This window comes from Pteronotus mesoamericanus, unplaced genomic scaffold, assembly GCF_021234165.1.
Source record: "Pteronotus mesoamericanus isolate MK-2021 breed Mesoamerican mustached bat unplaced genomic scaffold, CSHL_Meso_final contig_116, whole genome shotgun sequence".
NCBI lineage: Eukaryota > Metazoa > Chordata > Mammalia > Chiroptera > Mormoopidae > Pteronotus > Pteronotus mesoamericanus.
In genome coordinates this window covers 19,764,031-19,836,119 of record NW_026555027.1, presented here as the reverse complement: position 1 = coordinate 19,836,119, position 72,089 = coordinate 19,764,031, and the positions used below count along the sequence as shown (strand labels likewise).

The 72,089-nt window shown below is 35.3% G+C and overlaps 1 protein-coding gene and 1 pseudogene across 1 annotated transcript; both read right to left on the bottom strand.

Annotated features, from left to right (window-relative positions):
* Window positions 1-7,002: 7,002 nt before the first annotated feature.
* On the bottom strand, window positions 7,003-12,555 carry LOC129074007 (arylacetamide deacetylase-like; annotated as a pseudogene).
* Window positions 12,556-33,464: 20,909 nt separating this feature from the next.
* On the bottom strand, window positions 33,465-53,048 carry LOC129075590 (arylacetamide deacetylase-like). Its single transcript, XM_054579640.1, has 5 exons — window positions 52,861-53,048; window positions 47,336-47,558; window positions 45,262-45,331; window positions 44,066-44,237; window positions 33,465-34,522 (listed from the first exon to the last, which is right to left on the bottom strand). Exons 1-5 carry the CDS (start codon window positions 52,996-52,998, stop codon window positions 33,926-33,928), a joined length of 1,200 nt encoding a protein of 399 aa, XP_054435615.1. The 5' UTR covers window positions 52,999-53,048; the 3' UTR covers window positions 33,465-33,925.
* Between the last annotated feature and the right edge of the window lie 19,041 nt (window positions 53,049-72,089).

Genomic DNA, 72,089 nt, shown 5'->3' with positions numbered 1-72,089 from the left:
ATCCAGAAGTAGTTGCAACATGTTTCTCCGGGTCTTGGAAGTAGGAAAAACCATAGTTTTGCTGGGTCCTCTCATTGACATGATAGTAGGGTAGCGTTCATTAGAGAGTGAGTCACCTCCTGAGGACTCAGGAGAGATGAAGCCCCTTTGGGAATCTGAGGCCTCAGCTTGGAAGAGAAGACATCATGTTGTGAGGAGACAAAAGAGATTGTATGTTTGCTTATAGTAAACTATTATTGAGTCAGCCGATGTTTGCTGAGAGAAAACTGTACTAGAAGAAAACTGTTATTCTTCTTATGCAGGTACCTCTTCTTCAGAGCCTTAAATGCACACACAAAAAACTCATGTTTTCAAGAAAGTGAAAAATGAGTGAGAAGTCCACCCTCAGCTCCCTTTCAGAATTTTACTATATTTTTAAAGGATTTGAGTTTTAAGGTAACTTACACTTTACAAAAAGGGTTACATTTTTTTATTTTATAATGATGTTCTGGCCCAGGGTCTAATGAAAGGAAGAGCTGAGAATTTTAGAATATCATTAGAAAGAATTCCAGTCCTAATCAAAAGAAAGAAGTATATACCAGTTCTTGGAGGACATTCCTGTCTAGAGAATGCTTATCAAGATTAGACTCCACTTTAATCAGTAATATATATCTTAAAAACTTGAAAAGGCATGCTAAAATATGGAAAAATTGAAAGGCTAGAAGTTAGTTATAAATTGTGCGACACAGTAAAAAATAATAGGTGAACTCTTGGCATTTGGTAGCAAAGAACTACTGTGATTGAACTAAAAGGTTTTAAGTTCACCAGTCACTACTTTGTGGTTTTCTTCCCACTACTTCCCTTAGGTTGGTAGGCAGATTCTCCTCAAGTTAGAGTTAAAATATTCAGAGCATAGAAGAAATCCAAATCTTTTCTTCTGGCTCCTGTCTCCTGGTCCTGTGCCTTATGCCCCTCTGGAGTGCAGTGAGTTTCTAATACCTGAGCACCTTCTGCATACACTGGGTATCTGTGGAGCTCAAACACTCTCCTGTGCTTCCCTTGAAATGTTCACTGAGGCCTATTTGGTCTGGTAGGAAGAATACATACTACAATTTATGGTGGTTATTTTACAGAATGTTAAATGTTGCTTACACTATTGATGTACCTCAGAAATATGTTCTCTGTGACGTACATCAGAAATACGTACATATGGTTATATGGTGAGCAGCTAAGCATAATTAACTTTTAATGATCTACATGATACACTATCTACAATGGAACTGTGGAGATTTAAGGCAGACCTAGGAACCTAAGGTTACTTAGGCATTGAACTGTTTTCTGCTTATCTCTTCTCTCCCTACCACTCTCCCTAAGGAAGGAAAAAGTAGCTTCCACTGTCATTAAATGATTGATAACACAGACTTTGAAGCCTGCCTTTCTGGGGTATAATTTCCCAGTTTGTCACTTTCTAGCCATGTGATCTTGGGAACACACATAACCTATGCCCATGTTTTATTTCTCTGACAAGTACAAATTAATATTACTATGTACCTCATAAAATTATGAGAAAAATATATATCCATTCACACATGTATACACTCATGCATGTTATATATTTTTATATATTCACTTAATTCTATGATATGCATGTAAGAACTAAGATATATATCTCCTAAAGTAATGTCTGACATATTTTTAATGCTCTGTAAGTGATGCTTAATTATCACTGGGAAATTGAAGTCATTTAACTAGTGTTGGAACTCTCTCTGTACATTCCTTACACTCTAAGGCAGTGTTTTTTAACTCTATTTTTCTCTAACAAAAATAGAATAAATTTTCTCGTTCTTTTTAAAATGTTAAAATGAATAACTGCACTAATGGAATAGTATATGGCCCCTTAAATCCCCTGTATAAAGCTTTATTATTTAGAAATCTCCTTGCTTGCTCTTTTGAAATAGATAAGAGTGGGCACAGGTTTCCCATGAATTGAGACCACAACACCAGAGTACACCGTGATACCAATGTTCCATTTCCAAGATTACCTCAACCTTTGACATTTTTTTGAGTTCTTACCCCAGGCACATCCATTGATTTTAAAGGGTCGGGGGAGAGAGACAGAGACAGAGATAGAAACGGAGAGGGAGGGAGAGAGAGAAACATTGATGTGGAAGAGAAACATCAGGTGGCTGCCTCCCATATGTGCCCAGACCAGGGACTACGCCACTACCCAGGTAAGTACCCTGACTGGGTTCCAGCCCGCTACCTCTTGGGGCATAGGATGATGTGCCAACCGACCATCCACACCAGCCAGGGCAACTTGACACTATTGTAGTAACAATTTGGTCACTATTTAAAATTTGCCCATTATTGTGATCCACTTGTGTAAGAAATCTGAGGGAAATTTCCAGCAATGATACTTTTATTAATACATTTTGTCTGTTAGTTGAATTACTTGTTTGATTTTCTCAGGTAGAAATCAGAATGTTGATGAGAAAAGGTAGATTAACTAATAAATATGACATTTTCTTTTTTAGTTACAGACTAAAGAAGAATAGATAAAACTATATGTTAGTTATTTTTTATAAAGAAATGTCCAAGTGTACAAACAATAAAAACTAGTGACAGTAATCTGAGTGAATAAAGGGACAAGAGAATCTCAGAGAGTAATAAATGCTATGAAGCTGTTAGACAAGTGGGATTAAGTTTGACCTGTTTGAAGAAAGAAACAGATCAGACACTGCGGTAGATACAGGACAAGTGGAATATAATTTTAAATAGAGTGATGATGAAAGGCCTTTATGAGAAAGTGATGTTTGAGGTGGTAAATATCTGAGAGAAATGGAAAGGTTATTGAATACAAAGAAAGCAAAGTCCCAGAGACTGGAATTTGAGAAACAACCAAGAAGTCAGAATAGTTGGAGAGCAGAAAGCAAGCATAATATGAACTGAATGTTGAGATAAATACTGGCCTAGATAATGTGTGTGACATAGTAGGCCATTGTAAGAACTAGCTTACAGTCATTGTAAGAATTTACTTTATTATCTGCCTGAGAGGAGAAGCCTTGGGTGATTTTGAGCAAAAGAGTGACATGTTGTGTCTTCCACTTTTAAAAAAGATCATATTGTTTGGTGTATTAAACATACTATCGAAGGGGACAGAGTAAAGCCAGAGAGAACAATTAGGATGTTATGGGAATAATAAAAGTGAAAAATGATGGTGATCATAGAGGGTATTAACAGTGGAGGTGTCAAAAATGGATAAATTCTCCAAAACTATGAAGATACAATCAAGAGGATTTGATAATGCATTGACACATGACAGAAAGAAAGCAGTCAAGTTTAACTTTAATGTTCTTTTGACATGAGCCAACAGGAAAAATTTGGGAGTTTCCATTTACTAAAATAAGATAACCTATGAGTAGTGACTGTTTGATGTAAAAAAATCCGAAATTTAAATTTCAGATGCCGTTTTACATCCAAATGTTGTCCAGTAGGCAGTTGGATATATATTCATCTGGAATTGAGAAAATCCAGGCCAGATATATGAGTTGGGGTTGTCAGCATATAGGCCATGGAAAGCTGAAATACTTGGAGGCATACCAGAGAAGTGAGTGCAGACAGAGAACATGTTCCAAGACTGAAAGCACCCCCCCGAGAAGAGTTCAGAGGCAGACAAATGTAGCCACTGAGATTTAGAACAAGTTGCCCAAAAGATAGGAGCCTAGGATTCTTTGATGCCCTGGAGCCAAGTAAGGGAAGTACTTTAAAGAAGAGAGCATGGTTGACTGAATTTAACAATGTAGAGATCATTATTAACCTTGACAAGACAATATTGGTAATTTATGAACAAAAGAGGACTAATTGGAGTAAATATGAAAGAGATTGGAGTGAGAGGAAATAGAGACAGGAAGTACAGAGCACTCTAAGGAGTAAGCTGAAAGAAAAATGATGTCAAGAAAGTTTTGTTGCTTTTTGTTTGCTATTTGTTTTTTAAAATGTATGAAAAGAAATATGTTTGTATGTTGATGGGAATGACCCAGTAGGGAGAGAGAAATTGATGAGTCAGGATTGAAGGAAGAGAACTCCAGCTTAATGCCCCTGAGAATCCACAAGAAGACAGAACCAAGTGCACAAAGAGGGAAAAAATATTTGCAGGGGAGTGCAAATACTCAGTTCATCTATAGTAACAGGAAGAGAGAAAGACTGTATGGATGAGGATACCAGTGCTTGGGTTACCATGGGGTGAGAACTCGTGGAAGTTTGTTAGAATTGCTTCTGTTTTCTCAGTGAAATAAAAAGTCATCAGCTGAGATGAAGCTAGTGGAGGAGGTGGAAAAGAGGTGAGTAGGTAAGGAAATAAAAAGGCTCAATTGATGGCGAACCTGTAATATGATTACTGAAAATCATTAAGGGGACTTGTGAAGTTTGTCATCTTGATTAAAGTGGGAAATTTTAGCATGCTTCTTTGCTTTCATCAGACATGTTTTTCTGCAGAGGAAGATGTGCAGAGTAAGCAGTAGAATGGATTTGTTCAGGTTGGAGTTATAACAAACACGTAGAAAGTCAAGGGAATTGATGGAATACACAAGAAAGAGATCACTCTGACTAACCATAAAACATATTACAGGTGAGGAGAAGAACTATATGAGAGAAATGAGGGAGTGAAACTGTTACCGAATATGGACCCGTTGAAGGAAGCCCAGATACTATTACTAAAACAACTCCCCCCTTCCCTGGGGTCCTTCTGTTCTAGGTTCTTTGCCCACAACCCTTAGAAATTATGGCTCTCAATGGCAGAGTTTGGTGAAAAGGAAAGGAACTGTTTATTCAAAAGTTATACAGGTTTTTAGTAATGGCTAAATGCCACCGTTAAATCTCAAAATCCCTTTAAAATACGCTCCAACACACATAGTCCTGCTTTTCCCCGCTTACGTCAGTCAGGCCAGTCAAGGGTACTTGATTCAGAAGAAAAAGAACAGAAGTCTGAAGCTTAGCTAGGCAGGCCTCTCCCAGTTCCCAGCACCACCAGCTGTGTCGCCGTGATTTCTAATTCTTAATCCAAAACCATGTGGCACCTTCTCATGGCCCACTAGCAAGAGTCCTTTCTCCCCTTTCCTTCCCACATGGTCTTCTCATTGTTCCCCCATGGAGTGGAGCGAACCATCCCTGAGCTCTCATGCACTTGTGCTGAGACCTAGGGAGCTGCCTCCCAGTTACATCCTGGGTTTAAGTTATGTCCAGGTTTAAGTTACATAAACCTTCCTGGTTTCCTTGTTGATATGCAAAATAACTGTCTTTGCATATGAGGTATGAAGTTATCCTGCTGTTATTGACATGCAGAATGATTCTCAATGGCCCTGCTCCACGTCTCCCATCCCCCATGGCTATGCTCCTTGTGGGGGAGGGGGTGCGGGGGGAGGGTGAGGAGGAATGTTTTATATTTTTCTTGGACACCCCACATTCTGGGCTGTTACAAATTCCCCCTATGGGGGTCCCTGGCTGTACCCCGTTACAAAATGTTGGTATAATCAATGAAAATTGTAAGTCTCATATGTTTTAAATGAAATTTCAAATTTTATTGAAATTGAGGCAAAGTGAGAATGAGTTGGAGAGCTTGGTATTGCGATTATAGAGGGATCACATTTTTTGGTCATGACATGTGCTAGGGCATGACCCTGAGCATGTTTTATTCAGGAAAAAAACCAAGACCGTTGGATAGCTGGGAATCCAAGGTACTTAAAGGATCACCTAAATAAATACTGAGATTACTAATGCAGTCCTGAGATATTGCCAGTGAACTTGAAGATAAAATCTTTTGAGACGTGAGGTGGAGTAACCCAGGCTCAGCTGATAGCTGCAAAGAGGAAGAAGGGTTGTGGTGGTATGGTCTGTTGCAAATTTTTCTTGTAAAGAGTCAAATGATAAATATTTTACACTTTTCCAGTCACGTATGTCTTTCTCCAAATTCTGTTCTTTCTTTCTTTTTTTTCCCCCCTATACAATGCTTTATCATGTATTAGCCAGTCTTAATTCAGGGTTGTACCAGAACAGACAACAAAAGGGATTTGGCTCATAGGCTGTAGTTCACTGACCTCTGAACAAAGCTGGAGTTGAATGATCTGTAAGGAGCAGTAGGTAAAGCTCTACCACAGCTCTTGTGGTATCAGGAAAATTAAGGAAAACAATGTCCTTAAGTACTACATTTCAGTTGTTGGCCATTTAAGACAAGGGAAAGAAAAAATTAAGGAGTCCTGCTCCCCCACCCCCAACTTCTTTGCTGATTGCAATAAAGTTCCAATGAATGTATCTGTACCAGTTTTGTGTTTTTTTTTTAAACGAACCTAAGTTTTATTTTGTTTTGAGAAAATACCTTAAAAGAGAATTGCTGGATCACTGGAATTTCCTAGGCCTTTTTGTTTGTTTTTTGTTTATTTTCCCTATAGGATTGTTTGTTTTGAAATTGCGATACTGCCATTAATCTTATTAAAAAATTAAACTGATCTGAAAATGTTGTCATTCTTAACAAGATAAAATGAAATTCTGAGAACGTTAATTTCCAAAATCTCAATGAATTTAACTCTCTGGCCCACTCCTCTTATTTGCTTGTGCCCCCATAAATTTAATTGTCAAAAAAATACGTTCAATGTGAAAATATCGTGGTTGATATTTGAGTACTCAGCTCTCTGGTCAGTAAGACATTTGTAAGAATTCACATTAGCTTCATTGTCTCCCATCCTTGCAAAAGAAGCAGGCGAAACAACACCAAGTACCAAGCACCAAGCAATGTATGAATTCAAGAGTTTATTTCAAAGACATCAACGGTGACTTTTCTTTGTGCACATTACAGAGGTGACCAATTTGAGACCACAGATAGAGCATACATATTCATTACAATTCATATAAACCCTCCACTCTTCTTACTTATATAAACTATTCCAAGTAAGGCAAAATTTCTAACATCTAGATTTTCTGATGTCTTGAGATTTACTTTATTTATGAAATATATCATTGATATATATTTTACTATAGATTTTCACTTAGCCAACTTGTATATTGATTCATCATCCTGTGACTAATTTTAAATTCCAAAAGGAGAAACAATCCATGGAATCCATCCTCAATGTGGTTATGGGTCATCGGAATGCCAGCATTTCAAAGTCAGGTGACGTACATGATTCCATCATTGCTTAAGACATCATATTGGCAGGCTATAACAAAAGCCTGAGATAAACCATGCAACTTCTTATTATCATCCAATGAGGGAGCTACTTTCACATCCAGGAAACCTAGATACGTTTTTGATAGTTCAGAACTATCATAAATTGGATTATTATAAACATGTCCTTTTATAAATATCCCAGGGAGCAAGGAACTCCAATTAACAAACTTGAATAGATGACTTGATTACGCAGGTCTATGTTAGTGGAAAGTATGGCTTTCTCAAGTGACCTATCCACTGTAAAATATTCACTCTAGTGCATGACAGTGACTGATCTGAACAGAAGTGGAAAATGAGTATTCTTGATATGATGGTAAATCTACATCAAGGATCTGAAAGGCAGGATAAATTAAAGATTAGGTCTTGAGTCTAATCTTGACATCTGGGTCATCTAAAAGCTGGGAAATAATGATGCTCTGGCTGGTGTGGCTCAGTGGATTGAGCAACGGCCTGTGAACTAAAGGGTCACTGGTTTGATTCCCTAGTGCAGCGCACATGCCTGGGTTGCAGGCCAGGTCTCCCAAAGACGGTGAGGGAGATGCAACCACACATTGATGTTTCTCTCCTTCTCTTTCTCCCTCCCTTCTCATCTCTAAAAATAAATTTTAAAAAATCTTAAAAAAAAAAAAGCTGGGAAATAATGAGAGTATTTGCACAAAATATTGTCATTTTAAGACAATAAAATAACTGCAACAAAATAAGCTATATTTTAATTTATAATCTCAGAAAGACTTCAGTAATAATTGAAATATACCATCTGAACAAACTTTTCTAATATTCAAAATGGGCTTCCTTAACTAGGTATTTAAAGAATGTTTTTTAAAATTAATGTATAGTTCTCATGCCTTATTATATGACACTCAGGTGTACAACCTATTTTTTTAACATTTATATACTTTATAAAGTGATCACCATAATAAATTTAACAATGATCTGTCACCATACAAAGTTATTATGATACTACTGGCTATATTCCCTATGTTATACATTACATCCCTGTGACTATTTATTTTATAACTGTAAGTTTGTACAATTTATTCCCCTTCACCTACACCCCTTTCCTCTTTCAACTATCAGTTTTGTCTCTATATCTATGAATATACTTCTGCTTTGTTTTTTAAATGCCACATGTAAACAAATTATGAGGGGGAACATAAAAAGCCATAATTTATTTATAAAAATATTGTGTATTTATTCTTATGTGTTTAAACTCAATCACTTTCAAATAATTCTCCATTTGATGCAATACACCTACCGAGAGGTTTTTTTCCACTGCTCAAAACTGCTTTTATAAAAACTGCTCAAAACAGTTTTTATAGTTATCGATTTTGATGCTTTTCAGTGCTTCTGCCATTTTTTTGTTGTTGTTGTTTCACCTCTTCCACATTGGCAAAAAGTTTCCCTTTGAAAACTTTTCTCATCCCAGGAAAAAAACAATCACCCAGTTTGGGTGAGATTGTGTTAATAGGAAGGGTGGGGAATGGGGATCATACCAAGTTTTGTTCCAAAACTGCTGAACACTCAGCTGGGTGTGGACAGGTGTGTTTGTAAATCACCCATCATAAGAAAGGCAAATGTGTTGAGTCTCCAGAAAAACTTTGCTGAAGCTGAGTGCAGCCTCTCACAACAATGCCAACTGGTACAGATGGGTTCCTAGAACACCCACCTAGTGGGGGAAACCTGTACTACAAGGAACCGCCCTCCAGAAGATAATTCCACTTTTTTTTTGTTCCCTGTTCATATATGGTACGTGTCTCCTTTGCCTGACTTATTTCATTTAGTATAATACCCTCTAGATCCAACCATGTCATCACAAAAAGCAAGATTTTATTCTAGTTTCATTGCTGAGTATTAATTCATTATATATTTATATGTAAAATATATACATGTATTGAATATATATTACACTTAGGTTGCTTCTAGATCTTGGCTATTGAATAATGTTGCAATGAACGCATGGTAGTTTATATCTTTTTGAATTAGTATTTTTTTCTTAGGGCAAATACCCAGAAGTGGAATTTCTGGGGTACATGGTAGTTCTATTTTCAGTTTTTTGAGGAAAAGAATACTTCAAATTTAAGGAAAATCATTTTCCTATACTTTCTCATAAAAAATGAAAAATATCTAAGCAAAAATTAGAAAGTTAATATTCTACCCTTTCTATCAAGAATACAGTCAGAAGAACGGCATAAATTTGACTTTTTACTTTTTTGTGTGTGTGTTAACATTGAATTAAATTATACTGGTGTATGAATAGGCTTTCCCACAGAGAGGAAAAATCATTTAGGAGTTTCTGACTTGGATTTGGTGCTAAAGCAACATATTATTTTATGTGATTTTCTGTGTAAAACATTCTATTCAAATCACTCTTTCTTATTCAGGCCCAAGTACTAATATTTGTAAAGGTTAGTGGTCTGCAAAGATCAGTGCACAATATCAGAGGGAGCCAAAAAGTGACCGTAAATTAGAATAAAATTAGAAAATGTATTTTAATTTTTGAAAATGCATACATTAAAATGTAGTTTTATATGTTTTCAAAGTTCATGATATTGTATACTATAAAAGATGTATAGAACTTCTACATAAAAAGTACGGATGTTATTAGATGTTTCTCAGATATTTTGCAAATTGTGATTTTTATCTGCTACCAAACAGTCATGTGGGGTTCCACTGCTCACCACTAATAAACTCTGGAGGCAGAGGTTAAGAGGAAAAAAGGTAAAAAAAGGTGAAGTGTTGTTTATTCAAAGACTATACAGTTTTTGGAAGAATAACAGGCTTCTGCCTCAAAACCCATTCCCTTTAAAACATCCGAAGGAAAATAACTCCTCCGCCCCTGGCCAGCTCAGTTCAAGGATGGGCCTGGAATCCTTTTCCTCATTTAAAAATATACAGTCCTTTGCCACCTGCTGGTGGCTGTAGCATGCTTATCCAGGTGGCTTGGAGGGTTCCCGGCCACAGTCCGGCTCCAGGTTTCTTTTGGAGGTTGTGTCCATTGGCACCCTGCTTGTGCCACGCTGCCTTTCCCCCCGGCCGCTGGCCCCGTGCTTGCAATCACTGACTGTCTCAAGCCATTGGCTCACTGTGCGACTAGGCGAGCAGGCCGTGCGTCACATCAGCCTGGGGATGCTCCGGCCCTCGCCACCTGATCGGCCAGCAAAGGGGAAGAAAAAAATCGAGATTCTCCACACCCTCCGTTTTTAAAGTCCCAGACAGAAGCCAGTAGGAGGGTATTTCTCCTCTGTCCAAACATTTTGCTGCACCGGTGCATGCACCGTTCATTCAGGCCAGCATCCAACACTCTGGTCTCAGCATCTCCGCTCCTCTTCAGGCTGCCGCGATCTGGAAGGTGGGGCGTTTCCCTCCACGCAGAGGGACATAAGCACTTGGGACCAGGAGAGGGGAGCCACCTTGTGACACGTGTGTTGTGACGTTTTCAGCCCCCCCAGCCCACACAGGCTCTGTGCAAGCGGTGTCACCAGCTGTGCTGCGTTGCAGTGCTCGGTTGTCGGGGCAATGCCCCCTGACACCCTGCTAACTTGTTCTTTACTGTTGCACCCGGGATATGGAGTTGCGCCCCAGCTTTCTTTTGATGCAGCTGACTTTGGCCATTTCCAATCCCTCTTGGGGGTTTCTCCCTTCTCTGGGAAGGGCAGGCCCCTCTGTCAGCTGCTGCTTCAATCTGCCACCTGGGGTTTCCTGCCTCCCCTCCCTTCTCTAGGCGTGGGCAGCGTCTCCTGCCAGACCTTGGTTTCTCCCCATCCCCCATCTATCTGGCTAGACTTCCCTCTGTGTATTCACATTTTAACTATAATCGTCAAAGCAGACCATTTTGGACACCTTGGAGACCATTTCTAAGGTTCATTACAGCTTACCAGACATCTTTACATAAATTTATGTATGTGACCCTCAAAACTACTCTGTAAAGTTAAAAACGGTTCATTTTGTCTTACAGTTGAGGAAATGGGTGTTTGGAGACCTTAAGTAAACTGTCCAAGATCACGCTAGAAATTACTACATCTCAAGAAAATCCAAGTTAATCCATCGCCTTTTCTACTGTATTATAAAACCTATAATAATGCTCAGAGACACACTCTGGGAAGTTTTAAATTCCTGTTCTATATTGTGGTTGGAACAAAGTCCAGCCATAACATTCTTCCCTTTTGGGAATTATGTCCAAAGAACTCTCATTAGAGTCAAAACGCTTTTTAGTGTAAAAAATGTAAGTAAATAAATCTAGTGAAAAAAATAACAGTGATATTTTGATTGCTTAAAATCTATACTTTATTATAAAGTCAGCTAATGAAATCTGAACTTCTGTATCTGTAGTTCATAGGTAACTTCCTCTCCTGGCTCCCATTACTGAATGGGAAAATAGTTTAAATTTGAAACAATTAATAGAAGATTTTTTTCTGTTTACAGAAACAAAACTTATTTTACATATGGCATGGAATGAAAGGTGTTATTTATTATTATTATATGGCCATTATTAAATGATATATAAAAATAATTGATTTTACCTAAGCAAGGAAATCTTTTGAATACTTTGTGTTTATTTTTTGTAAGTAACATAGAAATCTCTGAATGTGCTATTAATTTTCTAAAAATAGTGTAATTTTTATGGCAATAGAAAAACAAGTTACTGAAGATTGTTAACTCCATCTGATTCTAATTGCACAGTAAGATTATTGTACGGTCTTGCAAGTATATTATCTCATTCATCTGACAAGTATAATATTTTTCTGATTCGTATGTAATTTTAATCAATAATCTGCTATCATTTTGCTAAGAAAAAAAACCATGACAGGAGCACCGATTGACATTTTTTATATTTGAGGCATTTCTTCTCAATAGTCTCCAATATTTCCAAAAAATCACTATTCTTATGTTTGCATTTATATTTTAACATATTTATTAAACTATTGTTTATTAGTAGAAAATTTTTTAAAGATTTTATTTATTTTTAGAGAGAGGGGAATGGAGAGAGAAAGGGATGAAGAGAAACATCAATGTGCGAGAGAAACATCGATTGGTTGCCTCTCACATGCATCCCTACTGGGGACCAAACCTGCAACCCACGCCTCTGCTCTGACTGGGAATTGAACTGGCAATCTTTTGCTTTGCTGAATGATGCCCACCCAACTGAGCCACACTGGTGAGGGCAAGGAGACAATTTTTTAAAAAAACATAACAGAAATGATGAGCATCGTACCTGTTGCACTACTGCTGCAGCCAAGTTCTCTCTTGAACCACCTCCAGAAACACCAGTTCTCTCAGGGCTTACACCATATTTTTGCGATAATTGCTTTACATAAGAACCATTTTAAGGTATTATATGCATCTTCTAATTGAATTGGGAAATGTTACTTAGGTAATGGGAAATGCCAATCCTTAGCTGTAGAGAGAAAATATGGTTTCTATATTACTTATATTTTTACTTTTCATTAAAGCATAATATACATGCCAGACATGCACATATCTTGAGTATATGTCCCCTTTAGTTTCCAAACTGAACACAGTTCTATAACTAGCATGTGAATCATAAAGTAGAACATTGCCAGGACCCCAAAACCTTCATGTAAACTCTCTTCCGTCTAACCTCCTCAACCCCTGAGTATCCAGTAACCTGACATACAGCATGGATGAATTTTGCCCCGTTTTGTCCTTTAAATAAATGTACTTCTATGTATCTGGCTTCCACTGTAAAACGTGTTTTTGAGTCCAGTCCTCTTTGCTGTGCTCTTCTGTCTTGTTGTAGCTCTGTTGTGTGAATGTGCCACATATCATTTATCCATTACAGTATTGATGGGCATTTGGGTTGCTTGCAGTCTCTGGCTTTTAGAAATTGTGCTTGGATGACCATTCTAATCCATGTTTTCTGGTAACTGCATGTGTTATCTTGATATGTATCAGTAACTATTATTGATAATCACAGTTATGCATATATGCTTAGCTTTATTGTCAAAGAGTTTTGCCAAGTAATTATACCAACTTATTCTTGAATCAGAAGTTTATGGAAGTAACCAGTGATGCATATCCTCACAAACACTTAGTATTTTATGTCTTTCTCATTTTAGCATGATACTGAGTATAATTATTATCACCTTGTCATTTTAATTTATACTTCTCTTATGTACATTAGCTTTTCTTACATTTATTGGTGATTTGGATATCCTTTGCTGTATGCTGTCTTTTCTAGCCTTTCCCCATACTTTTAGTAATCATAGTTTACATATTTTGGACAAGGAAGAAAATGTGTAGATATACATATATCTTTGATGAACACTAATTTTTTAATTTTTTATATAGCCAATTCATTGAGATATGCATAATTCACACAGCAAAAAGTCTGTTCATTTAAAGAGTGCAATTCAATGATTTTTGATATATTCAAAGAATTGTGCAACCATCATCGCGATTAGCTTTAGAACATTTTATTACCTCCAGAATAAACCCTGTAAGAGTCACATCTCATTTCCCCTCACCTACCACTCCAGCCCTAGGCAACCTCTAATCTATTTTCTGTGTCTATAGATTTGCCTACTCTAGATATTTTATATATATGGAATGATACAATATGTATTTGTGACTGGCTTCTTTCATTATCGTAATTCATGATTTATTCATGTCTTGACATTTCTTTTTATTAACAATATTTAATTTTGTGAATATCCTACATTATATTTATCTATTCATCAATGAGCATTGGGGTGTTTCCACTTTGGGGAATTTATGAATAATGTTGCTATGTACATTCAAGGTTTTTTAAATATACATTCTTAGTTTCCTTGCATACATACCTAGGGATGAAAATGCTGAGGCATATGCTAACTCTGCCTTTTGGTGAACTGCATTATTTATGTTTATTATAGTCTTTCTAGTGGTTTGCCTCACCTTATATATGGGTGTCATTTGATGTGCATCTCTAAGAAAATCATTTTCAAACATGAAGTTGGAATACAAAACAGTATAAACTTGTATTTTCTAATTATTTAAAATTTTTTATTCTAATTACTACAAGACTACATTCTACTTTTCTAATAATGATTTAACTTGATAGTCATGCTTTCTTTTAACTTTTCCTTTTCTGAACTATAAGTTTAAATAGGTATATGTGGCTCTGACTTAGTCTCCCTAGCAATTCATCTCTAATTTTAATGTCCTAATGTTACCATCAATGTTTAGGTAGATATTGGGATAGCAATGCAAAAAGAACTAGGCATTAATCTTAGTCAAATGGGAAACAAGCCTGCTTGCTCAGCAAGGAAGCAGGAAGTCATACTCCAGAGGATTACAGCATTTCTCTTCCAAGGGGATTAACACTTTCTTTCCCTGCTCTGGCACCAGATAGTGGGGTATGGGTGTAGAGGGGAGGTGCTGGACCATAGCAGACTGACAATCTAACCAGGAGGTGTAAACTCATCCAAAGCCTGCAAAAAGTTTGAGAAGCTGATAGGTTATTTTGAGAAAACACCTGGTCTGTACCAAATCCAAGCTCCTTGTTATAAACCCAGGGGAACAAAGAGGTCCTCTTGCCCGGGTGGCCCACACCAACCCCATGTGCCCTCTCATAGCCATGTGGCCTTCTCATCCATGTCCTCTTTCCATAGCCATGTGACCCTGGCATCCATGTGGCCACCTAAGTGGACACATGAGAGGCTGTATTTGCTCTGTAAACAAGCCAGCATGGCAACATTGCATTGTCCCAGCAACCTAGCTAGCTCAGCACATGGCGATAGATATCTCACCCTGGGCAGAGATGCAGAAGGACAAAGCATTGCTCAGACTCTGCACAAGCCTACATCATGATGGACAAAGTGAAAACTCTCTTACCCTCTCTGGTTTCTGATTGAAGGGGAAATCGGGGTCACAGAAGCATGTATATATATGGGTTAAGATGGCAGTGGGGGAAGTGCTGATGTGCCAGTCTAGCCTGGAAAAGGATGGATTGGTTGGGGGAGCTTGACCCTTCTAGAGTGCGTGGAATTTCACGTCAGGATATTTAAATGGAAGGAGGGCAGAGACTTGCCCTTTCTGTTCCTCTGGGTTCTGCGCACCAAAGTGTGAGCTGATTACCCGTGGGACATGGGCAGGCGCATTACCCTTCAGGTGGACCGCTGAACCATGGGATGAAGTGGTTGACAGCAGCCCTGGGCTCCTAGTGCAGAAAGCAGCCACTAAGTAGAGATGGCTGTGCCATCCCCATGTGTGCGGACTCCCGCGAGGGAGCCTGAAGCTGGAGAGCAATCTGCTTACCAGCCTTGGTATTGTCAGTGGAAATTAATCTCTTCCATGTGACCACAAGGGAAGCATTCCAAGAACCCACACATGGCAGATTGAGGGGTGACATGATGATTTTTTTATGTGGAAATAGGAGCTGCCCCCAGACATTCCAATGCCCCATCTCTCTGCATCCCACCATGGGAAGTCTAATTGAGTCCTCAGCAAGGCCACAGCAAAGGCCAGTGTCCAGAGTTTCTGCTTCATATTAAAGTCCCATCCAGTCCAGCATCTGGCTAGCTTAGTGTGTGCTTTTGGCTGCAGTCAATTGCTGTGCCAGTAAAGCTGGCCAGATCTTTCTGCATCAATTCCTCCCTATAACACTTCTGGACTTTTCTAACTTTACAAAAGCAAATAGGTGAGGGTTTCATTCTTGTGTAACTACCTCCTATTGGCTGAGGTGTAGTCCTACCTAATTCCATGTCCAGAGGTCAAAAAGGGAGATCTGGAATGCATGGAAGGCTTCACACGAGGAAGAAGGGTTTTTGCAAAGTTAAGGTGAGTTGGTTGTCCCTGGGAAGTGGCATGTGTGATGTCCAAAGGATGGCATTGCTGGGCAGGTTGTCAGACTCGTATTCTAGAGGTGACAAATTTTGTAGGAAAGTTAGAAGGCATAACCACAACCATAACAACTAGGTGACAAAGATGTGGACTAATTCTACAGTGTCCCAGATGAAGAAAGTTGTGGCTTTCTTGGAGGAAGCTGTGTAAGACATGTCACACTTGTCCAAAGCTCTTTTATCCACTATACTTAACTCAAATCAGGTGGAGGGGAATATTCTAACTTTTCCCCCCTCTGAAGAATTGCAAACTTTTTCTGTCTGAACCATTAGGGCAGAAGAGGAAAGCAGTTTCAAGCAAAGCTAATAGACTGCCCCTTACTTCATCAACTCAACCATCTAGTCAGCCATCAGTTGAGTCTCATTTCAGAAGGTAATGATGCAGATGGGCTTCCTAGATGTAAACTGTCACCAAGGTAATGAGGTCACAGACATACACATTAAGGAAAAAGAAGAAAGAACATAAAGGTTAATTCACACAACAAATCACAAACTAGTCAGAACACACAGGACTGACATTTGAGAAAACACCCAGTTACAACACTTTTGCTGGAATGATATTAAACAGTAACAATTTGAGAAATTTTTGCCTGTAAGTTGAATATTTATGGCGATATCATCAGGTGCTGAAGTGAAATATCTATGACACATACAGACACAGTTCAGCTTACAAGTGAAATCAAAACTTTGAAGATAGCTGAGAGAATCAAGATGGTGGAGGAGTGAATGGAAGTCACACTGACCTCCTCCCAGGACCAACCTGGAATGACAATTAAATTGTGGAGAAATCACCTGGAACAAACAACTGAACAATAGTGAAAAAGGAGCCTTATAACCTCTGAGACAGAAGAATCAAATTTAGTGCATTCTAACTGGTAAGGAGTGCGGTAGAGACTCGAGAAAGCAGGCGAGGCACCCACAGGCAGCAGCACCAGAAGGATACTGAAGTGGCCAGTTGGATCCCCCTGAGATGAGTGGGGTCTCGACCATCAGTTAGGATCTCCAGCCTACAGCACCAGAGCCCAAAAGCATATAGATAACAACCAGCTGTGAAAAGCTGCAGGGTTGCTCTCCGCCAGAGATGGGTGGCTGGAGACCCAAAGAGCTGTTAAAAGGGCCAACACATAAATTTTTATTTGCAGCCACTTCCCTTGGTCTCCAGCAAAGGTGGGGGCAGAGTGGGCTGGAGACGCCTGAGGAGAGACTGGGAAAGGAGGCTTTGGGGAGAGAACTGAGAGAGTAGCCAGTGGGATCCTGGTGCTGACTCATCCCCCAGATGGCAGCAGCCATCTTACTCAGGCAGAGACCACTCCCCTGAGTGGCAGCAGCATGAGCGGACCCAGTAGCCCCACCCACAGGAGGGACTCTGCCCAGCGCTGTCATGTCTAAACTGGCTTGCTGAGTGCAGAGTGACTAAATTAATGGCTGAAGGGGACAGCCACAGACAGTACGTTTCTGGAAGTCTCGAGCAGACTGCCTAAGGTCAGACAGGGTCTGATATCATTGGAGGCAGATCCGGAAATTAGAAACAGCAGACGCCTACCATAGAAGTTCACACCACAAAGTCAGGAAGTCAAGACAGATCAATTTAAGAAGCAGAAGCAAAGAAGAAGAATCTCACAAATAATGGGAAGACAAAGAAACGTCCCCCCCCCCCCCCATCCCCATACACACTTGAAGAGAAAGAAGGAATCTCCAGAAAGAAAACTAAATTAAATAGAGGCAAGTAACTATCAGATATTGAGTTCCAAACAATGGTTCTAAGGAAGCTCAATGAGCTCATTAAGCTCAGTGAGAATGACCAAAAACTGCAGACAAACTATGAGGAACTTACTGTAAACTATATCAGCATGAAAAAAGGACATAGAGACTATCAATAAGAGACCAGAGGAAATGAAAAATACAATTTGTGAATTGAAAAACACAGTAGAAGGGAACAAAAACAAGCTAGATGAAGCAGAGGAACGAATCAGCAAGCTGCAGCATAAGGTAGGAAAAAACTCCCAGAAAAAGCAAGAAAATGAAAAAAGACTCAAAAAGATTGAAAAAGTAATGGTGGAAAACTTCTCTAATTTGAGGAAAGAAAAAGTCACAGAAGTCCAAGAAGAACAGAGGGTCCAATTCAAGAGGAATGCAGTGAGGCCCACTCCAAGACACATCATCATTAAAACAGCAAATATCAAAGACAAACAGAGAATCCTAAAGGCAGCAAGGGAGAAAGAGGTAGTAACATATAAGGGAGCTGCAACATGGCTAGCGGCTGACTTCTCTACAGAAACACTGCAAACCAGAAGGGAGTGGCAAGAAATAGTCCAAATAATGAAAAGCAAAGGCCTGCAACCAAGACTGCTCTACCCAGCAAGGCTCTCAATTAAAGTGGAAGGTGAAATAAGGAATTTCCCAGACAAAAGACGGCTAAAAGAATACACCTCCACCAAACCAGCATTGCAAAATATGTTAAAGGAACTGCTTTAAGATGAATAAAGTGTCTATGAATACCCAGTTCTTTTCACAGTTGTGAATACTTGATAGTATCAATATTTTTTAATATGTATTAATCTGATTGTGACAATGATGTGTTATTTTAATTGTTCCTTTATTATTTGTTCAAACTAAACCTGTTTTTGTATATTTCTTGCCTATTTCTATTATTTTTAAAAAGCTTTAAATAACTGTTTGGCATTCTTTATCTATTTTTTGATTAAATGTTTGTAGAATTTTTCCCTAAAGAAAAACAAACAAAACAAATCATTAACCCTTTTTTAGATGTGTTGCAAATACTTTCCTATTCTATTACTTGTCCTTTAATTTTTTTATATGTATATTACTGTTCAGTCTTAAATGTTTAATATAGTCATATTGTCAATATTTTACTTTATAGCTTCTGGGTTTGAATATTTTACTTTAGGGTGAGAAAAATATTAGTTTGTATTTTCTCCTAAAACTCCTTAGATTCTACGTATTGATTTTTAACTCACCTGAATATTTCTTGTATAATGTGTGAAATAGGGCTCTATATTTGTTTTATTTCAAGTAATATTTTGGTCCATGCACCTTATTTGTTGAATAAACCTTATTTTCTCCATTGACTGGAAATATCAATTTAATCATATTACATTGTTCGATATATAAATATACATATATATAAATATATATATATATTTGTTTCTAGATTGCTCATCTTATTTCATTGATCTACTTGATTATTTCTGTTCCGGTGTCATGTTGGTTTAATTGCTGAGACTTTATAATGGATTTAAATTTTTAAATATTTTATCATGGATTTTGACATTTAAAAAATAAAATCAATCTGCATTTAAAAAAGAAAGAGAGAAAGAACTCCTACCTTTTGTGACATCATGGATGGAACTGGAGAATATTAAGCTAAGTGAAATAAGCCAGTCGGTGAAAGACAAATACCATATCATCTCACCTATAAGTGGAATTTATTCAACAAAATATACTAACCACCAAAATAAACCATAGCAAGGAAACATTGAGCAGAATGAAAGTGAACAGAAGGAATAGGGAAGGAGGACAATGGTGGGAAGCAGAAGGGATGAAACAGAGAACATGTATGAATGACCCATGGACATAGACAACAGAGTGGGAACTGACTGTGGGAGAGCAGGGCAAGGTGGGATGGGTGGAGGAGGTCAAAGGGGGAAAAATTGAGACAACTGTAATAGAATAAATATGATTTAAAAATAACAAAAAAAAACTAAAAAGAAACTTCAAAGATAGTTGCAATAGAATCCAATATCCACAACTGAGCATTGTGATTTTCTTTTTATCAATCTTTCCCCTTAGAGTACTCTAAATTTCATCAGAGGGGCTGCATGAAGTCCAGCTTTTAATTTTGCCTAATTATTTTCATAAACACAACAAGAATAGCAATTACTCACACAGACTCTTTGTCTTCTGTGTTCAAGCTTCCACAAGGAACTTGAAGGTTGAACTTTATTTAGCCCTTCATGGTACAAAAGCCAAACCATAAAACTGCCATCCAGCTTTGCCTGACATATCTATTTTCCTCAAGTCCTTGAAGTCCCCAAAGTGTCTCAAGCTTTTTTCTTGCCATTTTTCAGGAAAGCAACTTCATTTCTTATCTGGAAAGACTGGCATGAGCCACATGAGCAAATGAGGTACCAAGCCATTTGTACACTGGGCTTTCATTATCTTCAAAAGTCAATCTAACTTCCTTAACCAGAGCCCAGGCATGCCTCCTTCAGGCATGTTATTCAAGTTAAAGTCTTGGTTAATGGAACCACAATCTGAGACTGAACTTATTGGATTTATTCAAAAAAGTTATGTCATCACTCACTCATTAAGAATGCCAAATCCTGGAGGGAAATCTCTATAGTCGTGTTCCCCAAGTCAGCCTGTTACAGGCAACAGGGACCTGACTAGAGTCCAAAAGTCCTATCTGGGTCTCCAAACTGTTACTGAACAAAAGTGGGGTTCAGCTGCCAAACACATGTATAAGCAAATATTGGTGGGGAAGGAAAAAGGTCCTTATTAAAATGTTGTATCATTGGTGGAAATGGGGTACTCTGCAGCTTCATGTTCCTCTCTTCCGCAAAACACAGGAAAGCCCCTTTGGTCCCCAAAAGATTGAAATACAAAACCACACCCAGAAGTCCCGCTCTATCCTTTTCTTCCTCTGGGATCCATGCACAGACACATGGGCCAGAGCACTTGCCAGCCCTGAATGCTGGGGCAGCCTTGAGTACTGGGGCCCCATGGATGAAACCCCTGCAAGACCAGCTGCAGTGGTTGGTAGGGGCCTTGGGCCCTGGAGTGGGGAGCTGTGGTGAAGTAATGGTGGCACCAGCTGCACAAGTGTGAGCTCCGAGGAGAGTACCTGAAGTTGCAGAGCAGTCTTTCTACCAGCCTTGGGCTCCAGAAGGACAAGGAGAGATACAATAGAACTTCTGGGCATGATTTTGGCTTTAAGGCTTTTGGGGACTTCTGTGTTTTGTGGAGGAGAGGAACCTGAAGCCAGGGAGTTTCCCACTCCCCCAAATTCTGCAAAATTTTAACAAAGACCTTTTTTCTTCTCATCAACTTTTGTCTTATACTTGTGTTCAATAGTGGGCAACTGAACCCCACTTTTGTTCAGTAACACATCTATTTCTCTCACATACTTATATTACTTACCTTCATTTCCTTTAGTTTTATGAACTTGTTGATGTATCTCTCACATAAAAAGAAAAACTGAAATTAACTCTCCTTATTTTTAAAAACATTTTATTTATCTATTTTTAGAGAGGGAGAGAAAGAGAAGAAGAAAAACATCAATGTGTGATTACCTATCATACTGACCCCACTGGGGAGACCTGGCCTGCAACCCAGGCATGTGCCCTAGACTGGAAATCGAACTGGCACCCCATTGGTTTGTAGGCTGGTGCTCAATCCACTGAGCCACACCAGCCAGGGCAGAAATTAACTCTTCTTTTAATCTGTTATTCACTTGCTTCTTCCTGTCACAGCTAAGTCCCATTAAGGCCAGCAATCATCTCCTCACCTATCACTTTTTGTTATCTCTACATCATCTGGAACTTTTTTTAATCTTTTCTTGAGACTCTCCCCTCCTTTGTTGTTGGGTGTGTGGTTTTTTGTTTTGTTTTGTTTTTTAACCATTTTAACAACTTCTAGTGCTTTACTGCTTGCTTATTCTTTACCCAGCACTATGTCTCTCCCAGGGACCTGTCCTCACCCATTCAGTCATTCTTTCAGAAGCAAAGCAGTCATCTTAGATTCTCTCTCCCAACTATTCACATCCACTAAAAAATATGCTTAATTTCTAGACTGTAACATTTGTCTTTTTCAAACTAGTTTATTCTTTTTCTCTGGAGTTCAGAGTTCTTAAATTAGACCCTAGTTCAACATCCATTCATTTAGTTGACTTATATCTAATTCATCTGAAGTAAACATAAAAATATTAAGCATCTTAGACTCAAGACAGTTATGTGATTTTCTCAAGTTGGGACACTTATTCCAGTACTCCATTTCTAAATATATTTCTCTTTCTACTCTAATTCTGTATGTTAAGAAATTTGCAACATTCATATTCAATCTGGACTACATTGGTCAATTATTTTCTACATTTATCACTGTATAACTTATATGTTTATCAATTGATTAGAGATTCTTTCTTTTAGAATGTAAGCTCCTAGGATATTCCTAGGAATGTAGTACATATGTGAGTAAGTTAGTTAACACATTAGATAGTCCTCTAATGTCAAAAGGAAGAATAAGTAGCAAAGTACACTTTCTTTAGTAGTGACAATAAATATGAAAACTTTTGTCTTCTCAGTTCCAATTGATGAGAAAAGCATACATAGAAGAGAATAATTTAAAGCTTTGCCAAAACAAAACAATAGAAGACAAAAGAGACTGTAATGTCCAAACAGAAGTGCACCGAATACCTAGTGAAGAAAGTATTTTTCTAAGAAAAGTTTTGCACACTATTCCAGTGAGAGAAATTTCTCAGCACCTCCGTGACACCAGCCACAGATAAGAAGTGCACTTCTTCTTATTGCCTTTGAGTTCCTCTTTGGCACATACACACAGAAAGGGATGTGGTTGAAAGTGGCCTTAGTCAAAGTGATATTTTCATCTGAGGTTGGTGAAATGTCTTTTAAACTCAAAAAAATTGTCAAGAAATTTAGAAAACAATTCTCAGGAGCTCAACAAATTCAGACTGAACATAAAATTTACACACATCTTAGAATTCGAATTCCAAATGTCAGAAATCTCCAGACACATAAGTACACTGCAGGAGCTAAAAATGATGAATACTTTTTCTTGCAACTTCTAAGTACTTCTAGGCTGCGCTAATAACCAACAGAGAAAGGTTAACAGGAGAAAATGAAATTTAATACACGTGCATGAGGAATTCACATAAGAATGGAAATTCCAAAGAATGAGGCAGCATTGGGTATATAAACTTCTTTGGACAAATGAGGAAGGAAGGCACAGTGGATCAGATTTCAGAAGAGAGAATCGGTGATTACCAGGTAGTTGAGGAAGACCAGATCACAGTAGCAGGAAAATCCCTGCTGGCAAGTCAGAAACAATGGGACACAGAGGGCTCTCTGCCTTCTGCTCTCGGCATGCTGCCCTCTTCTTACTGCTGCTCAGAGGCCGGCACTTGAGGCCATTGGTGGGTCCATGCTGGCGACACTTGACATGCACAGGGCCTAGGCTATTAACAGGTTCACGTTGGGGAAGGGCATAGGGCCTGCCACTGGCAGGCCGGAACCTTCTCCACCCCTTTCTTACCTTTTCTGACATCCAGGGCCCAGGACCTCCAGCCCTCTGGGCAGGAAGAAGGGGAGATCCAGAAAAGGAAGGGATGTTTCTCTGTGCTCCTTTTAAATGATCTCCTCCAGACTCTTTTGCAGCTCAGCACACATGGCCTTTTTTGCCAGGGTAATGCATGCATGTGTAGCTCAACCCCTCTCCCATTTCTGGGAGTGAGGTTTCCCGTTATAGTACTATGATAAAATTTATCCCTTATATTCAGAAAACAAACTCCAGAGAACTAACAGCATACTTTATTGAGAAGCTTGAAAAACAGACATTCTCATGCACTGTTGATAGGAGTGGAAACTGTTACCATGCAATTTTTGCAATAATTAACAGATTACAAATAATTGACTTCATGGCTTTATCAGAGACAAAACACAGACTCTAAATGTTATGCATATATTATTGTTTCATTTTTTAAAAAAGTTTCCACTTAAATAGCCCTGATTAAACTATGGCTTACACCCAAAATGAATCCTAGGCAGTATGTAAAAGAATGAGGAAGATTGACATGTGATATGGAAACATCTATAGGATATGTAATGAAAAGAACAATGTAAAGACTGCAATATATACTTGTTATCATGTCTTTATGTAAAAATGGAAGGGGGATAAGAATATATATATGTCTTTCATTACTTATGTTTGTTATTATTGGTATTACTTGTATGTAAACTCTCCAGGGTGGATTACAAGAAGCTAATAAAACTGGTGTTCTACAGAGAACTGGGTTAGGAATAGGATGGATAAATACAAGAATAAGAACAGCATATTTCAATGTATATATTTTTCATATTGTTTTGAGTTTTGAACTATATGAATGTACTACTATTCAAAAATAAAATTTACTTAGAATTGTTTTGAAAAAATATAGAGTGGGCTACTTAAAAAAGTAGTGAGCTCTCCATTTCTGGGAATGTGCATGTTGAAATCAAAGATTTCTTCCAGTCAGAGCTCTGGCAGTTTGTAGTCTCTCAAATCCATGAAACTGTCTTTACTGGTTGAGAGATTAATTTGGTAGTGAGAAGTTAAACGCAATAAGCTGAGTCACCTTCCCAGTGAAGTAATCATAATAGAGAAAATAAACATTTTTCATTACCACTCAACCATATATCTTGTATTTTTTATTAAGCATTTTTTAATCAACAAATCTATAGTATATTTTCATAAAACCTACTTGTATATGGGGCTATAGTATACGAGCCAATCCAATATTAATGCTAAACATGCTCAAATATGACTTTTGAATTTTGCATAAAATTTTGAAATCACATGTAGTAGAGAAAGTAAAACAAACAAACAAAAAAATCTCTCTCTGCTGTTACCGGAATGAGTCAATATAACCCGAATGCCACCTTGGTCATTTTTTAGTGGTCTGCTCTGAGATCATTCAGAGAAATATTAAAAATCAGCAAAATTTGATAATAAGAAGACAGAAGTATTTAGAACTTGGAATCCCCCGGCCCCTTACAAAGCTGAAATTCTAGAAAACATGCCTCTCTTGGTTAATGAGTACTTTTATTTACTAAACAGGATGCCGGTTTATAACAGCATTAAACAGCATAATTTTCCATTGTTCCTCAATGTTATCTGGAAATGTTGTATAAATATAATATGTTTTGAGGACTCCTAATATCAAAAGTAGAAGGATTTCTCCAATATTTTAACTCTACTGTTTCTTCAGCAAGACAGTATTACACTTCACTTCAGTGAAGCAACTACATCGAAAATGGGCAAGCCCCATCTATTTTCTAACTTCCCAGCCACTATTTTTCCTTATTAGCACACCAGATTGTCCTGTGGCAATCATTAACAGATAGTGTTGCTGGTAAGCGCTCAAATTTCACTGTGCAGTTTGCATCAGACAACACTCTACTCTGGCAGGTTCTGTTACATCTGCCAACATGGTTGTATTTCAGGTCATCATTGGACAAATATGTGTGCACATCAACTTACAGAACAGTTACATCAACTCTCAAAGAGTCTGGAAAATACAGTAGAAGGACATTACCCTTAGAAAACAAGAAAGCAAAGGGATTCAAACATTGCTTTTGAAATATTTTTAATGATACGTGTATATCTTTATTTATTTTTTAAAGATATTATTTATTTATTTTTAGAGAGGGAGAGAGAGGGAGAAAGAGAGGGAGAGAAATATCAATGTGTGGTTGCACTTCATGCACCCCCTGTTGGGGGACCTGGCCTGCAACCCAGGCATGTGCCTTACACTGGGAATCTAACAAGCTACCCTTTGGTTTGTAGGCTGGCACTCAATCCACTGAGCCACACCAGCTAGGACTATTTTTTTTATATCTTTAATAAAAGCCAAATAATTATATACAAATTGATTATCTTAAGTGCTACACAGTGATTGGAGTAGTTTGGAGGGATTCGTGGAAAACTGTTGCACAGATAACTTTGAGTCAAGTCTTAGAAATATTCATTGTTTGGTAGACTGGAGAACGACAAGGAACCTTGTAAAATAAAAGGCACTGAAGTGAACTTTGAAAGTCCAGTCTTTAAAGTGCATTTCTCAGCTTAATATATAACTTCTTGTTATTTTAAAATATTGATCTTGGTTAATATGTATTTAATCTGTATTTATACAATGTTAAGTAACCTAACCAAATCATATCAGAAATGAAAATGTCCTAGGTGTGTCCTTAAGCTAATTCTGCTGACTCTAATCTAAGCTGTTGTTTTTTTTTGTCTAGGAAACAGGGGGAAAATTGGGATAGCCACCTTTTTCTATGTTATCAAGGGAATTCCTGCATGGAGGGTAGGTTCTATAAAAGTAACAATTTCAACTTAATAGCAGTACTTGCCCTGAAGAGAATCAAAACTGGATGCTGTATTTCACTAGAACTTTCCTAACATTAACAACCTAGGTTGCTCCTAAACAACCATAAACTTTAAATAACTCTCGCCTGAATCCAGCTGAAGACTCTTCACTGACTAATGATCCATGGGATTTGTTTTAACCTATTGTGTACAGACATATGGACTAATCTCTACTACATGGAGAGCTGGTTTTCAGTTCTTAATTACCACAGCCAATTTGGACCATGTCCCTTCACTTGTTTTGTTTTTATTTTCTTCACTTATTCATTTAGTTCATTTATTGTGGATCTGTTATATGCTAGACATAGGGATAAGTGCTGAGTATAGAGCAATGAATATATTATTTCTGTGGACATTGGTTTTCCACTCTCCGAAATAAATATATTCAACTCCTTTAAATAGCCCAAGTGCTCATCAGTGGATGAGTAGATAAAAAAGACATGGTACATTTATACAATGGAATACTCTGTGACTATAAAAAAGAAGGAACTCTTACCTTTTGTGACAGCCTGGATGGACCTAGAGACTATTATACTAAGTGAAATAAGCCAGTCAGAGAAAGACAAATACCATATAATCTCACTCACATGTGGAAACTAATGAACAAAATTAACTGACGAACAAAGAGGCATAGATACATAGAACAGACTGGTAGATCTCAGAAGTGAAGGCCATGAGGAGGACTGAAAGAGACTAGCCAAAGATCATATATGCATATATGCATAGCCCATGGACACAGACAACAATGTGGTGAAGGCCTAGGGCTGGGGGTTGGGGGTTGGGCAGGAGCTAGGTGGAAGGGGGTAAAGAAGGGAAAAATGGGGGATATCTGTAGTAGTGTCAACAACAAGAAACTTTAGTTTTTAATACTTAAAAATGTTTTCTTTTTCTCCTCAGGATATGACTTAGTGAATTTCTTGTCTACCCGGCAATTAACACAGCAAGAGCTGGATGATAGATAACAGATATATAGATATAAATATTGATAGATACAGATAAATATAATTTATAGTCTTTGTTTTATTATTTGACAAAAAGGAGAACACATTGGATAGAAATAAATGACAGCTTGAGGCCCAGGGGAAAATGTGTGAAGATCACCTATCACATCTCCCTCTATTCTTTTTTTTCATTTATTTTTCCTTGTTCAACACATTTAAAAATATATTCTAATTTAAAGAACAATTAGATATTAGTAATGTCACAGTAATAAATATAAAAGATAAATACTTTATCAACGTTCACTTTCATCTTAAATGCTGCTTCTCCCCGCAATGTAAAAGTGTTGTTGCTGCTGCTGTTCTTTGCTCACTTACGACAGCTGCAGTGCGTGTTCACCAGTGCCCAGAGGACAACCGTTTTTGGTGCCCTTCTCTCCTGCTTACTAAGGTTTTATTTTATAAGAGAAACAGAGGGTAAAAGTCTTGATCTACTTCTGTCATTTTTCATCAGCAGTGCCTATTCTCCTCCCAAGTTTGCACTGTAGCAGATTCTCCCAAATGTGTGTACGTGTGGGCATTTTCAAAATATTACAGTTTTGAGCAGGTTGTCTTCTTGATGAGTTTCACTGTCTGAGCTGGAAGCCCTAGTGGAATCTATCTAACCAAGTCTCTGTTTCATTTACATCATCCGAAGAAAGAACAAAGGAATTCAAAAGCCATATGAAGAAGGCAAGCTAAGATCAGTGGGTCTCAGCTGGAAACCTAGCAGGGTGCACTCTAGCATTCACCACTTTGAGGCCAGTTCAATTCTAATGTAATAAAAAGTTTGCCATGTGCTAGAAATTGTGAAGCTGGAATTCTGAGTAAGATCAATACACAGAAAGCTAAATAAGCCTTCCTTTGTTTAACCATAGCTTGTGTAATAAAGGCACTTACTGCTTAAAAAACATAATGCCTGTAGTACCCTCATCATTTAAAAGAAGTTGTAATTGAAAATTACATAATCACTAGCTATATGATTAAAAAGGAATTTCTTATTCTTGATGCAATAATTTCATTTATAATAAAGTCATGTTAATTCATATTGAATAACATGGTTTGAATTAAGCTATTAATGAATATAAAGAACTAAGTATAGCTCTTAGCATCCAGGAGGTCCTCAATAAATCCTAATGTTGTAACTACTATTATTATCACTGTGCAAAATGCTGTTGTTAACATTACAGTGAGAAAGGAACACAATGTAAACTTTAGCCCAGTTAGATCTGACTTAACCTATCCCCATTTAAAAAAATGTACTCCTGGCTGTTGCCTAAGCTGCTAAATTGAAACATGAAGGGAAGCAATTTAATGCATGAACCCTAGGAACTGCTCCTGAAAACTGGGTGGCAACATAGAAAAGGCCAAGTTTGCACAGTGCAGAAAGTGTAGCTGAATAAAGGCACACTGACCAATGAGAATCAGAACCTCCTGCACTTTGACTAATGATGGATTAGTAGTCCATTAAAGAACAGAGAAAATACACAATGTATTTTAAGTGAAATTCTATGAATTAAAGGCAGGTAGCTTTTACACGAATCTAAAAATTTTGTTGATTATTTTTCCCATTGTGCACATGGGCCATGCTGTCCCTTTTAGAAAGTACACATTAAGTAAGATTCAAGCAAGGTATGCTTCCAAGGGTGAATTGATGGGAAAAGTCTACCTCTTTACCTGTGAGCAAATGGTGAACATAGAGAAGCATGGTGCAGAGTGCAAGTATGTTAGGAAAGAATGTTGCTCGCTAGGAAAAAGATGTTTTCCCTTTACATGGGTCTGTGTACTAGAGAACCAAAAAAAAAAAAGAGATAAAAATAATGGCACACCAGTGCCACCCCACATTACACTGTAAAAATACTGACATAAGAGCTTGTTGATAAACTAAATTCTTGGCCTTTTTCTGGTATCTAAATTCATTCATATTCAAAGAAACTATCACCCAGGCAGGAGATTTGTATAATGTCCAATCTTGTAGGTGTGAATAAGTTTCCAAAATGTTTGGCAGTACTTTCAGATTTTAAATAATATCTAAAATTTAGGGTTTTATTCTCTGTGACCCAATTAGGTATTAAGATTTAAATATCTCTTCAATAACAAATTAAAACTTTTCTCACATGCTTAGAAATAGTTGTGATAGGAAAGTATATGATTCTCACTGAATTCATTTCAGCATTTCAATGGATACATATCTTTCTTTGCAAGGATTAAGAAATCTGCTCACAAATATAAAATTTTGTGGATATTGTAAAAGATCTCATAGAGAGAGACCAGTATGAAAGTGGTTGCACTTAATTCCTCTCAATCTTCTCGCACCATTTAGGAAAAATAGCTTGACTGTAAGCAATCTGTTTCTTAAATGGGCTCTCGTTAGTTGATGATGGATGAAAGGAATTTGACTAAAGTGATATTTATTGCTGCAGAAAGATGCAAGGCCAACACTGACATAAGTCATGACGCATGCCCATAAACCATTAGAAACACGGCAATCGTTAACATTGCAACGCAGTGCCTCAACCTGGCAGGAACACCGGTTGTGTGATGGGAAGCAGGAGACAACTGTGGATGTGGGAACGAAAAACTGTCTATGTCCTTTGTGGGCGAGCCCCCAGGGCTGTATTCAGGCAGCTCAGACAAGCTTGGGGAGCTGCTTTCCCCCAGTCAGGATTTTCAACTGTCATGCTATAAGCTCAGAGGACCAAGAATTCTTATACTTACGCAAGGCTAAAGAAATAGCCGATGTCATCAGCTTTCTTTGTAATTTCCTTAGTATGGCAAGCTCTGTAGTTTAGAAAGCACTGGAGGGTCAGTGGGGTTTGTGATGTAAGTTAACATCTCTGTCTCACTGAAGAGAGCATCTAAACAGGCTGAACTCTGACTCATGCACCCATACACTTACAGATATATTTTTGATAAAGCACAAGTCATGTTTTCACTTCTCTCTCTGGTTTTCTCTATCAACAGAGACTTTCCATTGAGAACTTGTTTCGTGGCCATATGCCCCATCCCAAACTCAGAGGTTGATGCACAATAACGTTTTAGTACATGTTTGAATAATTTTTCCTTTAACTGCAAGAGAATTATAACGCCCCTCTTGCAGACAAAGAAATTAAACCTTTTTAAAAATATTCTTTTTCTTTTTAGTTCTCTTCTAATAAGTTGTAAATATTCATAAAATAAAACATTCAAATATAAATAGTTCAGTAAAATATACACCAAGATATTTCTAAATATGTAAGTTAACATGTAAAATGTACCCCCAAGTGTCTTTTCCTAGCCAAAGATAATTAATTTATTTGAAACTCCCATATACCTTCCAACAAAATGAATTCATATTATTTATAACTAGTTTAAAGAAAAAGATGTGTTAAATTTTCTGCTAAACTCCATACATAACAAAAACAAATTAATAATAATCTATATCGCTGCTGTTCATTAAAAATATGTGAGCTATAATGCAAGCCCCATAAGTAATGTTAAATTTTCTAGAATAAACATCAATAAAAGGTAAAAATAGCTTAAATTAACTTTAGTAATGCATAATAATCAATATAAAATATTAAGTAATAAGGTATTTTTGTACTAAGCCTTTATGAAATTATGATTGAAACTGTAGAATCACATGCCCAAATTTTCATAAGCTGAAAAGTTTTCCAATAACTGAATTGAACATCAAAAATCATTTCCTTCTAATATTCACATCCATCTATATTGACAAATTATCTTTTAAAAATAATTGATTTGATTTTAAAACATGTGTTTCAAAGTAATATCTATCCAATGTAAATAAATTAAAAAACATTTGTGTCCATATAATTAACAATGAAGAGCAATGGTTACATTGAAAACCTCTAAATTTATCAGTATCTTCTATATGTTCACTATTTCTTCTTCTTTTTTGCAGCCAATTCATATAATGCTGTCAATTGTACATTAGCATCTTCTATACATTGATTCATGTTAGAAATATGTGAAAATCATTATTACTGATTCTTATTACAAAAAGAGTGAATTTCAATACAAAATTTTGTATCTGTCTAGCTAGGTGGCAGATAAGCTTTTCTTTACATGGAGCTTCAGAATTAGCTCATTCATATAAGAAAATAAGTCACATCATAATTCTTTGTACATGGCAATTGTATATTTGGCAAACATTGCTTTTCTTTCAAGAAAGGCTTGAAGTGAACAGTATAATAAGTCTTTGTAAACCTCTTTAATGACTCAACAACAAGCATTTTTAAAGAATACAAGATGATTAATTGTATTCTTTTTTTTAATTCTTAAAATTACTGTTGTTCAACTACAGTTGTCCCCATTTTCCTCTATTACTCACTGTATTCTGTTTCTTTCAATAGAGTCATAAATTGGCAATGATTCATAACATTTCCACATAGGTACTGAACAATTCAAAACCAGTAACCACGGTACTTTTCAGAACCATCTTCAGAAAGCTTTATCCAAATACTTCCAGCATGTATCACACAATGAAATAAAGCAATAGGGAAATGTCTCTTCTTTTAAATTTCCATTGTCTGGGATCTTGAGCTAACATACATAACTAGAGCATTTTCTGCCATTATAATTTTTTTCATGACTACTTAAAATTATTCTTTTGGGTATGTAAAATATTCAAATATATTCATGCCATGAGTTCAAATTTTTTGGTTGTAAGTCGACAACATTTTGTTTTGTTTTGTAGATATAGTGGTTTTTGTTGCTGTTGTTGAGAGAGAATATGCCCAAGTATTAACTGGGCAATGTTTCTTATACTGCACAAGTCACCTACAATGTAAAGTGTTTGCATTTTTTCATTTTTTTAGTTAACTCATCTTCAATGTTATTACAAATATTTTGTATTATATATAATTGCTTGGTGGCTTAATTAAAAGTATTTTACTTCTAAAACTTATTTTAGTCTTCATAATTTTCTAACAAACACTATAATTATAATAAACAATATAGATACCATATGCTATATATGTGTGTGTGTATATGTATATGTATAGTTTTATCACACACATATATATAGTTTTAGCATCTCCCCATCTAAAAGCAATTTTCCTTTCTGTGTAAGAATCCAAATTATTTTATAGTCATCCAAAGTTATGAGTTCAGATTATGTTAAAAATCACTTACAAAAATTTTCTTGAACATTTCATTCTGTTTTCAGGTAAATAATTGTGTTGATTTTTTTAACCATTGAAAAGGAACTTAATAAAAGTATTACTTTGCTAATATGTCTATTGATATTATCAACTTTATTATTTTTTAAAATTTGTTTTCTAATCTGCTTTAGAAAATTGAAATTGCCACTTGTTATAAAGTTTTCAGTGCACATTCTTCTAGTCTCTTCTTTTTTGTAGCTCTTCCAGGAATTGTACTAGCTTATGCATTTCCATTTGACTCTACATTGGTAGTATGTGTTCATTTTTGGTGTTAAAATGTGTCCAACTTATTTTTTCAAAGTAGAAAATGACTGAATTGTAAATAAAATAACTGCTTGCATGTAATTTCCAACTAAGATTTACAAAAAATATCAAGTAACGCCTGCTTTCTTCATGAAATATTCAAATGCACACATTACAATGCTATCAGTGTTTAAAAAAACATTTATACTAAATCAGTCTGATGACACTGCCTAGATTGTGTTTTTTGTATAATACGAGAAATTATCCACACATTGTCCTTATAATACAATGATAGTTTATGTGATGTAACAGGTAAAGGAAAATGTAATCCAACCTAAAAATTTCTTCTAGAAGTTTTAAAATTTAAACTTTTATATTTAGATCAATGATTCATTTTGAGCTAATTTTTGTCTGTGAGGTGAAGTAAGTAAAGGTCAGGATTAAGGATTTCTTTATATGAATATTCAAATGTTCAATCTCCATTTAAAGCATCTTATACTTTTGGAATTAAATTAGTTTGGCAACTTTATCTCAAAAATTGCATATATATATGTATGTGTGTATATATATGTATATGTATGGATATATATGTTGGTTTCTGGGCTCTGATGTATTATCTATTTTCCTCTCCTTATTAAATAAAATACCTTACTATCTTTATTACAGTAGCTTTATATTGTGTTGAAATCTCTAAGTCATCCAAACTTTATTCTCTTAAAATGAAATAGTTTTTTGACATCCATTTTATTTCCAAACATTTTTTAGAATAAACATGACATTTTGTTTAATAATACAGTTACTCATTTCTTATAGCTCTAATTATCTCCCTAGTTTTTTTTGTTGCCTAATAGTATTACTGTTAAGAAAAAAGTTTTAAGTTAATCCATCTGGCTTCCTAAATGCCAGAGCTTTTACTGGCATGGATTTAGAGCCTTGACATATCCTTGTAGGCAGTAATATGACCTACGTGCCAACTGTTTTTCAAAGTATTTGCCTCAGTATAATGCCATTTGCCTATTACTGTAAAATTCACTTCTTAATGCAAGCAAGCCCATTCCTGTGCTACAATACCAAAATTAATACCAATGGTCTCTTAGACACTTTAGTAGCAAGAAAAAATATATAGGAAAGTAATATTTTCTAAGGTACAGAAGTGAATAAACAACACAGAATAAGGAGTAGAGAAGAACCACTGAGTTAAAAAAAGAAAAAAAAAACGTGATGGTTCTGAGGACCTTAGAAAGTTAGCAGATGATTAAACATCAATCAATTTAAACAATACTGTTTGATTCTCACTAACTTGTTTCTATTTTGAGGCTTATGTAGTTTTATGAACCTATATTTTTACTATAGATTTTCATTTAGCCAACTCAGATACTGATTTTCTATTTCAGATCCAATTTTGAGTTCAGGAATGGACATTGCTCCATGGAACCCATTCTCAAAGTGGCAATGGGTCACCCTAACTCCAGCCTTCCGAAGTCGGGTGACAAACATGATTCCGTCATCTCTTAAGACATCATATTCACAGGTCATGACATAGGTTACAGGTAAACTATGTAACTTGTTGTCCTCGGCCAACAAAGGGGCTGCCCTCACATCTAGAAACCCTGGGTACTTTTTAAACAGCTCAGAAGTACCATGAGTTGGGCTCCTATAAAAGTGCCCTTTCTTAAATATCTCTGGGAGCAAAGAACTCCAATTAACAAATTTGAAGAGATGGCTTGATTCCACTGGTACATGTTGATTGGAGAGCATTGCTTTCTCAAGTGATCTGTCCGTGGTAAAGTATTCACTCCAAAACCTGACCATGAGTGATTTGGGCAGAATCTGAAAGAGTGCGTTATCCCGATATGATGGTAAATCCATATCAAGAGTCTGAAGGGCAGGATAAATCAAAGACTGGGTCTTGAGTTTGATCTTTACATCTGGGTCATCGATGAGCTGAGAAATGATTTAAAGTAAGTTGTTGAAACAATAATTTTTATTAATAATATATACTTTCATTTATGAGGTTGATATGAGATAAATTCAAAATTTCAAAACAGGCAAATATACCTAAAAGAAAGTTCCAGTTTTCAATATTATTATATATAAGACTCAGTGTCTACACTGAAACACTATAAATGTAAACAAAATGATTAACACTACTATGCTCATGGTTATGGAAAAAGACCATGTGATTAAAAAGCAAAATATCTGTTGTTACAGCCCAAAATGGCAATCTTAGCAAACTGATTTTTTAAGTAAATAATTTATACACATATATTATTATATCAACAGGCATCAACATTTAAGGGAAATGTCACATAACTAGGAATTCTAATTTGGCTCTGACACTAAACAGATAAAACATTGGCAAAAATCTAACTTATTTTAATATTTATATGTTTTAAATATTCAAATTATACTAGTGCATTAAATTTTAATTTATAAATTAATGTCCATATATTGGAATTGCATTAATCTCCCATTCATAGGGTAGATGACTGAAAATATTTGGAGGCCAGTAATATTGAGCATTATAGTTTAGCCAATGTTTTTATATATATTTACTTGGTCCTGCAAATTAGAATAGCCCATTGTATCTCTTGGATTAGCTTCTCAAAAGATAATCTCTGAGAGAATAGAAACTGCATCTGTTAGAAATGCAAATTGTTAGTCCCCAGCCCAGACTCATTGAAACCAGAGAAGAGAAACCAGCAATTTTTGTTTTAACAAGTCTTTCAGGTGATTCTTATGCATGCAAAAATTTGAGATCCACTGGTATAGGTCATAAGCAATAATTATTAAAACTATACATAAGCTGATGCTTGTTAAAATATAATAACTACATTGAACATTCAGATGTGAACTCCACGTCTCAAAACTTTATATACAGTTGAAGAAAGCAGAGCACTCTGGTATTTTTCCTTTGGCATAAATATGACATTTTACATCCCCCCCCAACAAAAACAAATGACAGCAGTGTTTATTTTATTGCATTTATAGCACAGTCAATAATTAGAGCTGGTTCATAAAATAAAATATTTTCTGAAATTAAATAATTAGTTCAGTGTTTTGTCTCAGTTAAGAATACCACACTCTTTTTAGCTCAATATCTAGTATGATGATTGCTACTTACATTAGTAGAGGTCTGGCAATAATTAAACAGGTAGTTAACTTGGCTTATTTTGGATTGAGTTAAGAAAAAATACAAAAAAATTTTATATTTATCCAATAAATTCAACCTTATAGGTAGCTAAACTATTTGAACCTGTTGATTTTTTATTCATTAACTTAATATTTATTAAACACATAATTCTTAATCCTAAAGACATATTGATGAACAGATGTCATTGTGTGCACATAAGGAACCTATAGCCAAGTGGAAACAAAGTTAAGCAATAATTCCAATTAGTGAGACAAACTATCAGGTAGGGATTTATTCAGTATGCTACTGGCACATCTTACACATATATATTTTCCAGGGAAGGTGATGAAGCTCAAGTGATGTCCAAGTAGGAGCTAACTTGGCAGAAGGTCTTGGAAGAGAGAGTGTTCCAGTAAGAAAGAGCCATAATTGAGAATGGTTGCAATATTGCTTATTTTTACTTTTTAAATAACAATTATTTTTCAATTATAATTGACATACAATATTATATTAGTTTTTGGTGTATGGCATAGTGATTAGACACTTGTATAACTTATGAAGTAATCAGTTTAATAAGTCTAGTACCCATCTGACACTATACATCGTTATTACAATATTATTGACTCATATTCCCTATGCTCTACCTTATGTCCCCATGACTGTTTGTATTAGGGGCAATTTGCACATCTTAATCCCTTACACTTTTTCATTCATTTTCCAAGCCACCTCCCATTTGGAAATCATCAAAATGTTCTATCTGAATTTGTTTTTTTGGGATTCCACACATAAATGAAATCATGTGACATTTGTAATTGACATAAATGAAATGAAATCATAGTCTGACGCATTCACTTAGGATAAGATTTTATTCTTTCATATGGCTGAGTAATATTCCATTGTATATATGTACCACATCCTTTTTATTCTTTATCTGTTGATGGACACTTAGGTTGTTTGCATATCTTGGCCATTGTAAACAATGCTGCAACAAACATAGAAATGCACATGTCTTTCTGAATTAGTGTTTTTGCTTTTCTTCATATAAATACCCAGTAGTGGAATTTCTAGGTCCTTCTTTATTCTTTGTTAGCCTTTGTTTTAAACAATTTTGTCTGACATAAGTATGCTCAACCCAAGCGTTTTGTTGTTGTTGCCATTTGCATGAAATATCTTTTTTCCATCCTTTTACTTTCAGGCTTTGTGTGTCTTCCAATTTGAAGTGGGTATTTTGTGGCAGCATACGTATGTGTCTTTTTTTCTTATCCATTCTGCCATCCTATATATTTCGATTAGAGTATTTAATCCATTTACATTAAAGTAATTATTAATAGCTACGTAGTGATTGCCCTTTTAGTATTCATATTTCTTCTCCTTCTTTTAAAAAAAGTCGCTTTAACATTTCTTGTTATACTGGCTTGGTGGTAATGAACTTAATCATCTTCTTCTTATCTGAGAAGCTCTTTATCTGTCTTTTGATTCTAAAAGACAGCCTTGCTGGGTAATCATTGTCAGTCCTTGCTTTTCATCACTTTGAGTGTTTTGTGCCAGCCCCTTCTGGCCTGCAAAGTTTCTGTTGAGAAATCAGCTGACTGTCTCATTAGCACTCCTTTGTAGGTAACTGATTTTTTCTTGCTGTTTTTAAGGTTTTCTTTTTGTTCTTAATCTTTTCCATTTTAATTATGATATGTCTTGGTGTGGACCTTTTGGGTTATTCTTATTTGGGTCTTTGCACTTCCTGGACTTGTCTATTTGCTTCACCAAGTTAAGGAACGTTTCTGTCATTATTTCTTCAAATAGGTTTTCAATGTTGATATATGTGGTATCGTCCCTGAGGTCTATTAAGCTATTCTTATTGATTAATAGATGGATTGATTGCTGTTCTAATTGGGTGTTTTCCACAACCTTGTCTTCCAAATCACTGATTTGACCCTTTGCTTCATCTAATTCTGTGTTGATTGCATGTAATGTAGTCTTCATTTCAGTTACTGTATTATTCATTTCTGACTGGTTCTTTTTTATGTTTTCTATATCCATTTTTATGTTTCTTATATGTTTTTTATAGTTCTTATTTCATTTACTTTTCTCCTAAGTGTGCTTTTCTCTTGAACTAGGTGCTCCCTGTGTGTCCTTGTGTGGTTGTGTTTGTAGTTAAGTGTTGCTTGATGCTGGCACATTATTGGCAAGGATTGACACTTAGGCTGATGCCCTATGAGGACTACCGATGACTACAGCAGAGGAGCTATTTATTGTGCAAGGGTTGACCCGATGGAGCAGAATTCATTTAGCAGCTGTGGTGTCTGCAGAGTCTGCCCTTTAGTGTGTCATTTGTGAAGGTGATTCAATGGTGTGTGGTGCGGTATGAAGGTGGCCACCTGCTGTGTTGATTCTGGGGCCTCTCAGGATAGGCTCTAATGTAGGCCAAGGTCGGCCACTGCCTGGCCTGCCCAGGACCAGCAGGTATGAGCTACAAAGTGATTTGAAGATGGTTACTGCTTATGCGAGGCTTAGAGGCTAGATGCCACTAGTGCTGGGCTTGGGGCCACTTAGTAAGAGTTATAAGGCATGGTGATGACATACACCAATTATTTGGGGTTTGTGAACCTTTAAAAGATTTTTGAAAGTCTGCAGCATGAGCCAACAAAGCCCATTTTCTATGGGCAAGCCACCGGAAATGTCTTGGTTGGACTCAAAAGTTGAGTGAAGCAGGGTCTCAAGGAGTCACCAGGGAGCAATGAGCAGTGTTAACCGGGCTGACAGAGCTGGTGTCTGCCTGTGCCTGGGGCTGGGTGACAGAAGCCTTAGTAAAGGTACCCTGGCTTCTTCCAGTGTTTCTGCCTGGAAGAAAGCTGCCCCTGGCGCTCCTACCTTGAAGCCAGACAACTTAGTTCCTTGCTGCATGTTCCTGCCACTTTTCTAGCTGCTGCCCCAGAACTGAAGCTCAGAGTGAATGAGTCCTTCAGTACATTTAAGTCCATTTCTGGGCCTCTTAAGAGGAAGGCCATGGGTCTCCAGGAGCCCTCCGTCTCACTCAGCCACAATCTCCTCAGCCATAGTCCCCGCTGATTTTTATAGCCCAGTTATGTGGAATTCCCTTTCAGACACTGGAACCCTGGGCAGGAGGACCTGGTGTGGCATTGGGGCCCTTCATTTCTCTCATGGGGCACCTCAGCAGCCGAGATATTCCTGCTGCTTTTCGATCATATGTTGTTTTAGGACAAGCCCCTTTTGCATTTCTGATGCAAGACTTCTACCAGTCTTGATGTGTCTTCTTCTTTATATTTTGAGTTACAGGATGTCTGTTCAGCCAGACTTCAGGTGGTTCTCAGTAATCATTCTTCTGCAGTTTAGCTGTAATTTTAAAGTGGTTGGGGTGGAAGAGGGGTACTGTATTTACGTATTCTGACATCTTGACCAGAAATCTTGCAAATATTTTTTTAAAACTATATTTTATAGTTAAGTATAAAACACATTAAATCAAGTATATAACCTTACAATATAAAATATAATAAATATGTTTAAGAATCATATTTATATACCCTCAGAATCTTTATATACCCTCAATTCATCGCACAGCATTTTTGCTTTCTCATAAGCACTATTCTTCATTATGGAATTCACTACTGTGTGAATTTATTTCTTTAAATTATACTCCTTTTACACATACTTAACCCATGTAATTTATTTGGTTAAGTAAGTTCTATCTATTCTAGTTAACCAATTACTGTCACTGTGACTTTTAGTAAATGATTTTTCTGCATCTATGGTTTTACTTCTATAATCTAGTAATGTGCAATTCACTTATGTTTAAAGAAAATATACTTTTCCTAGCATGATAAGCAACTTGATCAATGTATATATATAAAATATATATTTTTTCTAATATTTTATTCACGAAATCAATCCTTGGTTTTCTGAGTGTGATTGGCCCATTGTCTTCCTTCCCGAAACTGATCCTTGATTGGTCATAAAGATCATGCTTCTCTGAAAAAAACTGGAGTGTATACATTTTTTCCCTATTCTCCAGTATGTTTTGTGGATTTATTTCTTCTTAAATGTTTGATGCAAATTGTCAGTGAAGTTTCTTACTGGAACTATTTTTATTATTAATTTAATTTTTTTGTGGTTATAAAATGACAGATTTTCATTTCTTGTGCATCTGCTTTGCAAGCTACATTTTTATGGTGATTTGTTTATTAAGTCAAAATGTTATTAAATGTTTTAATTTCAAAGTTGTTCAAAATATTGCTTTCAAGAATTACAATGTGCATTCATAATTCATCACAGGCTAATTTTTTTTAATGTCAAAGCGTCTGCAGAATTGTCCCTCTCTCAATCCTGACATTTGTAGCTAACTTTTGTTTTTTTCTCTTTCGCCTTTTCAGAGAATTAAAATTTTATTAGTCTTTTAAAAGAATTAATTTTTTGTTTTTGTTCATATGTACTCTAAGCTTGTTTTGAATATCAAAATTTCTGTTCTTGTCATTATTATCTTCCCTCTATTTTTTTTTATCTTGAGTCAGATGCTTATTTTAGTCTTTCTTCTTTTCTCATATGTGATTTGGAGAAAATGCAATTTCTTTTAAATGTAGAGAACATATAAAAGATATACATTCTTTTTAAACAGTGACAGATAGGTCCTTAGTATATTTTTCACAATTTCCAAACAAAGAAAAATATGCTACTTGTCTTTTTCTTATTGATTTCCCACATTATTGCATTTAGTAAGATTCCAAGAATAGTACAATTTAAATTCTAAATTTGTGGCCCAGTATTTGGTTAATTATTAAAAATGATTATGTATATTTGTTATTTCCACTGAGTGAAATTTATTGATTGTTATTCCCATCTTCTATCTACTTATTACTTTTGCCTACTTGTTCTCTTAATTACTAACAGAAGTATTCTTAAATCTCTTGATGTGGTCATAAACTTGTGTTTTCTCCTGTAGAGCTGTTAATATTTTCTTCAAGTATTAGCACCATGTAATTAAATCTATACAGATTTAACTTTGTATTTTCTTAGTCATTCAAATCTTTTTTTTGTGTGTGATGATGCGATCTTCTTTATGTATCATTTGTTTTGGATGCTATTATAGGGTATATATTGTCCATGTATTACTTTCAAATAATCTGCTTTTTATTATTTTTTTAATCTGACATTCTTGGTCCTACAGTGAGATCATTTAGACCCCCAATTTACTCTACTTACTAAGATAACTGGTGATCTACCACCTTATTTTGTGCATCTTTCTTTTATTTTCGTCTCTATTTTTGCCTTCTTTCAGACTGGTTGAACTTTCAGTTATTCTATTTTTTCCTTTAGTAGTTTCTGTTATAGTCTTGTTTTTATTCTTTAAATGATCGCCATAAAATGTGTATTCTTAGCTTCTCAAAGACTAGTGAATTTATTGAAACATAATTCTACATCTTTATTTCTCCTTATATGAAAAAAAAGGCCTGATAAGATTTGAAATTTATCCTCACCTCTCTCCTTAACTTAGTTTGTTTTTCTAATATTTTAATTCTATATATTTCATTATTTTAAACTATTCAAGTTTATTAAGACTTACCCACATCTTACCACATTCTTGTTATTTGCTTCTTCCTGAAACTTAAACTTTTATCTGTATTTTCATTGCATCTAAAACACTTTACTTAAAGATCCTTAATGTGTTCCATTAATAGCAAGTTATCTTAGTTTTAACTGAATATGTCTCTATTTCTCCTTTATTCTTAAGTAAAAATTTTGTGGGGCACAGAATTAGGTAACAGTCATTTTGTGTTGCACTTTTTTGGTATCATTCCACGACTTCACACTTAACATTTTTGCTATTGAGAACTAAGTTGCCCTATGGCTTGTATTTCTGTGAAGTTACTTTTCTCCTCTGTTTTAAGATTTTTTCTGTTACTTTTTGTTTTATTTTGTTTTGCTGGCTTCTACACTTTTCCTTGTGTCTATGTGTTCATTTTTCTCTAGTTATTGATTTAGTTTTAAGCTTTTCAAAAATGATTCTTAGAGTTCAAGTAGTTTCTTTTATCTGCAGTCAGTTTTACAAAATGCTCTACTATTGTATTTTAAAATATTCTTTTACCGCATTTTCTTGCCTATACTTCTTGTATGACAATAAGAATTCCATTGGATTTTCAGACTATATCTGCTGTATTTCTTCTCTTTTGTATTTTCTAACTTTTTGGCTTCCTGTACTTCATTTTGAATAGTCATATCTGAGTTGATATGACTCATTTTTCAGTTTATAAATTATCTTCAGCTGTGTAAAAATCAGTTAAGTAATTCATAAAGGTTTTGATTTTGATAATTTTATTTTTGAGTTTTAGAATATGTTTTTTTCAAAACTTTCCTGCTGAAATTTGCAATCTCAGTTGTGAAATGATTGAAGAAAGTAGGGTAGTTATTTAATATTTGGTGGCTGATAACTGCAGTATCTGAATATCGCCAGCTGGCTTTCTATTGTCTCTTGATTCTGCTTGCTCTCCTTCATTACTTTTTGCTTACTTGTTTACCTGGATATGTTTTATTCTGTGCTGGATACTGAATTTCAAAAATATTTCCAGGAATAATTTAAAGTCTATGATGATACTCTATTTCTCCAGGGAGGCTTTTTATACATCTCTGTCAAGCACAGTCGAATATCAACCACTCACACTATTCTAATTTAAAATGAAGATCTGAGCTTTTCCCCCACCACCAGATGATGTGAAGCAAGACTCTGAAGGCGCATGGCTGTATAACAATGGGAAGTTATTTTATATCACTACATTACACACTTAGAATGATTATGAGAGTAAATTTTATGTTATGTGTATCTTAGCATAAATTTTTAGAAGTAAATTAAGAGCCACAATAGAACTGTATGTGCATTACTTTCCTATTAAAAAATGCACATGAGGTTTGTATTATATCAGGTTTCCCCTGACCCGGAGGGCAGCTCTCTTACGGGCCTTAGAGTGAAGAGTTTTTGAAGAGTGGCCCCATATTTGACTCTCACTCTAGCCCTGAAAGACTTCCAAAGCTCATCTTGGTTGAGAACTTTTTGGGTTTTTTTGAGTGTCTTAAGCTTTTATGGTAGAGGGGGCATTGAGTGCTGGGGTTATTTTGTGGGTTTTTTCTTTATCTTTTAAAAAACTTGTGGCCTAGAAATTTTTCTTATCTTATGAAATTTTTTGATACATTTCAGATTATTATATTTAATCCCAATTTTTAATAATCATGGGTCAGAATTAATTTGTGTACTGTGATAGAAACCTGAACTGCATACAAGGAAAGACTAATTGTGCAATGCAGTCAAAGGAAATTAGTGCTTGAAGAGGGCAGATGGCTTGACCAAGGTCACAGCTGAACCTTACTTTAGCTTCAGATATCCATGTCTCCTGATGTACTCTTTTCAACCCCCAGGAACATATTCTTTGCTCCTCGAGATGCCTCTCAGAGAGACAATGAGTAGCAATATAGAACTCAACTTCTGGGAAGTAACAAATATTTGTTCTGAAGTATACTAAAACAAATCACAGAATTTTAATCTTTCCTTTGGCTGGAAATAATGAGAAGATTATTCTAAAAAATACTAATAGCCAAACTTTAAATATTTTAAAATGTGTATGACAATAAATATTGCACAAATTTATGTGGAATATTTATTATTATAATTAGTTATTAAATTATGATCATTTATTTGAAAATATATTAGAAATTTTTTCTTATAGGAATATTGCTTCTAAGCCATCAGCACCAAGTTTATTTCTTAGGTTAGATAAACCAGTATGAAAAATAATTTTACTCATAATCTGTAGACTAATTATAAACCATTGTAAATCAATCAGTAGTGAATAGGTGTCCAGTTTTAGCTAAATGTCATAGAAATAGTATAAAATTTGATATCTGAAAATAATAGTTTCTTCTTTAAGTAAATAATATTTATAAACCTGCTATCATTTTTTGTCAGTAGGCAATTTTTAAATTTTGATAAGATTCCATGCAAGTTTTATCATACGCCACTGAAGAATACTGAAATCACCTGATTCTTTAGTTATGGAGGTTGGTGCTGTTGATTGATTATACAAATACACTCCCTAGTATAACAAAACACCATGTTACTTACCTGACCATATCCATTATGTTTAAACCAACAATCTAGAAAGAAGATTTAATTATTTTATTTTTAAAAAATCTGGTAGGAGCTAGAAATAGAAACACTAGTTATATCAATTCTCTCTGATATGACCTCCATGGAACTCTAATGTATTAATATAACATATTTGCACTGATACTTTAATATTTGAAGTAAGTAATTTAAGTGTAGGATATTTTTAAAAATAAGACAAATTTGAGCAACATACCTGTTGAGATACTGCTGCAGCTAAATTCCCTCCAGCACTGTCTCCAGAAATACCAATTCTTTTGGGATCTACACCATATTTTTTAAGAACATCTTGGCGTAAGAACCACTTTAATGAATTATATACATCTTCAAATTGATTGGGAAAATGATATTTAGGTGCTAGTCTATAACTGTGGGCAGAAAAACAATGTTCTTTAAGTCAGTATTTTTAATGAAAATGTGTGTGCATGCTGTAACCCTAAAATCAAAAGTAAATTTCTTCTTTAACAAACATGTTTGAATCCTAATAAATCCAAAGACAGACTTATTTTTAAAGATAATGCTTGATATAAAACTTTCACAAATATTACTTTTATACTAGTAAAGGCTTGAATGCAAAACTTGGATTAGGCTTAAGAAAAAAAAAATCCCAGGTGATAATTAAGTAAAGTTCTCCCAGAATGTTATTTTCTTTGTAATCATTTCTCTTTAATTATGTTTATTTTTATTTATGTATGACCAATTAATATCAAGCAAATCTTAAGAATTATTGTATTACAACTTAATTTAATGATCAAGTTGGCAAGCAGTCACTCCTACGTTTTTTCATTTTCTGTTATTGCTTACTGATCTAGAGTGCTTTTTAGAACACATTTTGCCTGTTCTCCCATGTTATTTAGTGACTAATTGCTTTTAATGAAGGATTTTACCATGAAATATGCTATACTAATTGCTTTAAATATATTTTAACATCTGATTCTCAAAACAACTCTATGATATAGAAAATATATGACTCACAGTTTATATATAAGAAAATGGAGCTAAAATGAGATTTAAGTGGCACTTAGTCACTGAGTTATTTCTAAAGCCAAACTTTGAACCTGATTCTCTGACTCTGAAACCTTCCCTATTCACTCTGTTAATTAATAGTAGGCTAGAAATCCAGCAAAGGTCAATCATCCATAAAATTAAATAGTTTAATTTTATTCTAACAATTTCTTGACGTTCTGTTTTTGATCCTCACTTGACTGAATTATGCAACTCTTTTCTCTCCGTCTCGTTTCTGGTCATGCTCAAGCTCACTTTCTCAGTTCACACCACATCACTTTGATTTGAAACACACCCTGGCATAACCAAAAAATGACCAGGACAGCCGAAAACATCTCACTGTATAAGCATCCCGGCCCAAACCGAAACAACCAACAGTGTACTTACTTGGTTGAAATGACAACAGCATCAAGTCTATTAGCTGTTCGTCTTGAGAGCAAGTCATAAGTATAGAAAGCTGAAATGAAAATAAAATCAGAGACTGACAAGTAAATTGATGGATATTTCTTCCCACAAAAGGCCTACTACTGCATCTTTTTTCATGATTAAAATGTTCTGGGAAAATATTTTTAATATTTCATCATAGCTGTAGAACATGAATTCTTTTGCTCAGCAGTCCTTTTACATGTGTATTGTCAGCTCTCTTGTCCTTTCGCACATTTCACACTGTATACTTTAAGCCAATCTCATTCTCTTCAAGATTAGTCTGTGCTCCCTTTAATCAGCAGATGTTAGGTGTTGAAGGAATAAACATAACTGTACCTCCATGACTTTCAGGAAGTCACAGTCTACTGAAGATAGGAGCAGGGAAGGGCAGGCATGTAAATAAAAAGCAATAATTCTAAATAGTAGTTGCTTTAATGGAGGGGTAAAAAAAGTACTCTATGAAGTAGCATTAGACTTCACAAAATCTGCCAGAGGAAGTTAAGGAAGAGTAAAATGGAAATAGGGAGAGCTGAGACCTGATTTACATATTCATATTTCTTAGGCAGACAAGGAGGACGTATTTTCAGGGTGTTTTTGGCTATGTATATGAGGTGGGGATAGGTCACATGTATTTGCTATTGTGCTAGAAAAAGTGCTCCTTTTTGCACATAAGATTACATTTTAAGAAAATAAAATAGAATTTTCCAATAACAAGAGGAGGGAGAGATCATAAAGTACTAAGAATGGGCTATCAGGATAAGAAGTTGTCACAAAGGGTACATCATGTGGGCCATAAAAAGAAGATGCGATATTATATTGTGATGTTTCCAAAGTTGGGTGCTGAATATTCTTAAAATGTAAAATAATCACTAAGTTTTAAACGTTTATATAACATTTACTATAAAAAATTATGCTTATATTTGGGATTAAAACACACATTTTTATTTAATGTTGAAAGAAAAAAATCAGCTAAATGCTATTTTGTTTCCGAGTTTATTCTTATTTAGTTCCTTAAAATCATTCCCTCTCTTCAGGTATACCTTGATGGAAAGATTTTAAGTGAACTGCTTTGGGAAGTAGGAATGCCTGAAAAATAACTGAGACATGGCATAGTCAGATTTTGTCTTTAAACTATCACTTCATTGCCAGTTGATGACTTTACTGTCTGAGTTTACAGAAAATATTTGGATCATACCCTTTACTATTCCAATTTACATCAATACTCATCAATACCCTTTTCTCCGGAAAATATGGAAAGAAAACGTAACATAGGAAATTTTGTCCCTCTTTGTGGGTGCTGTTAATATTTTCCCATTATATGAAGTTTAATTTCCTCCCACATCCTGTAGGTCAGGCAAACTTCTTCCCATCCTCCAGCTCCTCCTCCTGAAATTTCTTCAACACACTTCTATTTACTGCCTTCCCTTCAGCTTATAAACATGTTCATAGACCTTCCATATATGAATATAAAATAAGTAGCTATACATAAATAAAATATACATTTTATATTATATGTAATAAAGTGATATATTTTAGATATATTTATAGAAATATAGAAATACATAAAATAAATTGAAATGTACATATAATTTACTCAAAATAAAAATAAAGTATCCTTAATGAACTCTGTGTTTCTTTTTCTAACTCACACATTTTCTTTCCTTTAGATCTAAATTGATTGAAAGACTCGAGTCACCATCTCCATTACCTCATTTCTCATCCATTATTCAACCCACTTCATTTTGGTTTTCACTGCAACATTCCATCACTTTTGCAATTCACAAGTTTAGTAATAAATTTCTATGTTTATGAAACAATTTTTCTTCTTATCTGAGATTTGCTACAGCTTTCAGTGTTATTTCTTCTCAGAAAGAAATTTAAAATAATTTTTTAAACTAACATAGTTCCAAAGAAATAAATTTCAGGCAGCTGAAGTATTCCATTATCTGTGATGTTTACCAGATATGTCAAAGTAAACATTTTAATAAATCATATGCTTTATGATAAGCAAAAATTTGTAATAAGGGCCACATACCAGCACTCCCCAAAGCCCAGCCGCCACCATGAATATAAAATAGGCCCCTTCTTAGTGCCTCTGACTTTTGATTTGGAATATATACACGGACAGGAACGTTGTCGAAAGTTGTCTCCATCACAGTGACATTTTTGTCAGATGTGGGTGGGACGTCTTGTAAACTAGCAAAGAACCTGTAAGTGCTCATGAAATGGTTGATTCCCAATAGTTCAGCAAACAGAGCCTAAAAGTAGAGAAAGGGAAAAAAAATCAGGTTAAAAACAGCAAATGCCAATGTTGTTTATAAGCATAGAAGTACACATATATGTCATTCATCACAGGTAAATCTGAATGACACAAATATCACAGATTTAGGATCTTTACTGTAACGGTTGTCTCAGGCTAAAAAATAAAAGAGCATTATGCTAAGTGAAATAAGCCAGGTGGTGAAAGACAAATACCATCTGATCTCACCTGTTTTGTTGATAAGTGAAACCTAATCAACAAAACAACGAAAGAGCAAAATATAAACAGAGACATGGAAATAAAGAACAAATTGACAGTAACCTGAGGGGAGAGGAGGAGGGGGATAAAGGGGAACGAAGGGGAAGGGTCATCAAGGAACATGTGTGAAGGACCCATGACAGGGACAATGGTTGGGGGGTATTGGGTGTAGGGGGGGGGAGGGGGAGAGTCAGGGAGAAAACTGGGACAACTGTTATTGAGCAACAATAAAAAAAAGAATCCTTGAGGTATTATAACTTGCCAGAAACTATGCCTCCTGCTTTGAGTACATAAACAATGTATGCCTTATTCTCTACATAAGCTCAGAGTCAGTGGGAGAAATGAATATATAAGCAATTATAAAACAACATAATCACTACCTGTTTCATAAACATGTGCAAAGAACTTTCTCAAAGGTCACTAGGGAGGTAAACTATTTTTCTGGATGTAACACCTGTAAGAAGAGGTTTCAAGTAGGCGAACTTTGTTATGAATACAGAAAGGGAAGTTCTCAGAGAAATGCAGGTAGTTTAGTAAAGCCATAGTCAGGTCTACAGAGGGATGCATGAAATAAAAGGAACCCCAAAGGGAGTGTGAGGCAATCATGAAGGACCTTCATGATGCTGGGATTCATAATGTTGGGATTCCAAAACTTAAAAAGACATAGTTCCATCCTCAATTTCAAAACATGTTGACTATAACCCAAGGCCCAGTGGCACGGTATTGTTTCTCCGGGCCAGCTGCACTCCCCAACCCACTCATGCTACCCCTGGACAGGTGTTCAAGTAGCAAATACCTCTCCTTCCTGTTGCCCAACAGCTGTCCCAAAGGGACTTCAGAGGTTAGATTTATAAAAAGCATGCACCTTCAAGAAGCGACTGTCCTCACGTCACAATTGCCACTGGAAATGTAGAACTCATGCAGATGAGAGTGAAATGCCAATGTTTAGTTTACCTGACAGACTTTGGGAAACTGGCTGTTCCAGCCATAAGGATGTTCAAGGTCAACTTCACATGCTGGCCATGCCTCAGCATGGTGGGTGTCCCCTACCTGCTCCTCTGCAATCACAAAAGAGTGGAGACTCTTACTCCCAGTGGACCGTCTTCTGTCCTCTTTATTTCTAAGGTGTCAAATTATGTTTCCCCGTGGTTCTGCTGATGTGATTTTTGCACAAGCCCTCCCACCAATGAACAGTCTCGTTTTGAAGAAATCACATAAATATCAGGCCTGCTGATTTTAAATGTTAACATAGAAAAGTGGTATTCAGGTCAGAACATTTAGGTACTTAATTTTAACAAACAAATTTAAAATTCATACAACCTATGACATAGAGTAGGTATCAAAATTTTTCCCAAAAAAGTAATTTATGGCAATTTAGTTGACTTTCTGGCTTTAAATTAATGTTAAGAACAAGTACAAGGCTTTCTTTCAAAATATAAATCACTGGACTCAAGTATTTTATCTTCAAAGAATGAAACTGTTTAGTTTCAAATATTTTTTAAATGATAGAGAATAGTACCATGTTATAAAAATTAAAGACAGTAATTTAGGTATTAAAATAGAAATAGTAATATGTAAGAAACTACTAAGTATGAAATTTTTAACATGAGTTTATAATTTCACAAGTTTTTAAATCCTATGAGGAAGTGTAATAAACAAAACAAAAGACTAAAAAGTCACCAGTGTGCTAAAACTATTGCCTACTCTCCCTACAGTCTGAATTGAATAATCAGGGTTTTAAAGTTTTTTGACTATCTTCCCTTTAGTAAATTATGATGGATTAGAGCAGTAGCTTAATGGACTTGTCAGCTCAGATCAGCTTACTCTCTTCCCATTGATTTTAAAGCCTAAATGCAATTTTTTGACATAAATTTGAGTGATCAAATGATAAAGAAGGAAAATTTTGACCAACCCTGGAATTTATATCCTTCAGTGTATTAATAAAATTGTTTCTTATAACTTAGCCATACAAGGATCTATCGACTAAGGAAAACATAATTGAATTTCTGATAATTCAAAGGTGAGAAACAATGCCATTGACTGCATCCAAGTTAGAGTTTTGCATATAAAGTGTGGTTATTTGGCAATTCAGAGCCTCAAATGATCATTGAACTTCAAAGTGTTTGTTCATCCTTTGGAGACCCACCAGTGTACCACCGAGAAAGCTATAGCAGCAAAAGGAACTAAGCAGAGCTGGGGGAATCAATGGCAAAAATGTAGACAAAGGAGAAGAGAAGATGCTAAAAGTAATATTTAAAGAAATAGTCTCAAACTTAGAAGCTTCAAACTGTCCTAATGCAACTAAGGAAAACCTTACAATGTGGTTTAAAGGTAGAAAACACTTTCCACAAATGCATTTAATCTCAAACATGGGATAAGTCTGACAGTGTTATTTGACTCCAATGTTATTTTTTCCCAAGCCTATATGCAACTGCAGCGTCCTTTGAGGATGCTGCTGAGCAATCTCTCTACCAGAGTTAGCATTATAGGTACTTGCATTTGATATATCTGTTTTCAGAGCTAGTCTGCATTGCAGACTAGTTGACAATTCCATTCAATGCCTTCCATTTATCTTCATCACTGACTTATTAAACGTTTGAATTATCATTCCTTATTTTTATGTTCAAATTCATTGATAAAACACAAAGTGGTACCAGATAGCATTACATTCAAGAAAAAACATGTTAAGGGTTTTTTTTCCCCCCTTTATCAGGGGAGAAGAATTAGAAAAAAATAAGCTTCTTAATAGGTAATAGATTTTATAAAGGTTTTGAAAAGGTAGTATATGGTAACCTGATGTACTAAGCAAATAAATTATTTTTTTTCCTTTAAAACTGGGAATGAAGAGAGCACACAGAGCAAGAAAGAAAAAAAAGAAATCAATAATCAAACAGATAAGTTGTTTCTTCTGAGAACAAATAGTCACAGGAAACCCATGAACTATAAGTTATGTGCAGTATTAGATTAAGGCAGATGAAACCAGCAGAATTGCACAGAAAACCATGGTGCTAGGGAAAGAGGAAAGGCAAGAAAGGAAACGATAACAAACATTTATTCCAACAATGAAAGGGCCTTGCCATGTTCAAAAGTTCCGGGAGCAGAAAACACAAAAAGTCCTGATTACTGAGAGAAGTAGATAAAGAAATTATAAATCACCCAAGAAGGTCCAGAGGTAACTCCTGATTTCAGAACTTTGAAGTATCATATAGATAGCACTGGCAAAACACGGCTGTATACTTTGTTAACAACCATCAGTGATGAACCAGGGGATTCAGGGTTCAGGAGCGCTGGAGAGAATTTAATCGGTGAGCATTTACAAAGATATATGTCTGTGTGTGTATTAGCAATAAGAGTCCTTAAGCATAAGAACTGAATGACAAAAAAAGTCTTGACCCTACCTCTGTTGCCCAGGACATTCTTACAATAGTTTGTTAAAGAAAATTCATCTCATTCAAATAGAAATACTGTGATAGTTGTATTTATAACACTCATACAAGGTACTGTGTACTATAAGAAAAATAGTAAGTCTCCAACACATGAAGAAAACAAACTAGAAAAAAAATCACTGCAAAGTGAACAAAATATATTACACAATATTGTAAGATAAATTTTTAAGGAGAAATATCACAAAGCAAAAATCCATGTATTCAAGGAAGATAATTGGAGGTGATTGCTAGTCAAAAAGATGAGAGAATTAAAAATTGATGTTAGTAGAACTAATAAAAAATAAGAAAAAAAACAAAATAATTTCAGAAATAAATACCAAATTAAAAGAAATTCAAAGCATTATATATAATAGAAATGACAAAAACTAACAAAAGGAAAGAAAAACATGGAGAAAGATTAAAAGTACTCAAGAGAAAATGACACAATGATGTCTTTGTATGTATAAATGTGTGTATATAGATATATGTATATACATAACATCAAAATAACAGAAATCCAAATACCCCAAAATTAATATTTTAAACATAATTCAAGAACAATTTAAACAAATAAAACTTGAAACTACATTCCAGTAAAATTGACCCAAATCCAACAAAATATTTGCTAATGAAGTTACTAAAAATGATCAAATGTAAGACAGAGAGGGTCCAGCAGAAATAACACCTATTTGAGTGTGGTTGGTAGGGTAATAATATGGGCACAATAATTTATAGTTTTAATTTGGTCATTTTACCTAAAATGTCATATGGTGTGCTTGAGTGTAATATTATGTTAACAGAATTATATGTTCATGATTTTGTAATAAAAGAGTTTGTAATAAAAAAGGGCGTTGTTTGTGCTGGACTCTGTATATTGCACTCATTCAGAGCTACATTAAATGCCAAAAGAGAGCGTTACAACACCTTTAAAAAAAAAAAAAGCAAGGGAAGAAGCAAAAAGCTAAGTGTTTTATTACTCAGACTAATTGACCTTGAATTACCTCCCCTCCCCCCTCAACAGGCAATTTGCTACAGGGGAGGTTAAAGAAGATAATGAATGGTTTGATTTCTAAGTAATTAACCTCACTAGAAAAGGGCCACAGGTCTTTGTGGGCCAGTCATCGTCATCAAGTGGCCAGTCGCAGGGCTACGTGAGCAGTTCTTCCATCTACTGGACACCATACATGTCCTGTTTCCATGACCTTTACCAGTGACCTGTTTCCAAATACGCCAGCAAAAATTCATTTTCACGCCTGAATACAAGATTATTGCATAGAACTAATCACAGTATTGCTCAATGCTACCGTTTCTGGGGTTCAGACTTTAGCATGTTTTATTCTGGCAGTGTTCATACAATGAAACATACAATAGGATTGTTTTTCTTAGCTGACATGTTTTGTCCTTTAATATATAAAATCAAAACCACTTGACTGTTTCTTCCATATTCATTCTGTTAGTGGTCTGCATTAAGTAATAATTAAAATATGAAAAAGGCTTTAAAATCAGCAAACTTAAAAAGCAAAACTATCAAGAGGGTAGAAATTGTTAAAAATATAAAACAGGTATTTTCTCCTATTTAGACTGTTAAATATTGAGACAATAAAACTCTATACTTACCAAATATCCTACAGTTTTAAGTTGTGTGGTCACCCACATTAGTTTCCATGGCTCCTCAAAATTGTCTGGGACAGGAGTATAAACATAATATGCTCCAAGGATGCCCAGTATCAGCAGCAAAATAGTCTTTCTTCCCATGACGTTTCCTTCTGCTCCGTCTGCTTGGCAGCACAGCAAATACACTGAAATATTCAGAGACCGAAAATTTATACCCAGTTTTTGGCCCTATCATAAAGTGTTACCTAATTTCCTTGACACAAATTCCACTTTTCAGGGTGACATTTCATTGGCTGCTTAGAAATAAATAGCACAAGGACAAAGATCTCTGTGAACGTACCACACTAAATGTTGGCAAGTTTTCTTATGTCCAACTCTGTTACTACATTGCTAGGCAATCAGTTTATTGTGTAATTATAAGGTGCAGAATACTTTATTTAGAAATTAAGTCCTTAGGGAAAAATAAGAAACCTTGTACATGCTTCAAATAATAGCTCTCAAGAGAGGAGGAAAACAAATACTTTTAAAGCACTACGAGCTTTTACAAAGTAAAATGAATATCCTCACATGCATTTTTTATATTATAACATTTTGTTGTCTTGCTACAATTTTATCAGTAATACTAATTATGTTAAAATTATACAAAAATCATGTAGATAGCTAACAGTTTTTGAGCACTTTGTACTGTGGGTAGTATACTCAAACAATTATATCTTATTTAATCCTCAGCAGCATTATTGTCAAGTGACAGAAATAAACAGACTGAGGAAAGTTCAGAAAGTTGTGTAAACTCATTCATTAGTATGGAATGAGGCCAGTACCCCATGAGTACATATAGAAACTTCATTTGTCCCAGTTCTTTGTTTAGTCTCAGATTACAGATAAGCAATTGAGATTAAGAATCAGTAACTAGTGAACATCATACCAAACCAAGTAGCTGTGTTGGAGACATTACAGTCCACTGAATATACATGTGTCGCTGTTATTTTTAGATCCCTCCTCTAGCACTTAAGTAAGGCTATGAGACTACTGCTAGCCAAAGAGACCTGATAGAAGTTAACATGCCATTTCCAGACAGAAGTAGATAAAATCCACAAGACCTGGAAACTATCTTTTGCAATAGTGGAATCACAAAATATATGTAGCTTGGATTAAGTGACCCAAGGGTTCAGTTGCTCAAACTTCATAGAATTTTTTGAGAAGCAAGTAAATATTATGCCAAGTTTAAAGTAGTATATGATTTAATGCTTATATCACTTTAAGTATATTCTGTCATTTAGTTCTCATATCAACAGTGAAATGTAGGAATTAATATTATGAGAAGCTAACTTTTTTCCCAAGGTCATGTCATCACGTATTTCCAAAGTTTTCACTTAGGGTCCTCTGGCTCTGAGGAAAAGTTAAGTTTGTTCTCATTAATGATAGAAGAAAAACTAAATAACTTGATTTTTTAAATTAGCATGCATTGATATTGACTCTTTGTTGTATAGTTTTATGGATGTTAACACATGGATACTTTTTGAAACTATACTAAGCAATTAGGATACAGGACACATCCACTAGCTCCAAAACTCCTGTTTTCTATACCTATGTGGTCGCGTCTTTTCTCCATCCCTAAACACTGGCAACCACTCATCTATTCTCCATCATAGTTTTTTTCATGTAATATAAATGAAATCATACAGCATATAACATTTTGAGACTGGTTTATTATACTAAACGTAACCTCTTTGAGATTTGTCCAAGTGTTGGGTCTCTCTAATTGGCTTTTTTAAGAAAAAAATTATCTAAACAAAATGCAGTCCAGATTTATATTCATATCAGTTTAATATCTTCCTCAAAGTAAATTACAAAGCTGTTTTTGTGGTAAATACTATGTACACATATTTAAACAGTAAAGACATATGAGAATTCTTACCCTTTCAGCAAGTTCCAGCAAACAAGTTATTTTGACTTGACATAACTATTGGTTGGTAGTATGAACACAGTATGCTATTTTTATCTGCAAAATATAACATCAAGGATATCTTTTGTCAAAGTGCTGATTAAACACAAAATTTCCATTGTTCTGTCTCATTTGAATTATTGTGTGAGATTTTGTCAAGGCAATTTCCATTATTTGTACATCATGCAGTTTGTTCTTGACTCAAAACTGATAATGCTCTATCTTTCTGCTGAAAGTCAGTAGTATTGCTACTTTTCACTGTGCTAAATTATTTTTTTGTACACAAAGTGAAAGATGTAACAACATTAAGTTCTTATAGTTATTAAATTACTCATTTACTCATCATAAGATCTAGAAACCACTTGACAAGGAAATAAATATAATATCATGAAAGCATTCCTCATTAATCTACATTGCTGGCAAACTTTAAAATGTTGAAAAATCGTTCAGTTGCTTCTGTATCTCTAAAGGTATGATACATATTTTTGAGAGCTTGTTTGGAGGTTCTAGCAGGCGAGTGCAGCTACTCGTATACCCTTGACCAAAGACGGGTCCTCTCTTCTAGTTGGGAAGGACGAGAGCGCTCAGCTTTGGGAAGGACGCACACTGATCAGTGACGGAGGAAGGGAACACCCGCTTAGCCAGCCAGGCCAGCGAAATTGATCCTGGAGAAAAATGGGGTGACAGATATCGTAGCTTGATCGTCCTCACAACCTTCCATATGACACGTATTTTTGAAGTGTGCACTTAATACTGTTACTCAAGATGAAATTCAATAATTCAATCATCTATTTCAAGAAGTTACAAAAAGTAAATTAAACTTAAAAGTGTGTAGAAGGAGATAATTAATAAAAATACAACAGGATAAACAGGATAAAGAGGATCAACAAAAACCCCTGACGCCTTTACAAAAGTCAGTAAATCGGTAAATCCTTAAGTGACTCAACAAGAAAAAATGACAGAAATAACAAATAGACATCATTACAGATTCTAACATCAGTTTTAAAAATAAAATACAAACAACATTATGTGAGGAAATTTAAAATCTTGGAAGAAATAGATAAATCCAAGAACAAGTATTAAACAGACTGGATGTTAATATAGCTATTAAAGAGATTTCATCTGCAATTTTAAAAACTTCCTACAATAAAAAACATTGGTAAGATGTTCACTGTTGAATTCTTCAAAACATTGAAGATGAAAAAGAATGCCAGTTTTATACACACTTTCCAGAGAAGGAAAATATATTGATGGAGCACTTCACAAATCATTTTATGATACCAACAGATTTGAACCCAAAATTTGACAAGACCGGAAAATGACAAGACAGTTATAGATGAAAATTTCTCATAAAAGTGAACATTAATTCTAAATGCATTAGCAAACAGAACACAACTATTTTTTAAGTATCAAAAATGGGATTCATTTTAGTTTGCATATTGGTTTAACATTTCAAAATTGTATTAATGGAGAAAAATATAATTTAAATAGCTGTAGAGAAAGCATTTTAATTAATTCAACATATAATAATAATAATAATTCCCTCATCAAACAAGCAATAGAAAAGAACTCCAACTTCTTCAAGGGTATTTATGAAAAAGATAGATATAATATCATATTTAATAGTAAAATATAAAATTCTTTATTCTTAACATAGGAAAAAAGGGAAAGTAATCAAAATGAAACACTCAGAGAGGAAAAAATAGTCTCAGTGATGTTTAGGAAAATATCAAGTAATTTAATGTGTAATTGGAGTTCCAGAAAGTGTTAGCAGATAAGTTATGGGAGTGGGAGGGGCCAGATAAACTATGTGGAGTTAAAAGGGTAACAATTTTTCCAAATCTGAAGAAAACAAAAAACTCAAAGATTCAAGAAGCTCAATAAACCCCACAGAAATAATAAAAATATAAACCACAGCTAGACACTTCATAATCAAATTGATGGAGAAGACTCATAAAAAGAAAGTTTTCAAACAAAGCAGAGAGATTTTTCTGAACATTTTTCAGGTTTTAAGATTACCTGGTGGGTTTCTATAAGAAACATTACATACAGAAGGACATAGATAAGAATGACCACAGTCTTCTCATTAGAGAACGTGTGCAAAGACAACAGATTATCTTTAAAAGTGCTGAAGAAATAAACGTAATCAAACCATAAGAGGGTTCAAAGTGAAATACTTTGTTAAATGAAGACAACATAAAACTTGACTCAGGAAAATACTGTGAGAATTTATTTCAAGCAAACTTGCACTACAGAAAATAATAAAAAGTTTCTTCAACAGTAGAAAAATAATAAAAAATAACAAAAAAATAACTTTGACCTATACAAAAGAACATACTGATCCAGAAAGAGAATCGTTTAGTCATTTTAGATTGTTTCTCATTTAAAAATATCTCCAAAGATAGATAACTTTTTTTATTTTCACCTAAGAACATGCTCATTTCGAAGAGAGAGGAAGGGAGGAAAAGAGAAAGGGAGAGAAACACCAATGTGAGAGAGAAACATGGATTGGTTACAGACCAGGGCCCCCTCATTGGCACCCTGACCTGAGACCAAACCCACAACCTAGGCATGTGTTCTGACTAAAATTGACCTGCGACTTTTGGGTTTACAGGATGACACTGTAACTAAGTGAGCCACACCGGCCAGGGCAAGATAAAAAACTCTTTAAAACAAAAGTATTTTAAATATTATGTTGGGTTCATAACACATATAAAATCGAAATATATGGCGACAATAATCTAATAAAAGATGTGGAAGAAATGTCTCTACACTGTTAGAAATCTCTTACTGCTTATATATACCATATCATTTAAAGTTATACATGGTAACATAAAGATGAATATTGTAAACTCTTTAAGCAGCCACTAAAAATAATAAAAAAACCAAATTAATCTATTAAAAAAGCAGGAAAATGTTGAAACAATGACAAATGGAACTAATAGAAAATATAGCAAGATGACTTAAACCCATTCATGTATTTGCCCAGACATGTCTCTCTGAAATTACACAATTCGAAACGTTTTTCAGGTTTTAAGATTACCTGGTGGGTGTCTATAATGGAAACTGTTTGCACCAAGGCCCAACAATAGACTGGCAATTGGCATTAAGGAAAGCAATACTTTGTGAGGGGAGGTGTAAAAGGGTATGGGGTGGGGGGTAAATGGTGATGGAAGGAAGCTTGACTTGGGGTGGTGAATAAACAATACAATACACAGATGATGCATTATAAAGCTGTACACCAGAAACCCATATAATTTTATGAAACAATGTCACCCCCAAAAATTCAATATAAAAGTTTTTAAAAAAAGAAATAAAAGGAATACTTTGCTCATTATCCTTTTTGAATCCCAAATTCCAAAAGGCACCACTGGGTGGCAGTGTTTGACTTTATCAGCAAAAGTCGGAGTCGGGGATGTAACAAATATCGTCTGCACAGCCCTGTTTTTGTTCCATACTGCAATCAAATTCAGGATTATTTCTAGCAACTCAATGTATAGGAGCTGACCAGAACCAAAGTCCACATATATATCTACCTATCAATATAGCCCACAGACATTTCTTATTTTTCATCCAGCAGTGTTTTTTATCTCGTATATCTGTAAAATTCATCTGGAGGTCCTGGACAAAGTTATTCTAAGAAAATGTATTGATTAAGCTGATTTATATATTTTAGCTAATTTTATTAACCAGCTTCTGCTAATCATGTATTGTACGTAGACATAATCTTTGGGTTTCTCCTCCGAGAGAAATTACCCTAAGAGTATTAATATGATAAATTTCTGTCCTCAGCACATATCAGGACATAACTTCCGTGGTGACAGTATCTGAGAAGGCTCAGATATTCCTGGGGGGCCATGACCATATATTGGAGTCCTGTCCAAATGAAGGTAAATTGTGTCTGGATTTCTCCTGAAGTTGGAATGAAAAGGAAAGCCAAATATAGGAAACAAAGTATATGTTTCTGAACTTAGATACTAAATATTTAAATAGGAGACACAAAATACTAATCATAAAAATAATTGATCCACTTTACTACTTTAATATTAATAACTTCTACTCATGAAAAATCTTATTTAGAAGGAAACAAAGAAAGGTATCATACAAAGAGAAGATGACAAAGATTCAGAATACTACATATGCATACATCTGTGTATGCCAATATGTTTGTGTACTGCACAAATTAACTAGAAAAGAATAAGCAATAGAAAACCAAGCAGAAGACTTAAGTACTTCATGAAAAAGAAATACCAGTAAGCATAGACAGATAACCAAATTCAATAGAATTTAGAAAAAGATTATTAAAACCACAAAAGATATTATATTAGCCAAATTTGATTGCTGAAATAAAGAGACCAAACATCCAATTATTGGAAAAGAGGCAGATTACTGGGAATGTTTTTGTGAATGTAAATTGTTACAGCTATTTAAAAAATAATGTAACACTACATTTTTTATGAGTCAACAATTCTACTCATATATACGTTCTACTCCCACCCTGAAAACCCTGTGCTGCTCAGCCAAACTATTCCTCTAGCTCCTGGGGGGGATTTAAAAAAGATGAAACTATTTAAATGAGATTCATACTTTTTACACAATTAAAATGCTACAGCCATCGATAGAGGTCTACACAGCAAGAACGGAGGCCAAATGGAACTAGTTGTCTATTTATAAAGGGTATGAATAAATTATGTACTGAGATTAGATTGTTTAATAGGGGTTTGATTTCTTTTTTTCCTCTTTTTTTCTTTTTATTGATTATGCTATTACCGCTGTCCCATTTTGTTCTTCCCCTCATCCCCCTCCACCCTGTACCACCCCTCCCCCCAGCATTCCTCTGCTCTTAGTTTATGTCCATGAGTTGTGTGTATAAGTTCTTTGGCTTCTCCATTTCCTATACTATTCTTAACCTCCTGGGGGGATTTGATTTCTGACAAAGAAGAAAAAAAGAAGGTAAAAAGACAGTCTTCTTGGTAGAGGGGTATATATGAACACAAGTCTACAGTCATCGTAGTGCGGTGTGATTAGGAAGCTTTAAGGTATTTTGATGACTGGACATTGGAATGCAGAAGAGGGTTCTGTAAAATACAAGCTGAAGACTTTGTCAGATGGGTCATTTAGCTCACTGATAAATGTCCTTGCTTCTTTTCTAATGTATGCACTTTAGCTGTAAACTCCCTTTTAAGATCAGGTTAGCTGCATGCCACAAGTTTTGCTATGCATGTGGTATTTCCATTATCCAACAAAAATATATCCTAATTTTTATAGTGAAATACTTTTTATCACACATTATTTAGTAATATGTTTTTATTAAGCAGATGGGGATTTTCCAATTATCATGTTGTTATTAATTTCTAGCCTAATTCCACTGTAGCTAAAGAATATTTTTTTACATGGCTTCAATCATTTTAAATTTGATAATAATTGTTTTATGGTCAAGAATATTTTTTAAAAATTCTATGTGTACTTAAAAAGGCGCAGTATGATATTATTTGCTATTGTGTTCAATACTCATAATTTAATTCAATGTTATTAATTATATTTTCAAAATCTCCTCTACTTATTAGTTTTCATATTTATCCTTTCAGTTACTGAAAAACATGTGTTAAAACCTCCCACTATGAGTACTTAGCTTTTAGAAATCCTCCAGCTTTCTTATGAGAACCCACAGAGAAACTTGGGTAATAAAAACAAAAAGGTGTGGGCAACATAACATGAAGCAAAATATAAGCTAAAATGTAAAGTACTTGCACAAGTCTCCAAGGATGAACCCTGGAAATAATCCACCAACACCTCCAAGACCTGTATAGCCTCGGCATCCTGGAGGAAGAAGAGAGGAGCAACGGAGACCTTAGCAACATGAATTCAAAAGTCTTAGTAACAAATTGAAGAGCAGTTGAAACTAGCAAGAATTTTGAGCATCCTTTTAGTGAGTAAGAACAAGCTAGCTGCAATTAGACCTGAAGAGGATGTAACAGTCTGGACCCTACTACCCCTCAATGTTAACCAATCAAAACCTCTGCTGGGGCAGAGCTCCAGACTAAGAAGAAATGGCTAGGAATAGAATCCAAACCAATCAGGACAGGGGAAAAGATGATGCAGATTACACGGTGAATACACAATGTAATATTTCACAAGAACGGAAGAGGGAACTCAAGAACCAAAAGTTAAAAGAATCTTCTTCTTAAAAAGTTAACTTTTTAACTTTTTTTTAGAAGTTCTTGCAAAAACTTCTAAAAGTTGTTAATGAATTTTATGGAAATGAGCATCAGAAAATGACTAAAGTCTATCACTTAAAATTAATGTGAAAGTAAGTGCAATAAGAAACAGAATAACATCTTCAGGAAATGAAAAAATAATAGAAAATCTTGCCCACAAAATAAATAAAAAACTATAACCAAATGTTTTAAAACCACCTTAAGTTATTAAGACAATGATTTATAATGTGAAAAAGCAACATAAACCAGAATTACAAAACTCAAAAGTTAATTAATAATAGCCAAGGAAAAATTCAGAAAACAAAAACCAAACACCTTTTCAAAACACAGGAGAGACCAAAGAGTACAGATAACATCATTGAAGAAATATAGCTTGAAAACTAGGAAAAGTTTAAAATAAAAAGAATTTAATGGCTACATACCATAGGATTCCATTGACATGGTAATCTATAAAAGGTAAATTCACAGAGATAGAAAGCAGATCGGTAATTGCCAGAGGCTAGGGAAAGGAAGAGCCTATGATTTCAGTTGATGGAGCTGTTCAATGTTTTTATTGCGGAAGAATTTATATGATAGGAATCAGTTTTCAAAACACATAGGATTGTACAATAAATATAAGTAATTTTAAAGAACGTAAGTGTAAAAAAATGAATGTGAAGAATAGATTAGAAACAAGATTAGTGATTTTTTTTTTACACCAACAAATAATGAAGACAAGGAAAGGACATCAAACATAGATATGGTGACATTTCCCATAGAAGAAAAACTAAAGCAAGTCAAAGGAACAATTACTATATATATAATTACTAGTAGGAAAAACTAGAATTGATAAATGAACTTGGTATATATGTATTTTTTTTCAACAAGATGTCCCTGAAATTAAAAATAAAAATGTGAAACCACATATTGATAAGGTGCATGCGAATACTTGGGAAAAATCAAACCAGAATAACCAACGCTGAAACATAATGAGAATCTAAATTAAAAAATAAGACTCTCTTGCACATGAAGACCAAAGACCAAACTACTTATAAGGGAAAGAAAAATCAAATTGTATTCAGATATTTTATACCAATTTTTTGGCCAAAATTGAAATTTATATACATATATCAATTATTTCATCACCTGTTTAAATGAATTTCAAATATAAAGGCTGAAGAAAATCCACTGACAATATCAACAAATTCCAGAAATATCATCTCTATGAGTTCTTCCTACGTGAGAGGTGAACACATCAGACAGCATTGAGAATTCATCAAACAACTGAATAGTGAAGAGACATCAAAATAAAAACTGGTGGTGAACTTTAAATATATGGTATTTACATAAGAAACTAAGAACCAACAAGAGCTATGAGGGAATATAACAAGAAATGTTTACATGCTCAGAAATGTAGCTAGAATATAACTTAAAAAAAGTACCAATGAGCATACTAATCCCCAGATGTTTGTTTTGAAATAGTATTAACTGCCCCCCACCCTGCAAAAAAGAGAAATCAGGACCCCTTGAATAAATGGCTTATTAATGGACTCAGGCAGGATAAATACAAGATGAGCCTGGAGCTGCTAGTAGTCCCAAGACTAAGAAGGTGCTCAAACACCAAAGGAATAAAGAGGAATGTTTAAGGGAGAGCCAACCTGAAGAACGCTAAAGTAATTTGAGTGCCAAAATAAATAGCATAGCTTATCTCAATAAAATATTAGCAAATCAGATCCTGCATTACATTAAAAAGATCTTACAGCATAATCAAGTGGGATTTATTCAAGGAATGCAAGGTTGGTACAATATCTGTAAACCAATAAATGTGATATACCACATAAACAAAATGAAGGATTAAAATCACATGATCATATCAATAGATGCTGAGAACGCATTGATAAAATCCAGTACCCATTTATGGTAAACACTCTCAGCAAAGTGTGACCAGAGGGAAAAAAACTCAATCTTATAAAGGCCATATATGACAAACCCTCAGGCAACATCATACTCAATGGGCAAAAACTACAAGTGCTTCTATTAAGATCAGGAGCAACACAGGGTTCTCCACTTTTGCCATGCTTATTCAACATGGTACTGGAAGTCCTAGACACAGTAATCAGATGGCAAGAAGAAATAAAAGGCATCCAATTGGAAAGGAAGAAGTAAAACTGTGATTTGCAAATGACATGATACTGAACATAGAGAACCCTAAAGATTCCACACAAAAAAAGGAAAACAATAACTACTAAAACTGATAAATAAATTCAGTAAAATAGCTGGATACAAAATAAATATCCAGAAGTAAATTGCATTTTTAAACAGCAATACTAAATTATCAGAAAAAGAAGCTAAAAAAGCAATCCCATTCACAATTGCTTCAAGAAGACTAAAATGTCTAGGAATAAATTTTATCGAGCCTATAAAAAATCTATACTTGGAAAATTCAAAGACACTGAAGAAAGAAGTTGAAGAAGACACAAATAAGTAGAAACATATACTGTGTTCATGGATAGGAAGAATATCATTAAAATGTCCATATTACCCAAAGCAATCTATAGATTCAATGCAATTCCTATCAAGATATCAATGACATATTTCACAGAACTGGAACAAATATTCAAAAAATTTATATGGAACAACAAAAGGCCCTTAATAGTCATGACAATCTTGAGAAAGAACAAAGTTGGAGAAATCATGTTCCCTGATATCAAACTATACCACAAGGCCATTGTAACCAAAACTGCATGGTTCTAGCACAAAAACAGACATAAATCAATGGAATAGAATAGAGAGACCAGAAATAAACTTACACCTTTATAGTCAATTAATATTTGACAAAGGGGGCAAAAACATATAATAGGATAAATATAGTCTATTCAATAAATGGTGTTAAAAAAAATTAGACACATATATGCAAAAAAAATGAAACTAAACCACCTTCTTATATTATACACAAGAATAAACTCAAAATGGGTCAATAACTTAAATGTTAGACTCAAGACCATAAAAATCCTAGAGGAAAATATAGCCAGTAAAATCACAGACATTTCTCACAGCAATATTTTTTCTGATGTATATCCCTTCTGGTAAACAAATGGGACTACATCAAACTAAAAAGGTTTTGCACAGCAAAGGAAATCATCAACAAAACTAAAAGACAACCCACTGAATGGGAGAATATATTCACCCATGATATATCTAATAAGGAGAAAATAGCCAAGGTGTATAAAAACGTACAAAACTCAACACCAAAAATCCAAATAATCTAATTGGGCAAAAGGCTTGAATAGACACTTCGCCAGATAGGACATATAGATGGCCAATAGATATATGAAAAGATACTCAATGTCAGTAATAATTAGAGAAATGTAAATTAAAACTACAATGAGATATCACCTCATGTCTGTCAGAATGTCTGTCATCAATAAATCAACACACAGCAAGTGTCGGCGAGGATATGGAGTAAAAGGAAAACTTGTGCACTGTTGGAGGGAATGCAGATTGGTGCACTGTGGAAAGCAGTATAGAGTTACCTCAAAAATTAAATATGAAACTGTCTTATTACCCAGTGTTCCACTTTTGGGAATTTATCCAAATAAACCCAAAACACTAAATCAAGAGAATATATGCACCCCTATGTTCATCTAAGCATTATTTAGCCAAGATTTGGAAGCAGTCCAAGTGTCCATCAAGTAGATGAGTGGATAAAATAGCTATGGGTCATTTACACAATGGAATTCTACTTGGCCATAAAAAGGAAGGGAATCTTACCCTCCACAACTGCATCGATGGACCTGGAGAACATTATGCTAAATGAAATAAGCCAGCAAGAGAAAGAGAAATGCTGTATGATTTCACTCCTTTGTGGAATCTAATGAACAAAATGAACTAATGAGCAAAATAAACAGAGGCAGACTCATAGATGGAAAGCAGGCAGACAGCTGTTGAGAGGTGATGGGGGGACTAGGTGGGAGGGCGGAGGGATTGAGCAAAAAAAGAAGGAGAAAAACTCATGGAGATGGACAGTGTGGTGATTGCCCGGAAGAGAGGAAGGTGGGAGAAGGTAGAAGAGGGTATGGGGGGGAAATGGTGATGTGAGGAGCCTGCCTTGGAGTGATGAATACTCAGTACAGTGTACAGATGATATGTTGTGGAATTGGGCACCTGAAATATGTATAATTTTGTTAATCAGTGTCACTTTCATGAATTCAATAAAAAATAAAAACAAATAAACAAACATTGTCTAGCTTATAACCCCAAATACAAAACAAATATATATCTACATGTTCCTAATGATACACAAAAATAATTCAATAAATAAACAAATGGGAAAAAAAGAGACAAATCTTCCTTCTAAAAGAATTCCAAATAATTTACGCAATAGATCTTGCTCTGCAGGTGGTAGAATTTAACTCTCCCTGAAACTTGAGTGTGGATGGACTTAATGACTTCCAAAGAACATCGTGTGGGAAGATGGAGGAAAAAGTAACTTTACAGTGGAAGCTTTTGACCAAAACTACTTCAGCCAAATAAATAAGTTTACCGTCATCAGTTATGAATTATATTGACAGAATAGTATCCCTTAATATCATGACAGGATAAGGGCATTTCACCTCTGAACACTTTCTTCCAAAAGCCCGTAATCCAGGCTGATTATCAGAAAACATGAGACAGATCCAAACTGAGGAGCATTCTGCAAGATACTTAAGTCGTGCTCCTCAAAATTGTCAAGGTCATAAACAACAAAATGCAAAACCATCACACACTGGAGGAGACATGAAACCAAATACAAATATGGTATCCTGGATTAGATCCAGAAATAGAAAACAATTGCCTGAAAAAACAGTGAGATCTGATTAAAAGCTGGAGTTCAGTTAATAGTAATATACCAGTGTTGATTTATTAGTTTTGGTAAGTGTATTTTGGTTACGTAAGATGTTAACAGTAGGGGGAAATGAAAGAGAGTGGTATACAGGATTTTTCTGTACTATCTTTGCAATTATTTTTCTGAAAATATACAACTGTTTCAAAGTAAAAACATTTTATTTTATTTTTTAAAAATGGGAAGCAAATAAGAAGAGTACACAGACAAAATTTTCACATTTTTAATAACTAGATTGCTAGTAGTATATTATTCTGAAAATGATTTCTGTATAATATGAGATAAAACAGATGAACAATTATAAGATATTATAATTCTGTCATCTCCAGTATACATGAGAATCAGGAATTTCAGTGTCAAGAAAAGAAGATACAGCTGTAAGATAGAAATTTTGATAAAAACTCTATAGTCCTGGCTTTGAATTAGAATATCAGTATCAACTCATGAGTTACTTTAGTCAAGGGATAAACATTATTAATGACAATAGGTATCACTTCCTTTCCTATTTACAATCTCAATTAAAAATGTTTTCATCATTCATTATTTTAATTGTCTTTTCTGTTGTTTGTTAATTAGCCTTTACTATGTTAATAAATTTTACTGTACTAAATATATAATAAACAATACATGGAAAATAATAGATATATATATGGAACAAAATATGGAAAACAGATGTATATACACGGGAAATAGTATACATATAAACTAACAGTTAGTTTTATCATATCTTTTTATTTTCTATTTTATTTTTTTTCATTGTTTTAAATTAATTAATTTATTTTTTCACATACATTTGTCTCTGCCTACACCCCACCACTTTTCCTTATCCCCTTCCTCCCTCCCTCAACTCTTCCCCTTTGGCTTTGTCCATGAGTCCTTGCTATATGTTCCTTGACTTTCCCCTTCCCTTCCTTTTCCCCCGCACCACCCCCCCACCCCCCGCCTTCCCTCTTGTCTCTGTTGCGTTTTTTTTCCTTTCAGTGTTGCTGGTCTTAATTTCCTTGCACCTTTGTATTCTTGGTTAGGTTCCACTTATAGGTGAGATCACATGGTATTTGTCTTTCGCCCCCTGGCTTATTTCACTTAGCATAATGCTCTCCAGTTCCATCCATGCTGTCGCGAAGTTTAGTAGTTCTTTTTTCCTTTCTGCTGCGTAGTATTCCATTGTGTATATGTACCATAGTTTTTTGATCCAATCATCTACTGATGGACAATTAGGTTGCTTCCAACACTTGGCTATTGTAAATAGTGCTGCTATGAACATTGGGTGCATAGGTTCTTTTGAATTGGCGTTTTGGGGTCCTTAGGGTATAGTCCCAGCAGGGGAATCACTGGATAAAAAGGCAGTTCCATTTTCAGCTTTTTGAGGAAATTCCACACTGCTTTCCACAGTGGCTGCACCAGTCTGCATTCCCACCAACAGTGTACTAGTGTTCCCTTTTCTCCACAGCCTCGCCAGCACCTGTTGTTTGTTGATCTGTTTATGATGGCCATTCTGACTGGTGTGAGATGGTACCTCATGGTGGTTTTGATCTGCATTTCTCTGATGGCTAGTGATGCTGAGCATCCTTTAAGAAGTCTCTGGGCCCTCTGTATCTCCTCCATGGAAAAATGTCTGCCCAGGTCCTTTGTCCATTTTTTGATTGGGTCATTTGTCTTCTTGGAGTGGAGTCGAGTGAGTTCTTTACATATCTTGGAGATCAAACCTCTATCTGATGTATCATTAGCGAATATATTTTCCCAGAGAGTTGGCTTCCTTTTCATTTTGCTGATGTTTTCTTTAGCCATGTAGAAGCTTCTTATTTTGATGAGGTCCCACTTGTTTATTCTTTCCTTTATGTCCCTTGCTTTAGGAGACATATCAGTGAAAAAATTGCTGTGTGGGATATCTGAGAGTTTCCTGCCAATGTTCTCCTCTAGGACTTTGATGGTGCTGCGACTTATATTTAAGTCTTTTATCCATCTTGAGTTTATTTTTGTGTATGGTGTCAGCTGATGATCCAATTTCAATTTTTTGCATGTAGCCGTCCAGCTCTCCCAACACCATTTGTTGAAGAGGCTATTATGGCTCCATTTTATGCTTCTTCCCCCTTTGTCAAATATTAGATGCCCATAGAGACCTGGGCTTATTTCTGGGCTTTCTATTCTGTTCCACTGGTCTATGGGTCTGTTCTTGTGCCAGTACCAGATTGTTTTGAGTATGCTGGCTTTGTAGTAGAGTTTGATGTCCGGTATTGTGATCCCTCCTACTTTGTGTTTCTTTCTCAAAATTGCTGCGGCTATTCGGGGTCGTTTATGGTTCCATATAAGTTTTTGAAATGTCTGTTCTATTTCTGTGAAATATGTCATTGGTATCTTGATAAGGATTGCGTTGAATCTATAAATTGCTTTGGGTAGTATGGACATTTTGATGCTATTAATTCTTCCAATCCATGAGCACGATATATCCTTCCATTTATTTGTGTCTTCCTTAATTTCTTTCTTCAATGTTGGATAGTTTTCTGCGTACAGGTCTTTTACCTCTTTGGTTAAATTTATGCCTAGGTACTTTATTTTTCTTCTTGCTATATCGAATGGTATTTTTTTTCTGGTTTCTTCTTCTATTGCATTGCTGGTGTACAAAAATGCCTTTGATTTCTGAATGTTGACTTTGTATCCTGCTGTTTTGCCAAATTCACTTATAAGGTTGAGGAGTTTTTTTGGTAGAGTCTAGAGTTCTCTATGTACACTATCATGTCATCTGCAAACAATGATAGCTTTACTTCCTCCTTTCCTATTTGGATGCCTTTTATCTCTTTCTCTTGTCTGACCGCTGTGGCTAGGACTTCCAATACGATGTTGAAAAGAAGCGGTGAGAGCAGACATCCTTGGCGTGTTCCCGATCTTAGTGGGAAAGCTTTCAGTTTTTGCCCATTGAGTATGATATTGGCTGTAGGTTTTTCATATATGGCCTTTATTATGTTGAGGAATGCCCCATTTATTCCCATTTTGCTGAGTGTTTTGATCATAAATGGGTGCTGTACCTTGTCGAATGCTTTTTCTGCATCTATCGAGATGATCATGTGGTTTTTGTCTTTTCTTTTATTTATGTGATGTATCACGTTTACTGATTTGCGTATATTGAACCATCCCTGCATGCCTGGGATGAATCCCACTTGATCGTGGTGGATAATCTTTTTAATGTATTGCTGGATGCGGTTTGCCAATATTTTGTTGAGGATTTTAGCATCTATGTTCATCAGCGAAATTGGCCTGTAGTTTTCTTTCTTTGTAGGGTCTTTATCTGGTTTTGGGATCAGGGTGATGCTGGCCTCATCGAAAGAGTCTGGGAGTCTTCCCTCCTTTTGGACTTTTTGGAATAGTCTGAGAAGGACAGGGGTTAGCTCTTCCTTAAATGTTTTGTAAAATTCTCCTGGGAAACCGTCCAGCCCTGGGCTTTTGTGTGCCAGAGTTTCTTGAATACTGCTTCAATTTCCCCAGCTGTTATCGATCTGTTCAAGCTTTCTGTTTCTCCCTCCTTCAGTGTTGGAAGATTATACTTTTCTAAAAATTTGTCCATTTCATCAAGATTTTCAAATTTCTTGGCATATAATTGTTCATAGTAGTTTCTGACAATCCTTTGTACTTCTGTGGTATCAGTTGTTATTTCTCCTCTTTCATTTCTGATATTATTAATTTGGGTCCTCTCCCATTTTTCTTGATGAGTCTGCTTAAGGGCTTGTCAATTTTATTCATCTTTTCAAAGAACCAGCTCCTGGATTGGTTGATCCTCTGAATTGTTCGTTTCATCTCTGTGTCATTCAGTTCTGCTCTAATCTTGACTATTTCTTTCCTTCTACTTGCTCTGGGATTTATTTGTTGCTGTTTCTCCCATTCTTGAAGCTGTAGTGTTAGGTCTTTTATTTGAAATATTTCTATCTTTTTCAGATAAGCCTGTATTGCTATGAACTTCCCTCTCAGGACTGCCTTTGCTGTGTCCCATAGGTTTTGGACAGTTGTCTGTTCATTTTCATTTGTTTCCAGAAACTTTTTGGTTTCTTCTCTTATCTCATTATTGACCCATTCATTGTTTAATAGTCTACTGTTTGGTGTCCATGAGTTTGCAAGTTTTTGAAGTTTCTCTTTGAGGTTGATTTTCAGTTTCAAGCCCTTGTGGTCCAAGAAAAAGTTTGGTATTTCAATTTTCCTGAATCTGCTGATGTTTGCTTTGTGTCCTATCATGTGGTCTATCTTTGAAAAACTGCCATGAGCATTTGAAAAGAATGTGTATTTTTCTTCTTTGGGATGTAAGGTTGAATATATGTCAGTTAAGTCTCTTTGATTCAGTGTGTCATTCAGCACCACAATATGTTTATTAATGTTTTGTTTGGAAGATCTGTCCATTTTTGACAGTGGGGTGTTGAAATCCCCTACTATCAGTGTGTTGCTCTCTATGTCTTTTTTGAAGTCGTCCAACAATTTCTTTATATACTTGGGAGGTCTTCTATTGGGAGCATATATGTTTACAATGTTTATGTCTTCATGATAGATTCTTCCTTTAAGTATTATAAAGTTCCCCTCTGGGTCTCTTTTTATGGCCTTTGTTTTGAAATCTACTTTGTCTGATACAAGTATGGCAACCCCGGCCTTTTTCCCCTGCCCATTTGCTTGGAATATTTTTTCCACCCCTTTACTTTCAATCTGTGTAGGTCTTTTGCTCTGAGGTGGGTCTCTTGTAGGCAGCATATGTGTAGGTCATGTTTTCTTATCCATTCAGCTACCCTGTGTCTTTTGATTGGGGCATTTAGTCCATTCACAGTGAGAGCTATTACTGATAGAAACTTATTCATTTTTTCCTCTTTGTACGTGTGTTTTTCTCTTTCTCACTCTTTTCCTTCATCTTCTTAAACCAGTCCCTTTAGCATATCTTGGAGTGCTGGTTTGGTCAAGATGTATTCTTTTAGCCTTCTTTTGTCTGGGAAACTCCTTATTTCCCCTTCTATTTTAATGGAGAGCCTTGCTGGGTAGAGCAGCCTTGGTTGTAGGCCCTTGCTTTTCATGGCTTGGAATATTTGTTGCCATTCCTTTCTGGCTTGTAGTGTTTCTGTTGAGAAATCAGCTCCTAGGCGTATGGGGGCCCCCCTTGTATGTTACTTTCTCCTTCTCCCTTGCTGCCTTGAGGATTCTCTCTTTGTCTTTGATAGTTGCCATTTTAACGATGGTGTGTTTTGGAGTGGACCTCCTTGAATACCTCTTGAGTGGAGCCCTCTGTGCCTCCTGGATCCATGATACCCTTTCTCTCCTCAAATTGGGGAAATTTTCCATCATTACTTTTTCAAGGAGGTTCTCTATCCCTTGCTCCTCTTCTTCTCCTTCTGGGATCCCTATTATACGGATATTATTGCGTTTCAGGTTGTCCTGCATTTCCCTAAATGCCTCTTCATTCTTTTTGAGTCTTTTTTTCCATTTCTTGTTCTTTCTGGGAGCTTTTTTTCTACCTTATCCTCCATCTCACTGATTCGATCCTCAGCTTCCTCCATCCTGCTTTGGATTCCTTCTACTGTGTTCTTCAATTCAGAACTGGTATTCTTCATATCCTCTTGTGTCTTCTTGATAGTTTCTATGTCCTTTTCCAGGCTGATATAGTTTGTTGTAAGATCCTGATAGTTTCTCTGCAGTTTCTCATAGTTCTCTTTGAGCTGGCTGAGCTCATTGAGCTTCCTTAGAACCATTGTTTTGAATTCAATATCTGATAGTTCCCTTGTCTCTATTTCATTTAGCTCTCTCTTTGGGGAGTTCCCTTTTCCACTCATTTGGGGGGAACTTCTTTTTCTTCCCATTTTTGTGAGAGTCTGTTAAGTAACTTACTTATTTATTTATTTATTTTTGCTTCTGCTTCAATTGGGACGTCTAGATTTCCTGACTTTGTGGATTAAACTTCTATGGTAGTAGGCGAGTCTTTTTCTTTCTTTCTTTCTTTCTTTCTTTCTCTCTCTCTTTCTCTCTCTCTTTCTTTCTTTCTTTCTTTCTTTCTTTCTTTCTCTCTCTCTTTCTTTCTTTCTTTCTTTCTTTCTTTCTTTCTTTCTTTCTTTCTTTCTTTCTTTCTTTCTTTCTTTCTTTCTTTCTTATTTTCCTTTCCTTTTCTTTCTGGGCCTGCTTCTGATGATGTCATTTGTTGACCCTATATGGCCTTGGGTCATTTGTTTGAGCCTTCCAGGAGTCTACTGTC

What these genes read in the sequence shown, in the direction of transcription:
- LOC129075590 (XM_054579640.1), bottom strand. Translation starts at nt 52,998, where the DNA reads ATGGGAAGAAAGACTATTTTGCTGCTGATACTGGGCATCCTTGGAGCA. An exon ending in CTGGGCTTTGGGGAGTGCTG is followed by an intron (nt 45,332 to 47,335) that starts GTATGTGGCCCT and finishes TTTTCATTTCAG; the next exon opens with CTTTCTATACTTATGACTTG. An exon ending in GCTGTTGTCATTTCAACCAA is followed by an intron (nt 44,238 to 45,261) that starts GTAAGTACACTG and finishes TTCTGCCCACAG; the next exon opens with TTATAGACTAGCACCTAAAT.